Consider the following 60,948-nt stretch of genomic DNA (forward strand, 5'->3'; position numbering starts at 1 on the left):
CTTGGTAAAGTGGTGATTGTCAGACACTGCATATGTCCGCCATACGAAGCTGAAGGTTGACAGCTGAACCTCTATAGTCACAACAGTTAAAATGATATATCCAGGGGTTTCCCCAGGCTTCATCCTTGCCGCCCAGATCCTCTTACTATTAATAAATCCCATGTGATGCTATCACCAGAATTCTCCCTTTTTTAACTCCTTACTTGTTGTCCTTTCCTGCTTAAGACCCTCCTCATCTGTGGGGCACCAGTGCTCCCGCTGCCACACGACCCAGTTTCCTCTAGAGGAATTCCCTCCCTCTTCCTGCGAAACGCCCCTCCTCACAAGACTCTGAGGGAAGGCCAGAGCTAGAGAGGTATCTGAGAGTGAAACTTTGTGAACGCTGTGCGGTTAGGTTGCAAGGCAACGTTTTAACCCATGGATGGAATAACAGGGAGCAGGGTGGTAATGGGTCCAGTGTAGGTGCTCAAGAGGGCAACATGTGGTGTTTGCAGTGTGCTTCTGACAGGACTCAGTCCTTACTGGAGCTGGAAACAGACAGCTGGTAAGCCCAATTTTCAGTATATATGCTGGTGCTTGTGTGTACAACTTGACACTTTTAATAGTTGCTTGACATGTAGTTAGTATCTGATTTAGTTCTGAATTTGTCTCGTGTTGCAGTTTGTACAGTACATTTCACTAATGGTCTGTCCTGTATTCAGGGACTGCTGCCAGACTCAATTGAGAAAGCATTTATTAATGTCCAACAAAACTGCTGTTAGTGCTTATTGGATGAATTGCCTTTAATGCAGCAGGTTTTTTTGTGCTACAGTAGATCTGCTGCTGGAATTCACAAGGATAACACTTTGTGTGAATAGTGTTGCTTTATTTGTGATGCAATAAAGGCTTCTCCTTTACTGATGGGCCAGTAGCTGATTTTCCTGTCGCGTGCCAAGCAAGTGAATGCAGCTGAGTCATATTTTACAGATCTTCATTCAATGCCCTCTAACTCCTTTTTAATGAACATAATCTGATCCAAAGAGTTACTCATTCGTGAAAAACACACAAGACAGTCATTGCAAACACATTACAAAACAAAGAAAACCAAAAGAGGCAGGTTGTGTGTGTGTGTGTGTGTGTGTGTGTGTGTGTGTGTGTGTGTGTGTGTGTGTGTGTGTGTGTGTGTGTGTGTGTGTGTGTGTGTGTGTGTGTGTGTGTGTGTGTGTGTGTGTGTGTGTGTGTGAAGGGTGGCAGGTCGGAGTAATTAATTCATCACTTGTGACACAGTGAGAAGAGGCTCCACTTGAAGAAGCCACTTGGTAACAGGGGGAGGGCATCTCCAGGGGATGTGATGACACCAGAGCTGTCCTCTCATCCCCTGCCCCAGACCCCCCACCCCCAACACTACCCGCTGCCTCCGCTGGATCCAACCAGCCACCTTCCACCACAAGCACATCATTAAAATTCTATGAGCCACCAATATATGCACTGTCATGGTTTGCTGAGGTACCTTGTGGGTTTTTGAGTCGAATGCTGTAACGTAACATAAGAGGAGAAGGTGAGGTGCCTTTTTATACAGGAGTAATCTTTATTAAAATGTGCTGACACAAGGGTTGAAATTTTAAAACCACATCTGACGCTGACAGGAAGAGGTGACGTGTATGAAATGAAAAGGGGCATTCCACCAATTTTACACGTCAAAGTTAATTTAGCAGCCACAAGGTAAAAAAAAAAAACATCACTTGGCTTGGAGACTACAACCAGCAACAGGAAGCCTATGTTTATACTTTATTGTGCATTATGGGAAGTGTAGGTGTAAGGTTTTGGCGGTTTGACCCACTACTATAAGAGTACCTACTTCCCTTGTGATTGATAACCTTATGAGCCTCTGGTTTGGAGACTAAACAGCTAATCAGACATTTCCTGTTTGTGGCACACCGCATGTAGGAAAACTTGAAAGCATACAGAGCGAAAGTTCAAGAGCACACAGTGGGGAATTAGTGAGGTTAAATTTTTCTTTAAGAAGAAAATTAAATATCCTATGTGCCATGGCCAGATCAACCATACGGGTAGATCTGGCCATGGAAAGGATTTTTTTTTTTTAAATGTGCACATGGCCACAGAAATATAACACAAGGCTTGAACCATTCTTTTGATGTTGATAGTTATTGATGCTGTTAGAAACCTAGTATGTCCAAAACCAAATATAGAGCGTCAAGGTTTCCACCTGACAATGGCATTATCTAATCGGAATAAAGTAAAAGTTGTTTCCAGGAAAATAGGTCTCATGATTGATTATTTGGGTAAGTGATGACTGGTTAGTAGGCAACAATTCACTGTGGTTAGTTTTTATTAACAAGTATGTGGGGGAAATTATTTCCAACTGGTAGAATGAGCATGGGCTTCAGTGCCCAGGGGCCCCTGAGGGTACTAATCCAGACTTGCTATGTGCTTGCAAACATTTTTTTTTTTTAGCTGAAAATATGCAACCTGCTCAGAATTGAGACACAATATAATTCCTTGTGAAAGTCCACTAAAATGTATAGAGTTTAAATATTTAAATAGATAGATTGCTCCTTTAAGCAAAGCCAAAGAGCCTGTCAGATGATGAGTACAACATCCTATTCTGGCTTATAGTAGCACACGTTTACATTGGTTTGAATTGTGTACAGTCTGAATTGTCCTTTAAAAGTATGTAAAAGTATCTATGCAGGATTTTCCTAAAAAAGAAAACCATACATAGACTCATACAAAAATGATCCCTCTCATTCATCATTTATGACCCACTAGAAGTGTGTGGTGGTTTATGTATCTACTAAGACTCTGCCCTCTGCCTGTATGTTCTTATTTTCTTATTATTTTGGGACTCTTCTGGGTGTCAGCCTTTGGGTAGTGGGTGTGTAGCCCCCCAGCCAATAACAGTGGGCAGGGTGTGATCTCCATTACATCACTGTGATTTTATTTGATTCAGTGCTTCTCCGTCTCCCTCCTCTGTTGTGTGCTGAACACTGCTGTGTGCTGCGTGTGTGTCTGTTTGACTGAGACACACACACACACACACACACACGTAGAACAGAGAGTGAGTGTGTTTATTTGTGCTTTAGAACATAACCACTGTTAAACAATTAGAACATTTTATTACTCTGATTCACAGCTTTGTTCTCGTCAGTGCCACTCGCTCTCTTCATTCACTCTCTAACTCGTTCGACCACCTCTCACTCTCTTTCTCTCTTTCTCTTTAATACTACATTTTTTTTCAGGGAGAAGGACATTAGAAAGTTATTGCCATTTTATTTCTTAAATAAAAAATATTGACATTGTTTCTGTTGTGGAAGACTGATCTTTAAAAAGAGTTCCTGAGAAGCAGTTCGAGGTAAAGTCTGTCTTCACATAGAAACCTTCAGTAGAAACCTTTGTGGTGTTCTCTTTCTGACTGTGTCAAGAGGAGATACAACCTTTTTCTTTTGCTTCCTGATATTATGCTGACATTTCATTCCATCTATCCATCTGAGGATGACTCCTTGTTGGTTCAGAATGAGGTTCCCGCTGTCTTGACATATTCGAAGAGCTACCGTCTCTCATTCCTCCTCCTTTGCCCTTTTTATCCATTTTGCCTCTGCTTTAATATAGGATTTTGGGGGGGAAGGATATTAATTTTAATGAGGCTGGATGAATGCTTGGCACAGACTGTAGAAGTCTCTCAGTAGGTTGACAGGTCCGACCAAAATCATCTCCCTCTCTCTCTCTCTCTCTCTCTCTCTCTCTCTCTCTCTCTCTCTCTCTCTCTCTCTCTTCCTCTATGCAGTCTAAGGGAATTGGATCAGTAACGCTTTGACTGCTGGGATGACTCATCCTCCATGTCAGGGGAAGAAGAGTGGGTTCACATATATTGAAATTAAAAGCATCTTTTATGTATTTCCACTGAAAAGTTGTCTTCAACCACCCTTTTTAGTATTTTAGTGAAGCTTGTTTGTCTGTTGTCTAACTGTGGTTCCTTATTGTTTAACTAGTAAGAGAATGTCTTGTTCAGAAACGCAACATAACCAACTAACTGAAGACATAAACACTCCTGGAGCGCTATCATGCTTTCACTTTGAATTCCTAAAGGTGTCTGCCTGCTCTCGCTTTCGAGCTGAGTGCCACATTTCAAGCATGCTAAGCTTCGCTCCATCCAAACAAATGGACATTTCCAATTAAACATCCTCCGCAGGAGCACACATATCTCAACCAACGCTTCAGTCTAATTAAAGGACCCTCTCTTTTTCTGATTAGATGTGTTCCTTTTTAGAATGAGATGCACGGACAGGAGAGTGAAAATGAAGAGAGCGTAATTAGGACTGAGTGTCCTGCTGAGAGAGAGAGAGGACATTTTCTCTAATGAGAGATGTTATCCCATAACTGAGGACCCACAACCTACCTCACTTTATGTGACTTGGCTGAAAGGCATCACAGCATCCACAATAAAAGGAAAAAAACATGTTGTTTGTCTTAGGCTTGCAAAATAACCCATGAATCTACCAGCAGGACAACATTGTTTGTCATTGCCTTTTAAATCCTGTACAATGATTCATTTGACCATTTTTTGCAAGAAAAGTACATAAAATCTCTTGTTTAAGGTCAGGGGTGAGTGTTAGAGGTTTCATTTTAGTTATGTAACCTTTACACATTCTCCCACAGAGGTTAGGTTATTAGAAGGTTACACAATGATAGATGTCTCTTGATGGATGTCCTTGTTTTGAGCCTTTCCACTTCATCCATCAATTGATGACAAACTAAATTCAACAAGATTGATTGAATTTTGTTTAAAAAGTTCCTTTAAGGCAGAAAAGCTCACTCTCCAGACATGGAGTGTTACTGGCAAGGTGAAGTTAAGGAAAACATCTGTCGTGTTTTTAAAGGCTTGGTTCATAACTACCTCACTCCTTTCTTTGTTTGATGGATTGAAAACATTTTTTTGGGTTGTTTGTACAAGGTCAGAACACAGGCAACAACAGGCCGGCACACCTTAACATGGATTTTCTGCTGTTTTCTGATCTCTGATGGTAGTATTGTAAACTACTGCTGTGTGCAGATGATTGATGGCTGTACAGTATGTTTGACTCTCATACCAGACAGTATTTAGTGCCTTACTCTGGAGTTAGATGTTGATTTTGGGTGGTGTCACGGTGGTTTTGCAGCTCTTTTTATTGCAAGACTAAGTCGCTCAATTGATTAGTTGATCATTTGGAACGAAACCGACAACAATTATTGTAATTAATGAACTGATTAATTTACAATTAATTGTGTAAATGTACCCTGTCGATTTTTTGTTGTTGTTTTTGTTAACAAAGGTATTTTTACATTAATTTTCTTCTCCCAAAACTCATGTGCATCCTTTAAGACCTACATTTAATATTTTCAATGCATTTCTTACCTCAAACGAGCTTTGAAGAGCCAATTGTTTTACACATTTTTTTACGATTTTTTTTTTTTTTTTTACAAGCTTGCGACCAGTCTTCTTTTTATCCTTTTTGTAACAAATTCCTTCATTTCTTGGCACATTAACGCCACCAGTTGTTGATCAGGTGAATTGTGGAAAACCATCAGCAGACTAATGCAGACTGTGCATTTCATTATCCGGACATTCTAACAACAAGGATCCAGTATTTTAAAAAAACATTGCTCTATAGCCCTACTAGTGGTCACAAGCTCCCCAAAGTACCTTTAAATATTTTAAAAAGGATAAATGTCGAACAGATGGTTCCCAGCTCCCCAAATTTGAGTATTTTCCTGTTCAGTCAGTTCATTAAATTACAATCTCTATATTTAATATGCATTATAATCTGCTTATATTGGCATCCAGTTGTACCTCAGCACTAAGAAATAGGCTTACATACATTCTACAAAATCAAGGCATCTGTCGCTGAAGGACAGCTTGCTATTTCACAGATTCAAAAAGCAGTAAGATCGGGTTGCTGTCTTGTCTTACCGTTAAAAAAAAAACAGCTTTGTAGCGGTTATTGAGCTGTCTCCCACGTACCAAAGCACAGTGCACTTTAAACCGCTCAGCTAATCACAACAGTCTGAGAGGTGTGGAGCAAGTAAACAGATCTGTGGCTGACATTTAGCTGCTGCAATCGGCTGTGGTTCAGCCGGTCATTGCTCAACACTGCCGGGGTTTATCCAATAAGCTTTTCCAGGTTGGTGCTTGTGCTGGTGTGACTACACAAAGATCCTTATTGATCTTTATATTCAAGGCGCTGCCTCACATGCCGTACTCACTATTGACATTGTGTGGCTTTGTTTTTGTGGAGAAGTTGATCTCAGAGCTTTGTGTTTTTTGATATTTAGGATTTATTCTTTAACATTACATTTTTCATAATCAACAGTAGTTGGTACAGTTTTATAGGATGTATTGAGGTATTTTGTGCTTTGTGAAGACAATGTGTAAAGGCGACAGGCAGCACTCAGACTGCTGCTATAAATTCTCTCACTTGTATTTATACTCAGCCTGCAGTATCAAAGTTCACTCTGTCCCTCTGTCACGTGCTTCTTGCTGAAACACAAAGCAGTGTATACCCCGCAGGAATATGACTCAGCAGACTAACCTGGTGTGCTGTGTGTGTGTTTGTGTTGCAGTGTGGAAGGTGATGCTCCAGGCAGTGAGGTGGGCGCCTCTGTGGACCCCAGCGGCGGCTACAGTTGCGTCCCAGTGACCCACAGTGGCGGGCTCGGCCCCGGCCACTTGGACAACCAGTTCTACGGTCACATCTTGCTGCCCGGCCACCCACGGCCACGCCGACCAAAGCTCCAGCACTCCCAGTCCATCCTCCGCAAGCAGGCAGAGGAGGAGGCCATCAAGCGCTCCCGTTCACTGTCAGAGAGCTATGAACTCTCATCAGACCTACAGGACAAGCAGGTGAGTGGGGAAGGACACACAAAGACAGGGACATTTGTATGCCTAGTATAGGACTGGATAACATGGTTGACACAATAGGATATCACAATATTAATAAGAAAAAATGGAATAAAATCGTTAAAGCTGCACTAATCAGTATTTGTATTTGAACAAATAACCATATGCAATATAAAAAGTGACACTTGTAGTGATGAACCCACAGAGAATTATCATCCAACTGTGTTTTTTCTATCCCTCAGCTCTACAGTGTCAGGAGCATTTGTGTCTTTAAGCTATTTTGGTTTTATGAAACCACAGTTTCACAGTTTATTCAGTTTCAACACTCATCAACCTTGTTCCCAGCAGCAGCAGGCAGCTGTTTACAGCATAAAAACTTTAATAAACCCTCTGTACACTATTTTTCCATCACCCAAACAGCTGAGAGACAAAGTTAGCAACTAGCTGGTGAACATAATGAGCCTTTAGCAACTCAGAAGTTGGTCAAAGCCTAAACAGAGCTAAAAGGAGAGTCAGACCACCAGATACATGGCAACAAATGAATGTTAATGTTGCTCTGTGTCTGCCTGATGTGTAAATACACAACTTTGTGCAAATACATTAGCTATGTCAACTTTGTAACACGTCAATGCCGTGTTTACAGCTTGTTCCTAATAAATCAATTAATGCAGCTTTAATTTTGACAACAGAATCGGGAAAAACATGGTGTGATCACCACTGAAAGTCCATTAAGGTCAATATTGAATTATCAGCCTGTTCTGACCACATCAAGGAACTGAGTGTCTCAACAGAATTCAGTACACAGGGTTTTATTGCTCTCCGGATCACTTTTCTGCTGATCATTTTAGTTTTTTGTACTGGAATGTTTATCGTATGCTAACTGCTATCTATGTAGTAACAAGGAGTCATGGCCTGCATGGACAAACACAAAATCTGGTGATAACTAAATTCTAGAGAAGCTGCCTAAACCAGGATATCACAAGACAAATAGACAGTGTTTGTTCTGATCAGCAGTGGTATGTACTGAGGTGAAATGGTGCAAAAGATTTTCAAACTGCTCCATTGACCAATGCAACCCTTGTATTAGGTCATTACAACAAGGAAAAGAAGAAGACCACTTTTGTGAGCCATGTAATGTCATAGCAGTAGGAATGTTCCGGACAAATACATATAATAGCAAACAAACAATTATTCGATCAAGTGCTAATACTCCACCGTTGGACAGAGATATGTGTCAAAAGCATCAAAGAAAACATCAGTAAGACTGCAGGTGAGGATCCTGAGGCGATAAGACAGGTGAAAACACCAAGCACGTTTGGTTTGGTCAGTCTGCTTTCAAATTTTAGTGAGTCCATGTGTGCTTAAAATATTCATGGTGTTTCCTATTCCCTTAGAAGTAAAGTCCTTTTAGATTTTTTATGGCTTGGTCTGAGGAGGTTTTTCTCTTTTCTTGGCTGCAAATCCCTCTTGAACTGATTCGACAAATTTCCAATAAAATCACTTGCTTTGCTAAATTTTTCTGCTTGGTAAGCCTATGAATACAATTTTTGTGAGATGAACTGAACTTAAATAAATTAGACTTCGATTTCAGTTATATTTATGTTATGGGATTGACCTACAGCTAGACCAGATCAATATTTGATTCAGGTGTCTCACTTTTTCTATGCCAGTTATATCTTTATTTTCTACAGGAGGTACTCAAAATTCTAGACCTGAGTGGAAACAGACCCAAAGCCATTCAGATCATGCAGATAATAAGGCAGATCTCCCCAATATGGACAACTTCAACAGATCCAAATAGAAAAGAAAAAGTAGCACTGGCAAAAGCATAATGCTCCACCATGTAATCAAAAGGCAGTCTAACAGCTAAAACTCCCCATTTGCCTCAAAAAACATAATTTCTCCTGTCTTGATTATGTTGCACCTCATGATCAGTGCCGATAGAGTCCTTTCTAATCTATTGGGAAAGTATTTAGGACCACCAGCAATATATGACAATATATGAAGTACATGACAAGTTTAGAGTGAATATAATTGGTCAACATGTAACAAAATGCCTTTATGAATTATCTGTTAGCAATAAACAACATGTAACATTCCATGTAATAAATTCGCAGTCCGTGGTTATTATATCAGCTGTTACTGTAAGCTGCTGTCTGGCAGTCAAATACAAATCATAAAGTACAGTCTGGTTAGGCCTTGTGGTTGTGTCAGCTGCGTTTGTGGTTAAAGAACACAGGCCCTCTTGTTATGCAGTGACAGTTGTAGCCTGTTGGACTGAGACTCACTGTCATGGTCCATGTTACTCGTGGCGAGCCACATTGTCCAACACATACAGTGAAGAAACATGATTAGTGTCATTATACATCACGACTCCATAGGTGGAGAACTAGGCCAATGTGTAAAAGGCACAGGGCTGAGAGACAGAGCTAATGTAATACAGCACTGGCTACCATCTCAATTAGAGGCACATCACTTTAGTGTAATGATCTCAGTCATTTCAGTGTAGCGTACACAATGTAATATACACCTGACTGATTCCTGTCAAACACGTTCATTTTATCTTTATCTTAATTAGGGATATTAAAATACAGCAGCACCCACAATTAATTAGTTTATATTTCATTACACATGCTCTTTACTACATCTCAATTTGTGGTCTCTTCTTAGTCATTTTTATGTCCATTCACACCGCAGTCCTCAACCATAATCATATTTTCCCTCAAAATCTTGTTTTTGGTCGTTTTTTGCAAGCGCAGTTCTTTATCATTATTCGGGCCATTACCAGTTTATCTGTCAGTCTGGATTCCTGTAACAATCCAACTTTATCCATCTTCCCTTGGGGTCAATTTGAGTTTAATAAACTCTACATTCAGGAAATTTTTTCATATGCCATCATCACTCCTCTTCTTTTTAAGCCATGACAAAGGCAGATAAAGCAGCAGCACTTCATTCTTCATTCTATCTAATCCATGTTTCCAAGGTACAGTAATGGCTTTACTTTTCTAGCCTGATGAAAACTGGTTATGTTTCAGAGATAAAGAGAGGGTTTTTTTAAGTGATTCTCCAAACAAAATGTATCTTTTGCACATTTATAGTCTTGAAAAATGTCTTTATTAAGATTTATACGATTTTAGTTGGCTACTTTCCAGAGGATTGGCTGTGGTTAGCTCGGATGTCTGACAGTGGTTGCCCTTCAAAGCTCCAAGGTAGCATATTTAGTCATATAATACACTGCAGGAGTGATGACATTTGTATGGATGTCTTCTGCCATTAAAAACAACTCAGGAATCCATGAAACTGATCACAGCTGCTTTTGGGGTAAACTACAAACCTGTTCACTGCTAGCTTGTCAAGATATTATTAAGTCAAGATTCATAAACTAGCTTGGTGCTTTTAACTACATCTCATGGTCTTCATTAGCTAATGGAGTTTGTCAGGTTTTATGGGGATTATAACTCAATTGTCATCATATGTCCAAAGCATGAGTTCCATACCAAGGTCAAAAGATGATAAGTGAGCCATTGCCATGACAACCCCATGCGCTGATGAAGACTGTCAATGTAGTTGAAAGTTGTAGAGAAATCTAGTAAGTGAACCTAAGGTCAGAAATGAACTTTCCCATTACATTTTTCAGCAACCTTTGAAGTGTACAGAGAGTGAGCACTTACTGTAATGCACCTGAGATGATACTGGTGATTCACTATCACTTTCATCACATTCATCACTGGTGATTCATTATCACCAGTTGTCCCGTTACAGAGAACATTTTCAAGGTTCAAGGGCAGTCATGGGACTATTTAGACAAAGTTTTCAGAGTTGTGTCTCAGAAGTATTTATGGCACTAACTTTCCCTGTCTCCCTCCAGGTGGAGATGCTAGAGCGGAAATATGGTGGCCGTTTTATAACCCGACATGCAGCTCGCACCATTCAGACAGCCTTCCGCCAGTACCAGATGAACAAGAACTTTGAACGTCTTAGAAGTTCTATGTCTGAGAACCGTATGTCCAGACGGATAGTCCTATCCAATATGAGAATGCAGTTTTCCTTCGAAGGACCTGAAAAAGTCCACAGCTCCTACTTCGAGGGAAAGCAAGTCTCACTAACAGATGATGGCACCAAAATTGGCACACTGATGCAGTCAGAGCATGGTGAGGAGATGGGGGTACAGGCTAAGACCCCCACAACACAGAGTGACTTCACAGATGCTATCACAGAACTAGAAGATGCCTTCTCCAGGCAGGTCAAATCTCTAGCTGAGTCCATAGATGACGCTCTAAACTGTCGCAGCCTTCACGGTGACGATAGCCAGTCAGAGCCAGTTAGAGGGCACCAGGATTTAGATAGGCAGGTCAGCTGCCCAGTTAAACCCTCTCACAGCGCAGAACACCGAAAACTGGACGAAATGACGGCGTCTTACAGTGATGTCACCCTTTACATCGATGAAGAGGAGCTGTCACCACCCCTGCCTCTGTCTCAGTCTGTAGACCGACCCTCCAGCACAGAATCAGACTTGCGTCAGCGTTCCCTCAACTCCTCCCAGGACTACTGGTCTCTGGCCCATAAGGATGAGAAAGGGGACACGGACACCAGCTGCCGCAGCACACCATCCCTGGAGTGCCAAGAGCAGCGTCTGCGGGTAGACCACCTACCCTTACTGACCATTGAGCCCCCCAGCGACAGCTCTGTAGAGCTGAGTGATCGTTCTGACCGCAGCTCTTTGAAGAGACAAAACGCCTACGACCGGACCCTCACCAACCAGCAGAGCAGCCCCAAACACATCAGCCATGGCCTGCCACCCCGAGGGCCTTCCAGAGAAGATGACGGCACCCGCCATCGGCCACGACAACTGGAGGCCCATCTGGCCATCAATGGCACTGCAAACCGCCAGAGCAAATCGGAGTCCGATTTCTCTGATGGTGACAACGACAGCATCAACAGTACATCGAACTCCAACGACACCATCAACTGCAGCTCCGAGTCCTCATCCAGAGACAGCCTGAGGGAGCATACGCTCAGCAAGCAAACGTACCACAAAGAGACTCGCAACAGCTGGGACTCGCCTGCATTCAGCAATGATATCATCCGTAAAAGGCACTACCGCATTGGACTAAACCTCTTCAACAAGTATGTACACTGCATTATGTCTATTAACACACTTTCCACACAGTGCCAGACATATTCTGATACAATGCTTGAACCTTTTAACCTTCAAATTATACAATCACACATTACATACCCAATAAGGGATAGAAGAGGCTATGTAAATTTGATCCAGCCCATTACTTATGGTTTAGAGAATGTTTTATGTTGACAAACCCAACATGAAGCTCTTACATACCATAAATATGCAGTGATATTGATTGAACTGCGCCTTTCTGCCTGTTCTACTTAAGGTGCAAACAAGCCCATGATTCATTCTGCTCCACTTCATGCAGAGTGGTTCATCTGAGCCTGTGTGATTCCATTTAATCATAGATGATTGTGGATTTAGTTTCTTTCATAGCTGGCCATTAAGTTCCTTTTAATCATTTGTGATCAACACCGCCGAGGAAAGTAGCTTCCCTCCTCCCTACTCTCAGCCCTCATCTCTTTCCACCACCACCACCTCCCTCCCTCCTTCTCGCCTAATCCTGTCTCTCATCTGACACACATTTGGCCAGGGGCAGAAGTGTAGTGGGATACTCACAGATTTGGATTGTGTCCTAACTCCTTCCCTTTTTGTCTCTCCTGTGTCTCCAGGAAACCAGAAAAAGGCATCCAGTATCTGATTGAGCGAAACTTTGTTCCAGACACTCCGGTGGGTGTGGCCCACTTCCTGCTCCAGAGGAAGGGCTTGAGTAGACAGATGATTGGAGAGTTCCTGGGTAACAGACAGAAACAGTTCAACCGAGATGTCCTTGAGTGAGTCTAAAGCTATTCATGTCTATGTACTCTTTGACGTGTTTGTTTATGCAGATGGATAATTTTGTCTCGACCCTGAAAACCTCAAGATTCTCAAAACAGGCTTTTGATTTAACTTGTAACCTATGCCTTTGCACAGATTTTTTATTTAATCGGCCTCTTAGGAACATAAACATAAATTATCATTAACTTGCAAATAGGGTTGCCAGTTTGCAATCGACACTCATTCAAACAGTCTTTGGAGTTTCTGAGTATCACATAATGACCCAAGTTACATCCAGGAAATAAACCGAAATAGAATCCACTCAGGAAATTATGATTCCCAGATAAACATAAGGACTCCATTTATATTCTTCAGTCCTTTATTAGAAGTGGGGAAATCATAAAGATCTCGTATTTTCCAGTCATTATTTTTGTGGCATCATTTAAATAGAGCCTCTACTTTATGCTTTAGACCAGACAGACTTAGAGATACCAAATCTAAGCTTACACTTGAAGCGCACCAGCTCTATCAGAGCTCATTGAGATGCAGCTGAGGATTACGCCAGGTCTGTCACTGTCAGTTTGAAAGGCATATCTAAAGGGCTTCTGGAGAAAATGTCTATAAATCCTGGCATGCAAGGTATCACGGTATTGAGGCTCCGGAGAGCTGAGTCACAATCCTTACTTCAGCTGAGAAAGAAGTGTTTAGGACCTTTATTTAAGTGGAAGGAGTGTGAAAAAAACTAAATTGTAAGTTTAGGTTCTGCTTTAAAACTGCACTTATCTATAGTGGGCTATTTTGAATGTAAAAGGGGTTGTTTGTAATGACACATCTAGAAAGAACTATTACCAAGTTTGCAGTTTGCACTTTGCAGTTCCCCTTAGCTTTACTAAACATTGTAGCATTTTCTAGGTAGTTTCTTTTTCTCTTTTTTCTACAGCCTGTAACTTACTGTTGTTATTTTGTTCAGTCTCACTACTCTCACCAGTGACACTGAACATAAGTCGGTTAGTTTTAGCTTAAAAGCTCTGATAACTGTGATACACTACCTGCTCTGCACCAAACTATAGACAGACAATGTTAGCAACTACCCTGTGAACATAGTGAAACATTTAGCATCTAAAGAGACAGTTTTCTCTGGAGTTGGTGGAGACCAAAACAGATCCAAAAGAGATAGAATATTGGGTTTTTCTTCCACCATGTCAACAAAAAATTGATTAGTGCCGCTTCAAGTAATTGTATTGGAAGCACAACTAATCAAGTAACAAAAGTTAAAATAGGCTATTGACAGAGTTTAAAAACCTTCCACTTCTAGGACTTTTATTTAAAGAATGAAAGAACAAAAAAAAGAAAAAAGAAGTCTTAGGGTTGAGAAAATTTACTAAAACTCTTTTGGTAACATCTAAAAGGTATTGTGTCATCAAGCTGAAATAAGGCTGTACAGATTTTTGTCATTTGTAGCTGACAGCAGTCATATCATCTTATGTTGAACAAAAATCATAGGGGAACTTTACCTGTTAAATGAATGTAGTTTACACATGAACAAATCATAAAACAATCATGTCATTCCCATTTGAAAGGATCATGTCTATTTTCCAATCCAAACTGATCTTCCCACTGCTAACTTTATTTTTCTTACCAGCTGTGTGGTGGATGAAATGGACTTCTCAAGTATGGAACTGGATGAGGCACTCAGGAAATTCCAGGCCCACATCAGAGTCCAAGGAGAGGCACAGAAAGTTGAGCGGCTGATAGAGGCCTACAGGTGAGAAATTCCTCTGAAAGCTGGGGACAAAGTATGTGACAGTACCGCCAGCCCCATCTCCCAAACCAACTTAGACTTAATCATGGCCAGACCATAGAAATGATCACCCCAAGTCATGTAAATCGTCCCCAGACCGAAAGAATTAACTGATATTTTTGCAATTAGGGTCTTCCATCAATTGAAACCAACTGAGGATTACCTGACATTATGGTCATTACCGAGTTCATTACCATGTTTAGTATTTACCACCAACACAGCGTGTATGATTAATAGGTGGCACGAACCAGCTTTGCACCATTTCAAAAACACCATTACCCTCTAAAACAGAGGTGACACCAGTGTCTTCCTTTTACACTCTCAGACAGAAGTACAGCAATGCAATTTCAAATCCAGACTTTGTTCTGTCACATCAATGCAGAATATAATTTCGAGAAAATTAGTTCAAAAAGTTGAGAAAAGCTCCCTTAGGGCTGCTAACGGATGTTGTTTGTCCCTCATTTATTTTCTGCCAACGTCTGGTAGGAAGGTGCTCTAATGCCCATAGAGAATTTGCTTCGATCAGCACAGAGCAAGGACATTTCGGCCTCAGTAAACACTGAAGTCACTGTTACACCGGGGAGATAATGATAACTGATCATCTGGCGCTCGCCTGCAGTCTACTCCAGATATGATCATGAAGTTGCTTATTGTGACACAGAAAGATGTTAAATGGCTTTATTTGATGGCTGCAGGCATTATTGATGGTCTTCAATCAAACTGGCTGATTTATTTTTGACTTGAGGCTATGGAGCATTATTTAACTGTTTATGACTACAGCACAGTGTGCAATTTCAATATCAGTGTCAATATCAATATCAATATAGATAGCCTTAGCCATAAGTGGAACTAATCACAAACAGTGAGACTTACTGATTTATTTTGCCTTGAAGGGAAGTCTTTATATTTATGTGGTGAAATCTAATGTTAGTAACATGCTCCAGCAACTTTTAACTCCTCAGTTAGGTGTGTGTGTGTGTGTGTGTGGCGTGGGGTGGGGGGTGGGGGGGCATTGAGCCTCTGGGCAATATTCAACAAGACCGTCGTGCAGTTTGAATTCCATGGAAGCTAATTAGCCCAGCTTGGTAACATTTACATTGACTCCCGCTGGGTTTTACTTGCTGTTCACATACCTGCTGAATCATTCATTGCTCCAGCTTATTTAGCACTGTGTTCATCCCACATTATGGAAAGGATAACGTTAGCCATCTTTTTTAATGCTCAGGATAGTTTGTTGGCAAATGTTCAACTGTTGAATCCCACAGCATCTGGTAGTCCTATAATCTCAGCTCTCTCTATGGTACTCTGAGATTTAAAGCATGATTATGTATCACGTACAGATTCCAGGAGTAATATACCAAATAAGTAAATGTGCGAGTCAAAATGAACACCAAGGAGATATGTACTGTGTTGATTTCATATTGAATTTTAATGTCACTTTCACTTAAAATTGTCTTTGTTCAACATCCTCTTCACAGCCAACGCTACTGCATCTGCAACCCTGGTGTGGTACGCCAGTTCAGGAACCCGGACACCATCTTCATTCTGGCCTTCGCCATCATCCTTCTCAACACTGACATGTACAGCCCCAACGTCAAGCCTGAAAGGAAGATGAAGCTGGAGGACTTTGTTAAGAACCTTCGAGGTACTTTGTTCTTCTTTCCTGCATCACATCCAGCTTACTGTCCCTGAGCCTTTACTGTGCAGCTCCAAGGATAAATATTCACCTCAAATTGAGTTTTGTCCATGCATATTGCTTTGATTAATAGACGTGTCAATACGGTTTTTTTGTAGGTCATGGCCAAGAAAGCCTTACTGGTGAGGCAAAGCACTTTTATGTTGCCCTCAACAGATTTTGAGGGTATTAGAAATGGCTTTGTGGCATGGCTAATTCATTTCTCTGCCTATTGGAGTGCCAATAATTAAAGTACAGTATTGAGTGGAGGAGAAAGGCACATCCTCAGAGAGAGCTCTGAAGGACATTCCTGTGTGTATTGTGAGATGTATGTGCAGCGCCGCAGTATGTAAGTAAATTTTAGGGTTCATCAACTCTCATAAATCCGTGAATTAATCATTAATCCTTCTCTTTTCTCTTTCTCTCTCTCTCTCTCTCTTTTCTCTCTCATCCTCTGACAGGAGTGGATGATGGGGAGGATATCCCCCGAGAGATGCTGGTAGGGATATATGAACGGATTCGAAAGCGGGAGCTCAAGACTAATGAAGACCATGTGTCCCAGGTTCAGAAAGTGGAGAAACTTATTGTTGGTAAAAAGCCGGTGAGTTTGAATTCACCCATGGGTTTCTTGGAGTATGGCCATTTCTTATATCTTCCCTTACATTCACACGCTGAATCTAGCAGGAGTGTGCACAAACAAATTACCCCCTCTGAGCTGTCACAGACAGCACTAGCTTATTCATGGCATACATTTTCTAAAAGCGAAAAAGAAATGAAAGAGCATTCTTTACTAGAACATACTTTCTTCACTGTTACACATCAATCCAGGACCAGAGACCTCCATGCTGAATGACTGTAATATGTCTCTTGCACTAAGTGCTGGCTGAGAAAAGTACCATCTGACACACTCTGTTATAATAACTAAGACAAACAGCCTCGCACCCAATGATCCTGAAGGTGTTTACTTGAAATCCCACCTTTCCTTTCAGGGGCATGATTCTCATCCATCATGAACAGAAAGGCTGACACAAACTAGAAACAAAATGTAGTAAAAAGAAAAGGGTATTTAATCCTGAGGGACACATACATGTTTTGTCTGTGACCCAGAAAAGTAGCACTCCTGAATTAAAATTGGGCCCATATTTCTTGTTGAACATTACATAGAATGTCTGTTCTTTGATGATGACTGATCTGGTCACTGATCTCCACAGATTGGCTCTTTACACCATGGTCTGGGCTGCGTAAGTAATACTCTTTCTGTCATCAAGCAATCATCATCTGTTCTCAAATGTCTATATATTGAAAGCTGTCTGTGAGACAAAAAGAGAATGACTCCGAAATCTGTGTGCAGGTACTATCTCTTCCCCATCGGAGGCTGGTCTGTTACTGCAGGCTTTTTGAAGTGCCTGACCCCAACAAACCACAAAAGTTGGGTCTGCACCAAAGGGAAATCTTCCTCTTTAATGACCTACTAGTGGTACGGCAGTCTTTATTCTTCCAGCACATCGGAAGCCCACCTGAGAATGTCACCCGAAGAATCTAAAATGCTGTATACTCTCTACGTTTTCATAGGTTACCAAAATTTTCCAGAAGAAAAAGAACTCTGTGACGTACAGCTTTCGGCAGTCCTTCTCACTTTATGGCATGCAAGTGCTGCTCTTTGAGAATCAGTGTAAGTTCCATTGAGACATTTATGCAGACCGTATGTCCATTATAGAAAAAAACTAATTTCTATCGACTCTGCTTGTGATAGGCTATTATGTGTGGACACAGATTAAAGTGTTGATATCATCACTCCTTAGTTTATCCCAATGGAGTTCGACTGACCTCGGCCATTCCTGGAGCTGACATCAAAGTCCTCATCAACTTCAATGCTCCCAACCCTCAGGACCGCAAAAAGTTTACTGACGATTTGCGTGAATCTATCGCTGAAGTCCAAGAGATGGAGAAGTACCGAATAGAATGTGAGCAAAAATTGATATGTTTTTCTCTAGATATCTATTCTCAACAAGTATCACCAAGCTGTAGTATTGCATCAGTTGAAACAGAGGTCTGTATCAGTGTCAATTTTGCATATGTGTTCCTCTTACAGCTGAGCTAGAAAAACAGAAAGGGGTGGTGAGGCCCAGCATGTCCCAGAGTTCGGGGTTAAAGAAGGAAACGGGCAACGGCAACCTGACCCGAGCGAGCCTCGACGACAGCTATGCCATCGGTGAAGGTTTAAAGAGGAGCGCCCTCAGCAGCTCCCTGCGTGACCTCTCAGACGCAGGTAAAACTAAGGATTGCCTTAGTAACCTACCCTCTCTTGTCTCATCCCTTTGCTAGACAAAGTAGAGCGTGTACCTGAGTTGGATGCTGGCATGATACTATTCACTCTTGGATGCTAATGGATTCGTAAACTTGGAAAAAGCTGAGTTCCTGTACAGTCTTGATTTGGGTGTTAGCCACTACAACTGACTTGCCAGTGCAGTCTCTTAGAGAAAACATTCCCTTGAGCCATGAAACCAGTGAAGCAAAGAGATAAAGATGGGTGTGTTTGCTAATGGGCCCAGGTGTAATTTACTGGAGGCCATCAACTAATAATCCTGCATCACCGACAGGGAAGGAGGCAGCGTTATGTAGGTCACTGCGATCAATTTGAGCGTCTTAGTGGTAAGAGGAATTAATGTTGTGTGGTTGATTCAGACAGAGCTTCGACAGTCCATACTACAGAGCTGCTCAAACCAAACTCAGTGACCTCAACACCAGGTTCAGACTAGTGAAGAAGCATCAGAGAACAGAGCTTTTAGTACTTGCTTTGATCAGTGCTTTTGAAGATTTTTTAGACACAGCACAGTTTAATAGCAGTCTTTACACAGCCCAAGAGATTGGACATTTTTGAGACATATATTTCCCTCAGCAGATGTTTGAGCATCATTCTGTGTCACTGAAATTTTAAAAATTACAGTATCTGAAGTTGATTTTGGTTTGTAAAAAGTTGACACGAATTAGCCTCAAAAGGGAACTCTAGTGATTTTACACACAAGTTTACACAAGGTCAATTTACCAGGCATGGGGAGTGCTACTCAGCCTGTGAACAGTAGTATTATGTCTTCTGTGACTCCAAAAATAAGCCTGACGATGTCATCAGGGTAATTTCCTCTTGGTTTGAGAGAAAATACATTTCTAACAGAAAGCCTGGGTTGCAAATGAGAGGCTTGGAGTTTGAAAGATGTTGGCATTGACAAGGCAGGCAAAGATGCTATATATTGAATTATGGGAAATTTAGGATCCACTGTTTTGGAGCTTTACCTATTCTAAGTTCTTAAAATCTGGATATTGGGGCTCTGTTGCTTCAATTCTGACCATACTTCTTTTAATCTGTGTCTTATAACTTCCCCAACATCATGGAAGTTCAATACTAAATTACTGGAGTCCCCTTTAATACAGCCAGATTGCTGTATTAAGTATTTTACTTATGGAAAGGTCTCCTGCCAGCTGTACCTTAAGTTGCTGTAGACACCTGATGAAATCTCCTTGTAGCTGACTGTGTTGTGGATTTCTAACAGCAGCTTCCCTTTACAGTAGTCCCCATTCGACCCCCTCTGCTTTATTGACAGTCTGCCACTAGCTAAACCTGTGCCATCTTTGTCACCTTAGGGTGTTAGCTCCCTCGATGTAGACAGAAGGCATATGCAACTCCACGTCTTAACCAGGCGTGTCTAATCTGTCATGTTACATGTTCTGGGCAGGCAAGCGTGGGAGACGCAGCAGTGCAGGATCACTAGACAGCAATATGGAAGTAAGTAGGATGCAACTGATGCCGAGCTGTCCTCTGACTTTATGTTGTTCACTCTGAACACACAAGTTTTCATGTTTCTTTGTAGTTTGACAAGCTTTTTTTTGTTTTTTGGTGGTGTTATTTTGTTGTGAGCACCTTGTTCGCCGTGCATGCATGGGGCTGAACAGGAATGACCCGCTGTGGCTGACACATGTTAACCCTTCATGTATAGAGCATGACTAATAATACTCCTGACTCACATTCGGTCTGCTCTTTGTTAAACATCCCTTTGAGTTCTACTCTTATGTTTAGTTGGTTAGTTTTAGCCACTTCCTGAATTTTGTACTTTGTTTACTCGAAGTGGACCTGGCCGACCTCTGTCAGTTGCTACTGCATGTTCTCACAGTTTGAAGTGATCGAGTCTAAAAACTACTTCCTGTCACTGACCCCTGGCCTTGACATTAAGTGTTCCCCCTTCTATTCTTGTCTTTGTACTTAGCCAGCAATGTATTGCAGCAAAAGGTTTCATACCATGAAGGAACAGATCTTAAAAGCCAGATAACTCTGTGACCAGAGACCTGTTAACCAAGTTTTCAGTTGACGTTTATCTGGAGCCAGAAGGTTGGAATTTAATATCCATAAGTATGTTTTAATTAGTGTTTAATCACCTGAAACTAAGAATCATTGTGTTAAGCCCTTTATATCTACATAGGAAGTGGGGCCTTTTCCATGACTCCCGCCATATCGTACTGCCATGTTTCTATAGTAGCCCAGAATGGACAAACCAAACACCGGCTCTAGAAAGGACCTTTCACATTCTTTGCTAGTTTTGCTCAGTCATCTCCCGAACATATATTCCCTTCTAGGTTATGGAGAAATCATCAAGATTTGTGTAATCATCTCAACATAATTAAGCTATCTGTTAGATGGCTTGTATCACGCTAGCCATAGATTTGTTTAGCGACGTAAGAAGAACAAGGCTCTGGTCCCAGTATCATCCAGCTTTTGAGACCAGGTCAGGTGATTTATCAGTATTCAATATGTGCTTAGTATTGATTTTGGTCACAAAACTTACCAAGGGTTTTTCTCATTTCAGTTTTTAGCAATTAAAAACTGAAATGAGGAAAAACCAGAACACAGGAAAATGTGTTCTGGCTGCAGGACGCTAACATTATATAGAATGTTCATTCTATGAAAAGTTACATAATTATCAATCTTTAACTTGTGTATTGATAAATTCTAATCTTTTTGGTCATTGTGGTCCCTTAAAAAAACAATGCTTTCATAGAAATAACCCAAATACAATGCACAGCAGAATGCATTGCACAAGTCAGACTGCTTTATCAATTATGCAAATACATTGATGTAAGATTTATAAAAACAGATAGTCTCTGAATCTTTTAGACTTATTAAGTCATTGGTGAATAATTTAGTTTGCATGTCATGCATGGCTTTGAAAGATCTGCTTTATTTCTTTAACGTAAACATTTGTTTTGATGTTATTCTGTGTTATTGTGTTTTGAGTCTTTATAAAAAAAATGCTATGAAGGTTTTGATTGTCTGGCTGAGTGGAAATTTAGAATTATCAAAACATCAGTTAGGTCAGAAGTGCACTCACAATGAACCTGAACTTGGCAGTAGAAAAAGGTTAGTCCATACAAATGTGTGTACTGTACACAGGCTGTGACCTCCAAATTGGGAGGAAACAGAAATGAAAAAGTACACTGTAACCTTGGGAACCAGATATAATAGTGGCAGAAAAGTCAACAGTATCTGCATTCAGAGAGGGGATCTGAAGACTTAGAAGCTGTTTGTGTGCTCATGACAGTGCAGATGCTGCAAGCACTGACAAGCTCAGCAAGCTGAGCCTCCAAACCATTTAGAGTGAGTCGACCGTGACATGTTAGCATGGATAGACAAACATAGGCAGTGACGCTTTTTCCACAAAGCAACAAAAGCCAATCATGTGAGATTTTAGATCAGCTATAGCCACTCATGCAGTTGGTGAATTCAACAAACCAGTACACACTGTACAAACCAAAACCACTGAATCCACATCCACTCTGTTCTGTTCTGAAATGACAACATTTGAATCCATAGCAAGTATACTTTCACTTTATCTGCTGCACCCCACCGGACATCATCAGTATCATATCAGCAGTCTGAAGCACACTGTGTCCACTGTTTATCTGTCGTGATCTGACTGTCTTCTCTCCTGCAGGGGTCCATCATTAGCAGTCCTCACATGCGGCGGAGAACTCCCTCAAGCCGAGACTGCCCATCCCGCCACAGCGGCCAGTCTCTGCCCAACTCCTCCTCACTGCTGGGGACTCTTTTTGGCACCAGGCGGGTGAAGTCTCCCAGCCCTACCCCTCAGACCCCACACCCTACCCTCATCTCCCACACCCCGCACCCTTCCAACCTGCACCACACGGCCCGGGTGGAGACGGACACACCCGTCGGCATGCACCACGCCCAGTTCTGCCACGTGACCCAGAACCCCCCGCCTTACCACCACCACCACCACTACCACCCGCCGGCCCACTTGCAGCACCCGCCGCACCAGTACCACCCGCCCCCCTCTCACGGGCAGCAGCCACCCTTCCCACCTCACTCTCACACGCAGCACGGCCACGGGAGCCACCCAACCCACTCGGCGCACTCCTCCCACTCGACGCACTCCTCCCACCACCACGGCCCGCCATCGGCGCCCTCCCAGGCCCCCAGCAGCACCAAGCCCAAGCACAGCGGCATCAGTACAGTGGTGTGAGGCGCATGGGAGCCTCTCTGGGCTCTCTTGACTGAACTTTGATTTTACTCCGACACTCTCGACTGACGAGACGGTCGCACTGTGCATCACCGGTCTGCTTCTCCAAGAAAATGTGAAGGCAGACGAGATCCTGTGCCTCCTTCACAGCATTTTCTCTTAGAGGGCAGTTTATTCAACACAGTTCTTTTCCTGGTTGCTCATTTCAGATTATAATCCACGCCTCAGGAGCAACAGACAACAACGCAAGAGCATGCACAAAGACCACACCTACTGTTTCTCCTCAGTCAATTAAAGGAACATGATCAAATATCTCGCTTACTAGTACTTTACAGAATAAGTAAAATAGTAATCTTGATTTTAGTGTCTACAAAGTGATTTAAACTAGTGTGAGGATGGTTTGGCTGAACAGACAGACAGATGAGACGAGACGGTCAGCCTCAGCAGTAGCCGTACGAATATTTAATGTAGCGGTAGCTCACAGCTGCACTGTGATATCTCTGTTAGCAGTGATAAATGTGCCAATTATCGAAGCATTTACTAATTTAGTCACAGAAATTGCTTTATGTATATTGTGCATATAGTATTTTGTAAAATAATATCAACTGTTATAATTATAATTATTATTACAGGACAAAATGGCATCAGTTACAAATCTCAGTATTATACTCGTACATAGGTGGCGTAGTTTCACTGTTAAGAGACCAATCAAAGCTTTTCATTAGGCAATGTAGTACGCTGGAATACTAACGTATATGGTTGCCTTTGAGTTAGAACTCTGTTAAGATTGCTGACGGCCCGCGTACACGTTCATCCACCGCACTTGTCAGTTTTGCAGTTTGTTGTGTCTCCACAGCGACTTGCCGAGCAAACATCTGAATGTCCGCCCTTTCAGTACTAGCTGCTCGTCCGCCGTCATTTTATTTTTTTTAACTATTTTTTCAGAGTCCAAGAAACATTATCAAATGCTTTGTATGTTGTGCTGCGACCTGGTAGGATTCTACGGGCCCGACCCATAGGAGGAGGACGTTTTTGATGATGTTTGCGGAAGTGGAAGGAATCGGTGCGAACTGTGCAGAAGGGAAAACGGCAACCATGACTGTTCAAGTGTCTCTCCTGACGTGGAAGCTCTCAGCTGGCTGAGTGTGCCCCCTGTCCCTCTTTTTGGTTTTTGCGTCTCTTGAGCGTCGAGTGCTGTTTACTCTCTCTCTCTCCGTCTGACTTTTTTTCTCCCTCAGAGCGACGCGGACGCCACAGTCTAAAAAAAAATTTAAAAAATCAATAATTATCATCCTGCGACGGTGATGACACTCATGCTTCACTCACCACAAATGACTGTTTTATATCAATCATCATTCTAGACATATTATGGGATGGCGGCTGGTTATACCTCCCGGCTATCCTGTGCACAGTATCTGTGGTGTGTGTGTGTGTGTGTGTGTGTGTGTGTGTGTGTGTGTGTGTGTGTGTGTGTGTGTGTGTGTGTAGAGTGGAGGCAATGGGCTGGTGTGCTGGAGCATATTCTGCTGCGGGGGTGCAGCGATAGACACAGCACTTGTTCTACATAGCTGATATCAGTGGCAGAAATTAGTCTGTATCTGCTTAAAGACTATGAGATGGATTTTTTTTTTTTTTTACTTGTATGTGCAATATGTATTTACTTTTTTGTCCAACAGCATTTGCAATCTGGTGTTTATTCTGTTTTGTTTAGGTCTGTTAGGTTTGTCTTTTTTTTCTCCCCCTTCAACATCCTCTGTCATTTCTTCCTCAATATTTCAGTGAAGTGCAAGTATCCACATGGATTTGGAGCGATTGGACCTTTCACACTGATAAAGAATGTCAAAGAATAATAATTGCATGTAACAACGTATTTTAAGGCTATTTTCTAACTATCCTTGTATTCCCAAACTATTACCAGTGTTACAGTTGACAGTTGTTGAAAATGAATGGTAGAATAGCTTTGACTTCTTCAATTACAGCTAACTGAAGTCACCCATGTATTTGTGTCACTCCAAAAGGATGAATCTGTATCTTTCCTGATCCACATACATATTAGTTTATCGGATCTTACGTGAAGCTGGATGTTGAGAGGAAAGGTCTCGGCCAATAAAAAAATGGTGTGATAATGAATAGACAGCAATGAGAATAACGAATGGAACTCTATCTCCATATTTATCATGTATCTGTCAATGGCTCACACATTACTGTTGTCAAGTTCAGTAGATCAGTATTCTTAAATACATCTTTCCCAAGGTTCCAGTTTTCAAGGTACCACTTTTTAATAAAACACCTTTTATAAAGAGTTTATCAATTATAACTAATAGCTTAAGTAAGGGTCACTAAATAGTTTGCTAATGCTTGATGTAAAAAGCCACCAATATGAACATTGGAGTTGCCAAGTTCTGAAAATCTCCAAGGCAACAAATGTTAGTTGATTGGTTCTAAATGGTATGTAGTCATTAAAGTGTATTTCCAATAATCCATCAAGTCTGCAGTTGTAAAGCTGGTGGCGATAACGCTCAAAGAAGCATATCAATGTGCTTGTAAAGGCAGTAAAGAAGAAGAGTGCAATACCGGTCAATACTCGCTTGCTTTGGAAATGTTCTAAGAGAAAATGCCTTCAGTGTATTTGACATTTTGGTGAGAAACACAAGAAGTAAACATGACTTTTGTTTGTTTCCAAGAGAAAACTACACAGGGTAACTTTAATTGAAATTGAAACACTTCTATGGAATAAAAATGTACCCTCTGGGAAAAGCAGCATAGCATAGGTACGGTTTCACACAGCAAATGCCATGTGTTTACTGAGTGTGGCTGTTTAGGTTGTCCTCTAAAAATACATTGTATACCAAGAACAGATGTGTCAGGATCTTTGTGGCTTTCCACCTCTACTAAACAGTCTACTGTGGGAAACCATGCTAGGAGAGGAACACCATCTAAATGGAATGTTCACAACCTTGCAACCCAATTGTTCTAATCAAGGATTTATAAGTGAGCCATAAAGTATTACTTAAGTATTTAGTAACCATTAATGAAGCCATTAGTTACCACCTGTGAATCATTTATAAAGAATGCCTTATTAGAAAGTGGTACCAACATGGGTCTCATGATCCAGGCTCTATGTACAGTAGGGTACTCTAAAATCTAATATTTGGCTCTGGTATGTTAAAATATGCAGCACCTACAGCATTTAATCCAGCATAGTTTATGTTTTGCGGAGTCAGGAAAGTGCCAAAATTACATGGTCATAGCATTTCAAATCAGTTTTATACCAAGTAGATTGGGGACCAGATTGAATTGACCCACCATTACCCCGCATTTGACCAATCACAACCTCTCTCTTCAGACCAAAGTCTGATCATCACTATCTAATTGTTTTGGAATAATGTGAAAGAAAGCAGCCAAGAAGTCAGCTAGCTTTATTGAATATTGATGGTTCTTCATATTATGTCTAATAAAGTGTTTTCAAGTCACCACTCTCCAGTTCCTTCAGAAGACTGATCTATTATATAAAACCTGTCCAGATTCTGTGTGAGGTGCTTTGTTGCATGCCATTGATGCCTACCGTTTCTTTTTTTTTCTTTTTTTTTTCTAAGTGTTATTTTTTCGAGCGGCAGGCTTGAATAGACCCTAAAAAGTTCAGTGTAGCTTTGATTTCTCTGATTGATGCTTGTTTACATTTACATGATTTCTGGCCTGCTAGTGAGTCTCTTCATTATAAAGCTGTGTCATTCTTCTCCAGCATGCATTTCACCTCTATTTCTGTTGTACAGTATAACGACATAGCAGTTTACTGCTGAGTGTAAATAGCAAATCCATCTGGGGAAATCTAATGTAAGTTCATGAAGTAAAAAGGGTCTGAAAGGGAGGAAACATTTCAAGCGTTGGTGGGTAGTAAACAGAGAGAAACATATGTAAATAGTCTGTAAATTATTATTATTAATTATTATTATTAATATTACTACTACTACTACTACTCAATGTCTGCAGTTACATTGAAGGTGCATTCCTGCTCCCCTCTAATCTTTACATAATCATCAAACTGCTTCTCTCTGCCTCGGACAGGACTGAATTATCATAGGATGTAGAGATGAACAGCCAACTGTTACACAGTTAACATGCTTCTGACTTATTTCCTGAGATGCTCCTGTTCTCTCACACTCACAGCCCACTTTTGAAGTCAAAGGGAAGGCAGGAGTGCTCTTATTTTATTATGCATTCTGTTTCTAAGTAGACAAAACCCTATTGATGTAAAACTTAGTACTGTGACGATGTTGAGAACGCATAATAAAACGATATACTGTAAAACCTGAGCTGCGTCTGAGTGTCCCTGCTTTGTAGGAGGATGGGTTTGTTTTTGCTCTCCATTGAATGACTGAGTAAGTCTAGAACTAAAAGTCTTTGGCTATTGTAGGTGCTCCTATTGTTCTACAGCAACACTTACATGGGCTTTACTGAAAAAGGTTAGTGGTTCTGGGGTCTTAGAACCACACTTAGACTGGCTTTAGTTCCTAAAAGAGATAAGTGGTCCATGTCCAAGAACCACACTTACATTGCCTTTAATACCTAATAAAGACAAGTGGTCCTGAAGACTTAGAAACACACTTATATCATCTTTAATACCTAAAAAAGATAAGTGGTACTAGAGTCCAAGAACAACACTGATATTGGCTTTTATTCCTTAAAAAAGCTAAGTGGTCCTAGTCCTAGAACCACACTTATTTTTGGCTTTAAAACCCAAAAAATATAAGTGGTCATAGTCCTAGAACCACAATTATATTGGCTTTAAAACCCCAAAAAGATAAGTTGTCCTAGAGTCCTAGAACCACACTTACATTGGCTTTAATACCTTAAAAAGGAGAGTAGTCCTAGAGTCCCAGAACCACACTTATAAACCACACTTATATTGGCTTTAATGCCTATAAAAAGGTAAGTTGTCCCTGTCCTAGAACCACACTTCCATTGACTTTAATACCTAAAAAAAATAAGTGGTCCTGGAGTCCTAGAACCTCACTGAGATTGGCTTTAATACCTAAAAAAGGTAAGCAGTCTTAGTCCTACAACCACATTTAAATTGGCTTTGATACCGTAAAAGATAAGCGGTCCTTAAGTCCTAGATTCACACTGATATCACTTTTTCTACATCTAAAGTTTAAGTGGTCCTGGAGTGATTGGACTGCACTATATAGTGCTTTACTTCCTAAGCAAGACAAAATGCTTCACAGTGCCCTGCTTGGCTGTCACATGCAATTTGGGCTTCAGTGTTGCTCAAGTACAGGATGAGCTAAGGATCAAACCACCGACCCTGTAATTACTGGACCACATGAGCCAGGATAGAACTAGACTAGGACTATAGCTTTAGGTCTGAACTGTATCACATTATGTAACCAGTTTCAGACTTAAGCAGTTGTAACAACGACAGGACAACATTAGTGAGTTGTTGTAATGTAAATGGATGTAGTGTCCCTAAAAGCATGGCTGCAGACTGAATTTTAGAAATCCCCAGGTCTTTAAACTAAGGTCCCCCAAAGCAATCCCATCCCTCAAACAAAAGTTTAAGAGCCATCAAGGCAAAGGAAGGCAAGGAAAATGTATTTGAAATGTACAACAACAAGGCAATATAAATACTATATAAACATAAAATGCATGAAGACAGGATATAAAATGGCAAAATAAAAAAAGGCATTTAAATCCAACTAACAGTGTTAAACCCATCAAAGCAAACCTCAAATTTATCTCCCAGTAGGGGCATAGTATTATTAGTATTATTATAAACAACATTAATAATAGGACCAGAACCAGAAAATCTGTTTAGTTTATATTTTACTCAGTTGTTAGTCAGTTAATGTGTTTTTGGCTTAAAACCGTCAGTGTAAAAGATTTAGAGCACACAAAAAAAGAAACGTCAAAACCTTTAATGGAAACTCACACCCTCAAACTCAATACTTCTACTTTACTTGTAGTCTCCAAGCCCAGCCTGGAACACCCCTACAGACATCACCATGACATCATCAGGGATCATTCCTCAGGCTTGACCAAGCTCCACCAGAGCCACGGGAGACGTTATACAACAGCTTTCACAGGCTGAGCACTGCTAACCATGACTAGACAATTTATGAGCAAACTTGTTGTAATTCCCCTTTACAACCTCCACATTCTCAGAGACACTTCTGAGGACGTGACCTCTGTGTCCTCAGTGGTAGCTAATAGCTCTGTCCAACAGTAATACCAACATGTATTTAACTCCTCTCTCAGCTATTCAACAACACAGAGGCCTTCTGCAGGGACACTAAGACAATTGTATGAACTTGAAAAAATGCTCTGGGAGTTTTAACTGCTGATGAAGGTCATAACAGCAGCACACCAATTATTTTCTCTGTCTTGCACAACAAACATGCCTGGCTGCCTGCCTGACTATGGCAGGTGGTCTGAGTGACAGTTTGCCCTGTTTGTCTGTCCGGCCCTTGAGGTTGGGGAGCTAAAAATAGATCCCAGCATTGAGGGCCACATCCTCAGTGGCAACATGACGACGTCATCATGCGGCTGAAAAGGACCGAGAACAGGCCTTCATTTCCTTTTCTAGGAAAGGATGCTTCGTTTTATAGAATTACACATTCAGTGATATTTATGCAAAGCAGCTGTTTTTTGTTATTTCTGTTTGTAGACAGCCTGGTGTTTTTATTTGTATTTACAGCGTTTTATTGTTTTTATTGGTGGTTGAAATTAGTGTACACATTTTATACAAAATAAACTTCTACCTCATCTTGATACAATTTTCATTTAGTTTACCGTCAATGATTAGTAATTTCTTTGTCCATTGCGCCCCCAAGTGGTATAATCGCGGTATTACTATGCTATGTTCAAGTGCTGTTGAAAATATCGTAACAGCAAACTCAGATTAAACAACATAAATGACCTGTTGGGGTTATCTGTGACCCCTAACGATTAGACAGGGTTATAATTGGTATCATGTCCCCTGGCTTTATATTTTCTCATAATAATACACGAGAAATACTATAGCATTTTCAGATAAGACTATAAATCTAGCTACATGCTATTTTGAGCTTTTGCTACAAAATAAAACTTACAGACATTATCAACATCTTTTTATGGTATGGAAACATGGTCAGGGACCTGAATTTAAAAGATGAAAGATAAAAAGATATATGAATTAAAATATAGTTTATACTAGGAGGTAAAAGTGAATTATTTAGCATATAAACTGTATTGTTTAACATGATATTGTTACAAATATCACTCTCTTTCAAAAAACCAAGCTAACAAACAAACAAACAAACAAACTCATATTTGTATTCTGTCACATTTTCTGGGGAGCCTTTAAAAGCATATGAGGGACTATGAAATGATTATTCAATTTAAGTCTATTTGTTAATGTGGATCTTTAAAGGTCATCCAGAATCATGTCTGTTTATTGTTAGTTTAGCTTAGTCTTTATTTGTTCAAGAGGGACAGTGTACATTAACGTACATTTATATAATACATGTAAATTCACCCAATTGTAGCCAAAAGGCTAGTTTCAATTGGCAGTACCCCTGCCAGAAGACACAAAAACACAAGCAGGTAGGGCCTAAAGTACAATATCCAGATAACCACATAAATTCCTCCTAATTATCACATAATCAAATGTATCATCATCCTATAAATCACATAAAATAATTCATCATCAATACAATATACAATGTCCTGATAATCACATAAAATATTAATATCAAGCTACATATGTTATATATACCCACCCCACCCTCCAACTTTGTTTGTTTAAGTAAACTTACATAAACTATATTTGCAAACTATTTGAGTTGTAAATGTGAAAGCCAGTCTGTTCGCACTGTTGATGTGGAGTTTCCTATTTACGACGGTCTTTGAATGTGTTATCTAACATCCACAACGTCATCATTGAGGGACATATAGGGGTGAAAGGTAGCCCAGTTGTGTTTGCCAGACAAAAACTAACACCGGCAGAATGATGAACGTCAACAGATTTGTCTCCTTGTCCAAGTCTCTTCAGGTGGGGAAGAGGATAATGGTGTGTAACACGACACACACTGTGAGAGAAGAACTCAGTCTGCAGCAGCGGAGGTGTTTTAAAACTCAGACCAGACAGCTCGCTTATGCCAAGGATCTGTTCCTGGGTCAGGTGAACAAGGTAACGTTTCTGTTCATGTAACTAACACAGAGCACAGCTGCTTCTGGAAGAGACACTACTGTTGACACTAGAGTACTTTATGGTAGTATCGTCGAATTTTATTACATAGATTAGTTTAAAATGAAACTACATCACTCAACTCATGTTCTATGTCACAAGATATATACTCACCTGTCACTGTAATGTATTTTTTCTTACGTGAATCTTATTCAGTAAGTTATGTGATATGAAACTTGGTTATTAAAGGACAGGTTCACCGTTTTTAAAGGACAAGTTCACAGTTTTTAACGTGTGTCTGAAAACAACATACACTGACTGGCTGGTTTATTATGTACACCTGTCCAATCTAATTCAATTCAATACAACAGTCTACATTTATGAAGTTTATACATTTTCAGTTTCTGTTGACATTGTGTTTATTATTGAGGTCATAGTGGTGTATTAGGGTGCATTATATTGAATGGTGTTCCTAATATTTTGTCAACTTAACATACACGAGAGGGGCAAAATATTAGGAACACAATTGAATATAATTCCCTCCAGTACATCACCACTACTAAGTGGGACCTCAGTAATAAATACAATTTCATAAATGTGGACTTTATAGCAGAACTGTTGTATTGGATTGAATTAGATTGGAAAGGTGTACCTAATGAAGAGGCCACTGACTGTAGATGCTCAAAATGAACATTTAAACATGTTTGCTTGCCATTGTTACATTGTGTTTGGTGATTCATCAGATTCTGTGACCTGCAGTGTTGGTATATAAGAATATCAGAATCTGATTGATTTGAGTCACCAAATACAGTGTAACACCGCAAGCATTCCTCCTGTTCATACTGACCATTAGAAGATCCCTTCATAATGCACTTACTGTGTAACATCCACAGTTCTGCTTCTGTTCAAAAACATATTTAAAGGTTTAATTTGAAGCTAGTATGAAGCTTTACACCCGTAGATTTCAACTTTCAACGTCTTTTTAGTGCCAAAGTTCCTCTTTTTGTTACTAAGGGAAACACAATGAGGGAATTTGATGCTAAAAAGACAGTAAATGTGTCAGATATCACTTGATATGACTAACTCAGACTGCTGAAGATTCATATAAGCTTCACATCTACTTTTAAATGACATGTGTGGACACACTGTGGATTTTGCCCCTCCATCACTTCCACTGAAAGCACATTTGAAGGAGATCTTTTAAAAGTCAGTATGAACAGGAGCAACAAAATGGACACCTGTCTGTTGCTTTAAGACAGACTTGAAAAACTGTGAACCTACCCTTTTAATATATTCCTGTATTATTTTCATATTATGCTAGTGATTGGATCATCTGTATAGGACCATCTTTGATGTCTCTGCATCTTAGATCATATCTGTACTCAAGTGCTGATCAGTATGAGACTTTCACCTTTCACACAGTTGTCTTCTTGATTATATTTACTTCAGTTCTATTTATAAAACTGACATTATGTCAGACCTGGATTAGAATTAGTGATGCTGTTTAGCCCTGCATTTAAAAAAATATTGTTTTCCGTAACAATTTATGGTGTCCTATAGTATTGTTTATAGTATCAAACAGAGAGATGAATGTGGATATATTGCAGCAGGGTCTGTACAGGGTTAGACAGACACTCTACAATTTATACATGAACAAAATACTGAAGTGATTCACCACACTCTAAATGAATGATTACTGTCATTTAATTACCTCAGATTACTCCCAGCTGTTTAATGTATTATGTGTCTCAGCCAGTCAGAAGATGGAACAACCGCTCACTGCACACATTGTAAGTGCATTATGAAGAGTCAGCATGAACAGGAGGATTGATTAGGGCAAGAAACACCCTGTGTGAATGTTGATCTGGGCACCTGACTGTTGTTTTAAGACAGACTTTTAAAAAATTGTGAAGTTGTCCTTAAAGGCTGGAATGATTTTTCAGTGATTATGTAATGTGTTGACACCTGGGTAAACCTCCACTATCAATCTGATCTCATTGACTATGTATACATGCACATAATATTCAGTTTTTGCCCTTATTCTGAAAAAAGACAATATTCCTACTACACCGCGTAAATAACTAATGAAAAGAAATATTCCTGTTTACAAGCAGCCTTGCATAATCTGATTACTGTGATGTAAAACCACTGTCATGGTGGTTTTACATCACAGCAGGATAGCCGTAGGATATAAATGATGTCATGTATTTGATATCCTAAAGCTATGTCCTAAACATAAGTAAACAGCTTCTGTAAACATGATTAACAGCTGTTAAGCCAGTTGTAAACATCCTCAACACTCAACACACAATACAGCCATGTTGAAAATGCACAGAGTAACACTAAACTTACAGTTAGGCTGTAGGCCTCTGTAAACAAATGTAGACCGCTAGATTATGGAATGCTCTAAAGGCTTAACTGCATATATAAGTAAGAACTGCGCACTACAGGTCAGTGTATTTCCTTTCGTCCCGAGGCAATGGATCGTCAGTTTGACTGTGTTTTACTACAGGAGTGTGCATGTGGTGGTTTGTATTCTTATGTAGGGACAAACATGGGTGGTAGCAGAGGCCAAGGACTGGTACCATGCAGTCATTGGAACAGCTCGTTGCCAATACTGATGTTAGGGAGCAAAATAATATCCAATATCGATATTGGCTGAATGTTGTATGTACAGAATATTTTATAGATTTTTTTACAATGGTCAATCAAATTTGGTTATCAAACACTTGTGAGATATGTAATGGAGGCCATGTTTTTTTTAACAGTTTAATTGTATAAAATGACATCGGTACTGAAACAGTAAACTTCACTGGGAATTTAATCATTATAATTAGCAGAACAAAAAGGGGAAAAAAAACATTCATATATGAAAAGTTAAGTTAAATGATCAAATATACATAAAATACTGCCTATATAACTTTAAAAAGTATATGTCTGCACACATTTGCACATACCGATATAGCTGTGATAGGTCAATATCAGCCGATGATATCATCTGAGCGATATATCGGCTGGGCTTTACTTCTCCTTCTTCTGGATGGATCTATACATTAAAACAAATGTAGTGATTTTAAGTTCCCAGATTTAACACAGTGAATATGAGTTAGTCATGATGTCAGCTATCCATTTACCTATCAGTAGTCCTCCTCACTCATGCTGACCTAGAGTCCTGGATGAAGGGTTGGCCTCATGTTGACTCACTGTGGTAGAATCTGTCTCCTCAGATCACATCTCATCATCCTGCGCGTTCACCACGATGTTCTCAGTAACCAACAGAGTAGCTAAGTCTGATGTAGGTCTGCTCCCATCAGTTAGAAATGTAAACACATGCTACGTCAAATCAAAGTAACACGGCATGTAACCTACAGCAAGTGCAAGCCAAATGTTTTTTACATAAAACATAAAAATGCATCAACACTGGATGTACGTAACAAAATAAAATACATTTAAATATGATTAAAAGTGTTCAATTGGAAATAAAATTATGTTAAAATAGAACAAGACAATAGATACATATTAACCCTAAAATTTAGATTTAATAGCAGTCGCAAACAGCTGTTAAGTGCACAGTGTAGAGGCTGGAGGCATGAAGCATCTTAACTCATTTATTTTCTAAACACTTTGTTAACTTAATGCACTTATTTTGTATATGTGTTCTGCATGCACATCTTATACACACACAACTGTATCAACATGTTGGAAACCAAAACGTTTCTTATTTCTATAACAGTTTTTGTGTGTGTGTGTGTGTCTGTGTCTGTGAGGTACAGTAATGTTTATACAGTATATCCCACTCCTTCCACTGTAGATTTAGTGGTTATAGAGCAATTCTTATGCTGACCCAGAGGAGCTGTTAAAAAAGAAATGCAAAAGAGAACAGAGCTGAGTCTCTGCTGTATAGATGTTCAGAGTTTGGGGAGGCTGCAATCTTGTCAGTACCTGATAAAGCAGCAAAACTCCATTTGTCTCATAGGACAAGAGATCTCACGACTCAGGTGACAGGGAGATGAAATTTCATGTGCATAGTACTACATGGACCCAGACAGTAAAGTGACTCATTAACGTTTACACATTCATCTGTTTACTCACTCACTGATACTTCTGTTCATCTGTCCCCTGATGGCTGTTACAGTCTATGAACATATCCACACACCATTTAAAAAAAACCCATTTAGCTAAACGAGCCAGCTGGATACCTAGTTGTCTTTTTTCCTCTTTGCTAACCTTTATCATCATCTGGTCCATTTGGGGAGCTCACCGCATCCTCGTCACCAGGGCCGGTGAATCCCATGTTGACGCTGTTCTACGGTATGTTTTACAGAGGTTAATGCCCTAATGTGTCGTTCATCTCATTAAAATATAGAAAAGTGGAACAGCTGGAGCCGGTTTGTGCTTTTATTTGCGTCACGTTTTCAAGTTGTTCAACAGTGCCAACAAAGCATCCTTCCTTCATGCGTTCAGCATGAAAGAAGGACCTTCTTGAAAAGGTTGGCATTATGATATATTTGCGTATATCCAAAAACCTGATGATATCCAAGTCTTTCATAATGGTTAAAGTAGGTTTGATTCTCCTTTTTGGGCTTCTCTTCTTGGAATGTATCTTCTATCCTATCCTTGCAGACTGTTGGCTCACTGGTTTGTTGACAGCACACAGAGCTGACCTTAAACAGGCAAGAGGCCATGTCTAGCAAACTGCAGTAAAAACCCCAACTGAATGCACTTCCCAATGCACTGTATAAATGTCCAAAGAATATTCCTAAAACCAGAATAAAGTCGGCATATCGCACATGTCTTAATCAGAAATGCTACATTCTGATTAAGGCCTAATTCGGAATATCCAATGCAGCTAACATGCCCCGTATCAAATTCAGACTATCGTCATGCTGTGAACAGTATCAGAATATTAGCGTGCATGTCTTGAACCCCATGTTTTGGGTTTCGTTTTGACATGCAGTTACTCTCCACACTTCAGCCAGTTTGTGACAGCGTCTTAAGTAGACTTTCCACAATCTCAGGAGGAGAGGGTGTAGAGGAGGACATTTTAGCATCTCTTTTTTCCATGTTGTCCTCACAGTTTGAGTGATGTCAACAGTAAGTCGGCTTAAATTGGATGAAGAACATTTCCTTTTCAAACATGGGAACTCTTTTACTAAGAGTTTGAATTTCTACTCTTGAGTTTTGAGATTAACCAGTTTGTGTGAACACTCCCGGCTACATGTCGCATTCCTAAGTATGACTGTGATTCAGACCACTGGGAACCATTCATTTAGCTTTTACAACCATTCCACATTAAAACACCACCATGTTTATAGTTTTTGTTAAGATATAATCAGTTCAGGTTCAATGGATGCCTCAAAAAAGGCCAATTGAGGGGTACAGTAATGGCTTTAGGGATGTCCCGATCCAGCTTTTTGCACTTCTGATCCGATACCGATATTGTAGCTTTTAGCATCGGCCGATACCGATACCGGCCGATCCAAGCATGTATTAAAGATATTTACTTATTTTGTTGTTATACTCATGTTGAAGAAGGGTTTTGCTCTTAAGAACAACTAACCAACCTAATTAGGTTAGTTTGAATAATCCACAATGGTTGGTAATGAGAAGCTGACCTGTTTATTCTTAACAGGGTTAAATAAACACAAAATAATAAATAGTCAATTAACCACACTAACTGAATTAGCATCAGTGCTCTGCTCTTGAACAACAAGAGTGTAAACCAAGGCTTAAAAAGCCATCAGTGCAAACAATATTGTAAACTGTATAAAAAAAAGCAAAACACACAAAAAAGCTGAGTAGAAAATAAATAGTCAATTAACCACACAAACTGAATTGGCATCAGTGCTCTGCTCAAGAGTGTAAACCAAGGCTTAAAAAAGCCATCAGTGACTTTACTCACGAGAGATAGTGGCTCGTCATCCAGTAACTTGGGTAAAGTTAGAAAGAGATTGGCAGATTCGAACTTCAGCGATCAATAGCTCACAAACAAAACATTGTTAAAACATAAAAAAATGTCTCTTTCCTATCGTAGTAAGGTAGACTGACTACAAACTCATTTTCGCCAAAACGAGTCGTCATCCAGGCTGTCTCACCAAATTCACTCCACACACCAACGGTCACCTGATAATCACACTACAACAGTTATTTCATAAAAAATCTTTTTGCATATTTTTGGGGAATTTTATTGTGAAAAATCGTCAATAGCGTTAATATTATACAGTGTAGGATGACCAAAATCATGCTATACAACAAGGGTCACCTGATAATCATACTACAACAGTTATTTCAGAAAAACGTGTTTTTGTTTATTTTTGGAGAATTTATTGTGAAAAATCGTCAATAGCATTAATATTATACACCGTATACTCACCAAAATCATGCTACACAACAAGGGTCACCTGATAATCATACTACAACAGTTATTTCAGAAAATTTTGTTTTTGTTTATTTTTGGTGAATTTTATTGTGAAAAATCGTCAATAGCATTAATATTATACACTGTATACTCACCAAAATCATGCTACACAACAAGGGTCACCTGATAATCATACTACAACAGTTATTTCAGAAAATGTTGTTTTTGTTTATTTTTGGGTAGTTTTATTGTGAAAAATCGTCAATAGCGTTAATATTATACACTGTATACCCCATCCTGAGGAGGGCGGAAAGGGCGCAGCTCAAGAGATTGGTTGGCGTGGGACTCAGACCAGACCTGCACGGAAAGGGCATGTAGCTCACCCACCCTTTTTGTCGACACAATAGCCAACAAGAATGTAGTCTTGAGCGAAAGGCATTTCAGCTTAACCGTTTCCAGAGGCGCGAACAGCCCATGCCGCAAGGCTGACAAAATGTTGAATGTTGAATGTTGAAAAATCGTTAATAGCGTTAATATTATACAGTGTAGGATGACCAAAATCATGCTACACAACAATGGTCACCTGATAATCATACTACAACAGTTATTTCAGGAAAAAAAAAAGTTTGCATATTTTTGGGGAATTTTATTGTGAAATATCGTCAATAGTGTTAATATTATACAGTGTAGGATGACCAAAATCATGCTACACAACAAGGGTCACCTGATAATCATACTACAACAGTTATTTCAGAAAAACGTGTTTTTGTTTATTTTTGGAGAATTTTATGTTGAAAAATCGTTAATAGCGTTAATATTATACAGTGTAGGATGACCAAAATCATGCTACACAACAATGGTCACCTGATAATCATACTACAACAGTTATTTCAGGAAAAAAAAAAGTTTGCATATTTTTGGGGAATTTTATTGTGAAATATCGTCAATAGTGTTAATATTATACAGTGTAGGATGACCAAAATCATGCTACACAACAAGGGTCACCTGATAATCATACTACAACAGTCATTTCAGGAAAAACATTTTTTGCATATTTTTGGGGAATTTTATTGTGAAAAATCTTCAATAGCGTCAATATTATACACTGTATACTCACCAAAATCATGCTATACAACAAGGGTCACCTGATAATCATACTACAACAGTGATTTCAGGAAAAAAATGTTTTGCATATTTTTGGGGAATTTTATTGTGAAAAATCGTCAATAGCGTTAATATTATACACTGTTTACTCACCAAAATCATGCTACACAACAAGGGTCACCTGATAATCATACTACAACAGTTATTTCAGGAAAAAAAAAAGTTTGCATATTTTTGGGGAATTTTATTTTGAAATATCGTCAATAGTGTTAATATTATACAGTGTAGGATGACCAAAATCATGCTACACAACAAGGGTCACCTGATAATCATACTACAACATTTATTTTGGGGAAATTAGTTTTGATATAATTTAGGAGATTTCATATATTCAAAAATCTTCAATATCGTCAATATTATACACTGTATACTGTGTATAACAAGGGTCACCTGATAATTGTACTACAACAGTTATTTCAGAAAAAATGTGTTTTTGTTTATTTTTGGGGAATTTTATTGTGAAAAATCGTCAATAGCGTTAATATTATACACTGTATACTCACCAAAATCATGCTACATTTGCACAACTGAAACATCTGTACATAGTTTTTCGTTATTTGATAGGTGATGGCAATCTAACCATTTATTAAGCTTTTCAAAGGACTCTGACTCAGGTGTGAGCTCATTTTACAGTATTGACAGTATTGTCTCAAACAATAAACTCTTTTTTTCAGAACTGGTTATATATTTGAGCGATTTAAATATTTGCAACATGGGCATTGGTGTTCTCCTTAGGTCTACTACATTTTCTTATTGGTGGATAACATTTGACTTTGAATATAAAAAAATAGCTTGAGGAAAAATTATTAATATATATTCTAACATATGTTCTATATCGTGTCAAGACTATCTCTCCATTCTACATATTCTATATGTAGGGGGGGGGGAGGTGTTTAGACGGCTTGTGTGCACAATATCCACTTACTTTGAGTTTGGGAGCGCTGGTCTACGGGCCCCTCTCTGGATTGCTGCAACTGTTTTTGCTACCCGGGCTGGTGAAAGCGTGGCGGCTCGTGACACCGGTTTGCCGGTCACACAAGAGATGTCTGGTATGCTCCGGCGGGGGACCAGCCCCACAGCCAAGACCACCTCAATTAGGTTCTGCTGCTTCCAGTGATCTACGGGTCCTTTTGGAGGCCAGCCAACATGTGTGCTCGCTCGGAGGGGCAGTGCCGCAGAGATGTGGCTCCTCTGCAGCAACACTTAGAGTACCTAGGCCTGCACCTCAACAGGAAGAAGAGCAGGCTCCAGCCCTCACAGTCCACGGAGTTCCTAGGCATGTGTTTGGATGCCAGGCCAGGGACTCTTTACTTGACTCCTGTGAGACAGGCTGCCCTCAGGGCTTGCTTGTCCCAGTTCCGGCTTGGGGCCAGGGTGACCTGGAGGCTATGTCTCCGCCTCTTGGGGTTAATGGCAGCCACAGTGCATGTCATACCCCTGGCTCTTCTGAACATGCGCCCAGTGCAGCGCTGCCTCCTGGGCCTTGAATTTTGCCCACAGAGGAATCTGCAGGCCAGCGTATTGGTGATGCGCAGACTGTGTGTGGCTCTCCGTTGGTGGCGGCGGCCGACCTACTTGGCACGTGGGACGGTACTGGGGCTTGTGTTGCGTCGCCAGGTGGTGTCATCAGATGCATCCCTGGTAGGCTGGGGGGCTGTCCACGAAGGCAAGGGCATCAGCGACCTTTGGCACGGACCCTGGTTAGCGCAGCACATAAATGTTTTGGAGCTGCAGGCTATCCATCTGGCTCTTCTGCACTTCCTGCCAGAGCTACAGGACCGCCATGTGCTGGTGAGAACAGACAGTACAGTAGCGTCGGCATATATCAACAGGCAAGGAGGCCTAGGTTCCCCTCGCCTGTGCAGATTGGCTCGGGCAATATGGGAGTGGGCTCATCCCCAGTTCAAGTCCCTGAGGGCCACTTACGTGCCGGGTCGGGAAACCTTGCTGTAGATCGGCTCTCCAGGGGGGGACCCCTCCCCGGAGAGTGGCAGCTGCATCCAGAGGTTGTGAGCGGAATATGGGATCGCACAGCCGTGGCAGATCTTTTTGCATCCAGGGAGAACACTCATTGTCCCCTCTTTTTCTCCATGGGGAGGGACAATCCTCCCTTAGGGACGGATGCGATGGCACATCAGTGGCCACTGGCCCTCCTGTATGCCTTCCCTCCCTTCCTCCTCCTGCACCAACTCCTACAGAGAGTCCAGCCTCATCCTGGTGGCCCCCAATTGGCCCCAGATGATTTGGTTTGCAGAGATTCCGCCCCTTCTTCAGGGACAACTGTGGGAGCTACCCATTCGCCGGGACCTCCTGTCCCAGGCCGAGGGAACTCTTTTTCATCCTTTTCCCCAGGGCCTCAGGCTTTGGGCCTGGCCCCTGAGAGGGCCGAATTTCTAGCCTTGGGATTCCCCCAGTCTGTAGTGGGTACTTTGCAGGGGGCCCGGGTTCCCTCGACTAGGGTTACTTATTCCTATCGTTGGAGGGTGTTTCAATCATGGTGTGCCTCACGACACGTGGATCCCCTCTCCTGTATGGCCCCTGTTATCCTTCAGTTCCTTCAGGAGCTGTTAGAGGCAGGCAAGTCTCCCTCGACGTTGAGGGGGACGGTGGCAGCCATAAAGGTGGCCCATGTTGGGCCTTGTAAACTGGCACAGGGTTGTTGTGACCTTATTGCTCAGTTCTTTAGGGGGGCTTGTAGGGTTGCTCCCTCTCCCAGGAGGCCGGGTGTCCCCCCATGGGATTTGGAGATGGTTTTGTCAGCCTTGCGGCATGGGCTGTTCGCGCCTCTGGAAACGGTTAAGCTGAAATGCCTTTCGCTCAAGACTACATTCTTGTTGGCTATTGTGTCGAACAAAAGGGGGGGTGAGCTACATGCCCTTTCCGTGCAGGTCTGGTCTGAGTCCCACGCCAACCAATCTCTTGAGCTGCGCCCTTTCCGCCCTCCTCAGGATGGGGTATACAGTGTATAATATTAACGCTATTGACGATTTTTCACAATAAAACTACCCAAAAATAAACAAAAACAACATTTTCTGAAATAACTGTTGTAGTATGATTATCAGGTGACCCTTGTTGTGTAGCATGATTTTGGTGAGTATACAGTGTATAATATTAATGCTATTGACGATTTTTCACAATAAAATTCACCAAAAATAAACAAAAACAAAATTTTCTGAAATAACTGTTGTAGTATGATTATCAGGTGACCCTTGTTGTGTAGCATGATTTTGGTGAGTATACGGTGTATAATATTAATGCTATTGACGATTTTTCACAATAAAATTCTCCAAAAATAAACAAAAACACATTTTTCTGAAATAACTGTTGTAGTATGATTATCAGGTGACCCCTTGCTGTGTAGCATGATTTGGGTGAGTATACAGTGTATAATATTAACGCTATTGACGATTTTTCACAATAAAATTCCCCAAAAATATGCAAAAAAAATGTCTCCTTAAATAACTGTTGTAGTATGATTATCAGGTGACCCTTGTTGTATAGCATGATTTTGGTGAGTATACAGTGTATAATATTAACGTTATTGACGATTTTTCACAATAAAATTCTCCAAAAATAAACAAAAACACGTTTTTCTGAAATAACTGTTGTAGTATGATTATCAGGTGACCCTTGTTATATAGCATGATTTTGGTCATCCTACAATGTATAATATTAACGCTATTGAAAATATTTCAATATAAAATTTCCCAAAAATATGCAAACTTTTTTTTTCCTGAAATGACTGTTGTAGTATGATTATCAGGTGACCCTTGTTGTGTAGCATGATTTTGGTGAGTATACAGTGTATAATATTAACGCTATTAACGATTTTTCACAATACAATTCCCCAAAAATAAACAAAAACACGTTTTTCTGAAATCACTGTTGTAGTATGATTATCAGGTGACCCTTGTTGTGTAGCATGATTTTGGTGAATATACAGTGTATAATATTGACGATTTTTGAATATAAAAAATCCCCAAAATTATATCAAAACTAATTTTCCCAAAATAAATGTTGTATTATGATTATTAGGTGATCCTTGTTGCGTAGCATGATTTTGGTCATCTTACACTGTATAATATTAACGCTATTGACAATTTTTCACAATAAAATTCCCCAAAAATATGCAAAAAGATTTTTTTTCTGAAATAACTGTTGTAGTATGATTATCAGGTGACCCTTGTTGTGTGAAGTGAATATAGTGAAGACTACTGTGTATAATATTGATGCTATTGAAGGGAAATCAATGGAACGACAGCACATGACAGTGATGATATTGAAGTATTATAAACAAGCACATTTTGTAACAATAACTGTTTTAGTGTGATTATCAGGTGACCGTTGGTGTGTGGAGTGAATTTGGTGAGACTACAGGAGATATTGAATATTTTTCGTTTTGGTACTGCACTTTGTAGACCAGTGGTCTCCAACCCTGCTCCTGGAGAGCTACTGCCCTGCATGTTTTAGGTAGCTCCTCACTCTAACACACCTGATTCTAATAATCAACTCGTTATCAAGCCCTTTGACGAGCCTCAGCTGCTTGATAACGAGTTAGAGTGAGGAGATACCTAAAACATGCAGGCCAGTAGCTCTCCAGGAGCAGGGTTGGAGACCACTGTTGTAGACGGTCTCTAAGCGCTCGCCTCTCCGCCCGCAGCGCATAGAGAGCAATATATTTCCTGCAGCCTGGAGGACGACTCGTTTTGGCGAAAATGAGTTTGTAGTCAATAGTCTACCTTACCACGATAAGAAAGAGGCATTTTTTTATGTTTTAACAATGTTTCGTTTGTGAGCTATTGATCGCTGAAGTTCGAATCTGCCAATCTCTTTCTAACTTTACCCAAGTCATCCAGTATTATTTCCCTGGCAATAACTCTTGTTATTCCCTGGGCTTTGGCACTGTTTTGTGGCAGTTTGTCACGCTTTGCCAGTGTTGGTTGTGTAGGACCTTTCTTTTTCTTGTCTTCGGTTTTCTTTAGAAACGCTTCATGTTGTTTTTGGTGGTATTTCGCTAAATGCTTGATCAGGTTTGTCGTATTAAAATATCTTACCGCTTTACCACCACGCTTGACTTTATTGTGGCAAGTATTGCACTCCGCCTCTTCGTCTTTTTCGTCTTTTAGGGTAAAATAATCCCACACAGCTGACATTTTTATCGATAACTTTAAATTCTTAGTGGGACATGCACAGACAAGTGGGATGCTGGACAGGTCGCTAGGTGTGCGCTAGGTGTGCTGAAAAACGCGGACCGGATTTGGGGGGAAAAGCTGAAAAAAACTGGAATAGATTACCTACATCGGTGCGGAAAACACGGACCGGATCGGGAGTCCGGATCGGGATTTTCCCGTGCAGGCCGATCCCATATTGAAATGCATTTTTTTGCTAATATCGGCGGCCGATCCGATCCAAATATCGGATGGGGACATCCCTAAATGGCTTAACAACTCTCTACTTCTCTGTAGCAATGGAAGTAAATTGAGCCTTGAAGGATGTTGCAAACAATTTTTCTACAGCTGTCCCAACTTAATTTGATTTCTTCCAAATCATCTACTATTTCTTCCACCATGACTCGTAAAGGCATGGTGGAGGAAGTGTGATGGTCTGGGGCTCTTAAGCTGAATCCAGAGTTGGTGACTTGCAAACTGTGACTGACTACCACAGCACCCTGCAGAGCAATGTAGTCTCCGCTTGTCTACATTTAGCTGATCAGAGGTGTAACCGCCCAGCAAGATATTGACCTAAAACATACATCCAGACTGTCTAAAGAAGAAGACGATGGGCTTGTTTGGGGTGTACTTGACAGACTGGTGACAGTGTTGGGAAGAACTTTCTGAACAATATTTGATTTTCCATTGAAAGAATACAGCGGGTGTGTTCGGCTGTCTGCAAACAGTTACTACTTTGACAAGTAAAACTAATTATTTATTCGTCGTACATTGAGACATTAAACTATGTAAATTTCCTTAGAACTGTTAAATAGAAATGTTCTAAAACATCTGACCAGTGTATTTGTACCTTACGTGACCTTTCCGTTCATTACCACAGAGTACATATTGCAGACAAATATGTGTCTCTGTTGATGGTTCATCTGCTTTTCCTACAGTCATATTGTACAGGCTGTGACATGAGGGAGGTGGACAGCAGGATGACCCAATTATAAAAGCTGTAATTCTGTCATGAGCTGCTTTAAAGATCACAGAAATTGAAAAATAACCACCATATTTTAAGAATCGAAATTGAGATTGTGTCAGTTATGGAAGGTGACATTAATGTAACTGATTCCTGAATGGAATTTGTCTTGAAATGTTCTATATTTGAAATGGAATCAAGTGTAGAGACTGTTTTTAGGGATTGCATTGATTGATTGAATTAGCAGTTGATGAATATATACGTCAAATCAGGCATTTGAGGCCCATTGTCTAAGATATATGGGTGATGCATTGGCAAGCGTTAAACTGCCAGTAAATCTGTTAAACTAAGTGAAAAATCAAGACAGTTATTCAGTTGGATGCTTCAGTAATGAGAGGCTTCAGACTGGTTGGTTACATTAACAAAACATCAGCTTCTGAAAACCCCTGTCCTCTTGTTACAGTGTCATGTGTACTTTGGTATTCCTTATGACTGATTACACTGGATTATTGCATCTGTACACAGATGTAGAGAGCCTTTATTGGCTGTAAAAAGCTGCTGATTGATGGGTGTTTTTCAGTAGTTTGCTTTTTTCCCCTTCCAGGCTGAGGTCTTCCCTTATCCAGAAATTGGAAATGAAGAAGTGGACGAGATCAACCAGCTTGTTGCACCAGTGGAAAAATTCTTCAGTGAAGAAGGTGAGAGAGATCTGATGAATTCAAGGCATAAAGAGAACAGCACTTGTCTGGTTTCATATACTGGTTTTAAAAGTCAGAAGAAAAGAAAATACATTTATACACACGCATACATAGGGCAGTAAAGCCAAACTCAACAAAACACAAGGGTTAATTCGGATGTATTAAAGTCTTGTAGTCTGTTGCCACTGTGTGTCTGGATGAACTGATGAGGACAGACTGGTATTGGTGATTTCAGTTGACTCATCGAGGATTGACCGGGAAGCCAAAATCCCTCCAGAGACTTTGAATGGGTTGAAAGAGCTTGGGCTGTTTGGAGTCCAGATTCCTGAAGAGTATGGTAAGATGCTTGTGACCTCAACTTTTCAAATATCCAACAAACACAATTTAGTTTTCATTAAATGTACTCGATGACAATAGTTGTCAAAAACACTTTGCATGTTATCTGTAGGTTGTAGATGTTAGCTCCATGGTTACCACTTTAAAACTGAAACAGAGATGTAAGCAAAAAATTGCAAGCAACTGTAATAAGGAATTGTAACAATGCTGTTTTATGTTTAACACATTTATTATAAATTCTATCTTCATACCATTACCACTGACAAGTGTGTGTGTGTGTATATATATATATATATATATATACACTACCGTTCAAAAGTTTGGGGTCACCCAAACAATTTAGTGTTTTCCATGAAAAGTCACACTTATTCACCACCATACGTTGTGAAATGAATAGAAAATAGAGTCAAGACATTGACAAGGTTAGAAATAATGATTTGTATTTGAAATAAGATTTTTTTTTACATCAAACTTTGCTTTCGTCAAAGAATCCTCCATTTGCATTACAGCATTGCAGACCTTTGGCATTCTAGCTGTTAATTTGTTGAGGTAATCTGGAGAAATTGCACCCCACGCTTCCAGAAGCAGCTCCCACAAGTTGGATTGGTTGGATGGGCACTTCTTGCGTACCATACGGTCAAGCTGCTCCCACAACAGCTCAATGGGGTTCAGATCTGCTGACTGCGCTGGCCACTCCATTACCGATAGAATACCAGCTGCCTGCTTCTGCTCTAAATAGTCATTGCACAATTTGGAGGTGTGTTTAGGGTCATTGTCCTGTTGTAGGATGAAATTGGCTCCAATCAAGCGCTGTCCACTGGATATGGCATGGCGTTGCAAAATGGAGTGATAGCCTTCCTTATTCAGAATCCATTTTACCCTGTACAAATCTCCCACCTTACCAGCACCAAAGCATCCCCAGACCATCACATTACCTCCACCATGCTTAACAGATGGCGTCAGGCATTCTTCCAGCATCTTTTCATTTGTTCTACGTCTCACAAACGTTCTTCTTTGTGATCCAAACACCTCAAACTTGGATTTATCCGTCCACAACACTTTTTTCCAGTCTTCCTCTGTCCAATGTCTGTGTTCTTTTGCCCATCTTAATCTTTTTCTTTTATTGGCCAGTCTCAAATATGGCTTTTTCTTTGCCACTCTGCCCTGAAGCCCAGAATCCTGCAGCCGCCTCTTCACTGTAGATGTTGACACTGGTGTTTTGCCGGTACTATTTAATGAAGATGCCAGTTGGGGACCTGTGAGGCGTCTGTTTCTCAAACTAGAGACTCTATTGTACTTATCTTCTTGCTCAGTTGTGCAACGCGGCCTCCCACTTCTTTTTCTACTCTGGTTAGAGCCTGTTTGTGCTGTCCTCTGAAGGGAGTAGTACACACCGTTGTAGGAAATCTTCAATTTCTTAGCAATTTCTCGCATGGAATAGCCTTCATTTCCAAGAACAAGAATAGACTGTTGAGTTTCCGATGAAAGTTCTCTTTTTCTGGCCATTTTGAGCGTTTAATTGACCCCACAAATGTGATGCTCCAGAAACTCAATCTGCTCAAAGGAAGGTCAGTTTTGTAGCTTCTGTAACGAGCTAAACTGTTTTCAGATGTGTGAACATGATTGCACAAGGGTTTTCTAATCATCAATTAGCCTTCTGAGCCAATGAGCAAACACATTGTACCATTAGAACACTGGAGTGATAGTTGCTGGAAATGGGCCTCTATACACCTATGTAGATATTGCACCAAAAACCAGACATTTGCAGCTAGAATAGTCATTTACCACATTAGCAATGTATAGAGTGTATTTCTTTAAAGTTAAGACTAGTTTAAAGTTATCTTCATTGAAAAATACAGTGCTTTTCCTTCAAAAATAAGGACATTTCAATGTGACCCCAAACTTTTGAACGGTAGTGTATATATAAAATCAATAATTACTATTTTAGTACAACTGAACGCTGAACAAGATTTTCTAAGGTTACTGAAATCTTACAATTAACTTTCAGGATCTGAAAATAAACTGTGAAATAATGGCATCCACACCTATACTCTATGAATCTGGGGTTATGTCATGGTTATGTTACATAATCAATGTTGTCACAGTAGTAGCAACTTTTCAGTCCCAAAGTATTCACACCCTAAAGCAGACCCTGCTTTATTGACTATTTCACTTTAAGAGGGACCATAACTTACAAAATGAACATCATGTTGTATTCAAGAAGATTTAAAGTTAGTGATTGAGACTATAAACTCATTTAGAAAGTGTTTACTGAGGTAATAAATCAAGTGAGAAGTTGGGTTATTTTCTCGTCGACTTCAATACAATCAGGTTTCATTGTGTAACCAATAGAGTCGCCCCCTGCTGGTCATTTGAAATAATGCAGATTTTAAGGCACTTCAGCAATGGCTTCACTTTTCAGACCAGGACCTTTGATGACATGGTGACTGCAGTTTATGTGACGGAGACAGTCTGACTCAAATAAGAGGATATTTTTCAGGATAATAAACATCCATGCCACCATAACTGTTTACTGTGTGACTTAGTTTAAAGACAGTCAGCGAGAAAATGTTTCTTTTTTCATCACAGGGGGTCTCGGATTGTCCAACACCATGTATGCACGACTGGCAGAGATCACCTCATTAGATGGCTCTATTGCTGTAACACTGGCTGCCCATCAGGCCATTGGACTAAAGGTAAAGATAAAATGATGTAACAGAGTTGCACATGGTTGATCATCTTGGGAGTATGATAACATGTGGGGACGTTTCCTATGATTCGCTAACAGCTGTTTGGTGTTTCAGGGGATTCTGATTGCAGGGAGTGAAGCACAGAAGCAGAAGTATTTGCCCAAATTGGCCTCAGGAGAACACATAGCAGCTTTCTGTCTGACAGAGCCTGGAAGGTAAAGGCATTCAAAGCTCATTTACATGTTGACAGTTTGCCCCTGAAGCCAGAGACGTGTGGACATCCGTGCATGCTTCTTCATACAAGACAAGGTGTTTTGTGTAGATCAGTTTACCTATGGCTCTGCTAGAACAGAGTTTGTTTACGAGTTTGTCAACAACAAACAAAGTGAATAAACGTTTGCATGTAGGATTTCTCACAAACACATTATGCATCACCACGAGGCCTTTAAACATGTTTGAATGAATTTTCTTTACTTATAAAACAGAGTTTATTATTTGAGAGTGTCTACATCTGTGCTGGATTTAATTAATTACAAATCTAGAAGTCCTGGAGGGAAACCAGATACAGGATTTGTAGCTCAGGATTTGTTATCCATAGTCCAGATTTCAATCTAATCCAGTTAATTATTAATCCATTTAACTCAACATTAGGATATGCTTTGGGACCTAGACTATGTTTGAGTGGTCCAGTTATAATATCTTAAGGGGACACCTGCCAGCCAGTCAGAAATGAGCACTTTCCATTGCCAGGGTGAAATTGTGACAGAATCTATACTTTGTGTCCCAGTATATGGTTGGATTAGCTTCACTTATACTCAGTTGGTTCATTTCAGTGGAAGCGATGCAGCCTCTATTCAGACCCGAGCAACGCTGTCAGAAGACGGAAAACATTACCTGATCAACGGATCGAAGGTGAGATGAATCAAGTCCACAAATGTTTGATCTGGGCTTCAAATGTACATCGTAAAATCCTCTCACATTATTCAATTTGCCTTGAACTCTAAACATCCCCTGTCTTTCAATGTGTTTCATCAGATTTGGATTTCAAACGGAGGGATGGCTGATATTATGACGGTGTTTGCGAGGTCAGAGGTGGTTGTAGATGGCGTGAAGAAAGATAAGATCTCTGCCTTTATCGTGGAGAGGGCTTTCGGGGGAATCACTAGTGGCAAGCCTGAGGACAAACTTGGCATCCGGGGCTCCAACAGTAAGCCTGTCATGATTTTGGACAACAAGATAAACACTCAGAATGGTCTTGGTAGAGTTTGTGTCCTTCCCTTCCAGTTTGTAATGTAACTTTTTGTCTTTTTTCAGCTTGTGAAGTATCCTATGAGAACGTCCCAGTGCCACTGGAGAATGTAATTGGAGAAATAGGTGGTGGATTCAAGGTAAGTTGTATACTGTCCTAAACACAAACTATTGTACATGGCCATTATCTGTAAGGTTGTGTTGGTTTTAACACCAAAGTTTTTCTTTGTATTGGACAGATTGCCATGAACATCCTCAACTCAGGGAGATTCAGTATGGGTAGTTCTTCTGCTGGAATGATAAAAAAGCTGATAGGTAAAAACCCCTACAGAGCAAGTGAGATAACTGATTAAGAATTTAAGGTTGAGTTTTGTGGCATTCTTTCTGTTTGACATTATCTCTCTCTGGCTTGTTGTAGAGTTGACCGCTGAGTATGCTGCAACCAGGAAGCAGTTTAACAAAAGCCTGAGTGAATTTGGTATGATTCAGGTACGTTCCACTTCTCCCTCATTAGAGTCTAGTGAATAATCACCACAATTCAGTCTGCACAGAAGTGACTAAGGTGTGTGATTGCCTCTGTACTGTAGGAGAAGTTTGCATTGATGACCATTAATGCATTTGTGATGGAGAGCATGGCATACCTGACAGCAGGAATGATGGACAAACCAGGACTTCCAGACTGTTCCGTAGAGGCCGCCATGGTCAAGGTTAGACACGTTTGTCATCAAACCTTGTTCATGTTAAACCAGTATAAAACCAAAAAATTCTCATGATGTGTATTCTCTATCATCTGTGCAGGTGTTCAGCTCAGAGGGAGGTTGGATTTGTGTGAGTGAAGCTCTTCAGGTCCTCGGAGGTCTGGGTTATACAAAGAACTACCCCTTCGAGCGCTACGTCAGGGACTGTCGCATCCTGCCTATCTTTGAGGTACTGAGAATTTTTAGACATGAATAGTTTACATTCTTTAATTAGGTTCAAATTATCCATGTTGGGTTTTTTCATGACTGACTAAGTTTTAATAGAGCTTAAAATCAAGCAAATATTAAGAAGTTATATTAAAAGGGGTTCAGACAGGGCTGTGCCTGTAACTGGCCACCAGGGGGCACATCTAACTTTGGAAATCAAGGTCTTTACATGGATTTACTTGGTGAGGGTTATGGTTTCTGGCTGTTTAGAGTTAGAGAAATGAGCAGACCTGCAGTTTATCAGCCAATCATGATGTGTCTATCAATCATAATCAATGTAAATCACTTTTTTACCAAGAAAATGTACATTTTCTCTTTCCCTGTTGCTTTTATTGATTGGGAAATTATGAACTCTTGTAAATTTCTAACTCCAGATGTGGTTTGGTACTTCATAGGCTCCATTGCCACATGTGGAATAATAAACATGAAATCATAAACATGCTATTTATAGATTCTCTTGTCTGTTTTCAGGGGACCAATGAAATTTTGAGGATGTACATCGCTCTCACTGGAATGCAATATGCTGGAAAAGTCCTCACAGGGAAAATAAAGTAAGAATAAGATTTCCCTTTGTGAATAATATACGTTTGTTTGTTTGTTTTTGTTCTCTTCCCTAAATTACATAACAGTACTATTCCTTAAAGGCTCACTTGGGGCCACAGTACAAGAAGAGTAGGAAACCAGAAGTGTTCTCGTATTGATTGACAGTTTGTGTGTTCCCACCCCTGATTTTGGCTTTCTCTGATTGGTTACAAAGGTGAGGCTTGCTTAAAAACCTGAGAAGGGAAACATAGATTCTGCTTTAATGTTGTTTTTAATATTTTTTTTAAAGGTGGGTACTGGATACTTTGGGCTACTTGAACTCTACAACAAGCTGAAGAAAATACCTATTACTGTAAACTGTAGAGCTACGGCATACTTCAGACTTGATAATCTGATAACCTTTCACATCACACAAAATTAGTTTCATTGTTAATACAAACATACTGATAGGTGCAGCTTTAAATGTAAATGTTGGGTTTCTGTAGTCTTAAAGGCTGCATCATAGGTAAAAAATGGAATGAATATGTTTGTCTATTTCCCTGAAAGCCATCACAAGCTTATGTAATTCATTGAAAACTTCCAGGATGTGCTTTAGTCTCTCAGACTTGTCTCTGCTCTGCCTCCAGGGAGATGAAGAAGGGAAATATTGGTCTGGCTATGGGCATGTTAAGCAAGAAATTGAAGAGCTCATTGGGAGGTTCAGTGGACTATGGCTTGACAGGAAAAGATGGAGTGGTTCATCCCAGCCTGGCGGTAAAAATTTCCTTTTAACTCTTATGAGATAGATTTTGTGCACATAGATACAACATATTAGCTTTTTTCTAAAGCCTCAGCTGTTTTCTGTTTACAGGAGAGTGCAAAGAAATTTGAACAGAACGCGAACTCCTTTGGATCGACTGTGGAGAGCCTGCTGTACAGATATGGAAAGGTAACATTTGATTGATTTTACATTCTGGGGGAAAAAACAGCTGCTCAACTGTTTCTCATTCTTCTCAACAAAATTCCCATTTGTCACAAATGTCTGAATGTCTGGTAGCAAGAGATGTGTTCTTCTCTTCTAATCACTGTTTCTGAAGTGGTGTTCATGTGTTAGACAGCTGCTCCAAAGTGTTCTTCTCTATTCCCATCATTCTATGTGACTGTGCTTTTGTAATCACAGCTTTTTCAAAGAAGCTATAAAAATCTTGGAAACAGGCAGTTTTCCTAATCCCCACTTCATGTATCAGTTGACTCCCTTTTGATCCAGTACATGAGAAGTGACCTCAGAGGGCTTTAATCACACTGCAGTGTTCATCCAGAGAGCAATACCTTTATCAGATCACTTAAAACTGCTCAAACACAAAGGAATAAGAAATATAATAATAATAATAAGATAAACGGCATTAGAATAAGCATTAACAAGTCAGGCTTGGACTATACAACCTTTTTTAGGAAATTGGGACCCAATTGTGAGATAAGATTGCTGCTTGCCTTAATATTCAAATAGATCTACATCTAGTTTCACATAATACCAAGTTCTAACAATGCTGCCACATTTCTCAGCAAAGGTTCCTGACTTGACAGGAACCTTTGCTTTATGTAATTCCCCATCTCTCATTTCCTGTCATCTCCTTACTTTCAACTCTCTAATAAAGGCAAATATGCCAAAAATGTACTGGGCCAATTACATTAAGCAGGAATTCTGCACTTATGTTTGCTCTTGAATGTCACTGTAACAATCTGTGTATTGCAAGGGTGTAAGGAAACCATTATGTAGGGCGTCTTGGTGGCTGCAGCGCCCCCAGGTTAATAGTAATAGCAATTTTATTTATATAGCATTTTTTAAAACAACGTTACCAAGTGGTTTCCATATAAAATAAAACATGGAAAGAGCTAAATGTATAGTTCTAACATGGAAAACAGGCAGCGATCAAGATTATGAAATAAGATCATAAAGCAATAAAACCTGGAAATAGTGATAAAATATAGGATAAAAAGTGATGAGGAATGCAGTCAGTAAAAACTATAACAAGGCCTTTGCATAAAAGTGAGTCTTAAGAAGATGAAACTGATTCTGCTTGCCTGAGATACTCAGGCCGAGAGTTCCACAATTGAGGGGCCCGGACTGAAAAGGCCCTGGTCCTCCTTGGTAAGAATGACTCTTGTCTGAGGATCTTAAGCAGCGTGAAAATAATCTTGAAAAATATCATCTGTTTATAGGTATAGGTCATTGATAAATCATCCCAGCCTAAAACAATAGTTCTGGTTTATTACAGCATTAATTGTATTTTCATAGATTTGGCCATAGTTTGACTCAGTTACTAGACTGGACACCTGCTAAATTCCACACACTGAGAGCTCAGTTTTGAATTTAGAAGAGAGTCATGAAGATTTAAACCTGCCAGAGAAGAGCATCCATCGCCCACTAACTTCAACACTAAATGTTTATGGCCCAGATGAAGTTGTGGTGTTGTTGTGGTCACTGTCAGGACATCTCCGAACACAAGAATCCATTTACCACAACTTAAAAGTGAAATCCAAACTGTCTTCTAAGCCGCAGTGAGAAGGTAATCAAAATCAGAGTTTAGTCTTTTGAACAGAAACCACCAACACTGGAAGATCAGCCAGGAGCAGATTCACTTATTTGCTGATGACGTCAGTGTTTACAGGAAAAAGGATTTGATAAATCACAAAATGATTCGCAGTGATGTTTTTTTTAATTTTTTCAGCAGTAAAGATAGCACCAGACATTCCTGAGGTTGGAAATAAAAAGCTGATGATTTGAAGTGTCCTGATTTGTGTCCATTAACGTTGTCAGACGATAGTGGATGAACAGCTCGTCCTGAAGAGAGTAGCAGATGTGCTGATCAACCTCTACGCAATGACAGCCGTCCTGTCCAGAGCCAGCCGCTCCATCAGCATTGGCCTCAGGAATCACGACCACGAGGTGTGTGTATACATCCTTTCTGTCTCACACACACACACACACACACACACACACACACACACACACACACACACACACACACACACACACACACACACCCACACCAAAGCTTTGATTGAGACCTGAAAATTGGGCCAAGAGGAATCAAGAAGAAATACATCTGATTGTAATCTTTTCTTAACCATTATCAGCTTTTTTTATTGAGTCACATATAAAGTGAAAATTATTCCAAAGCAGTTCCGAAGAGCAAGAGAAGAGGAAGTGTGTTTAAAGGCAATAAGCCTCAATACACCTAGGATTAACTTGCATATTGAATATAGGTCTCTGTTTTTGGTAATTAAATCACTTTGCTATTTATCTGATGGGATCGTTACACACATCATTCCCTCCTGAGAGAGCTGCAGCATGAGCACAGAGCCCAAGACAAGTTTCCTAATATGTGGGACAATAAAGTTTATCTTGAATCATGATCTTATATGAAATACAGCAGGATCGGCATTTAGGTGCAGCTGAAGCATCATTTATTGGTGCTCCGATGTGTTAATTATGAAGAGAGGTAAAGACTTTGTCATTACAATATTTTAAGTTCACTTAGAAATGAAAAGCTAGGTTTATAGAAACATTAATGTGGTTAATGTTGAACTGTATATGTAGTAGCCCAGCTGGCACCCATAGCCCTTGTATCACAGTGGCCAAACCACCAAGTGTGCAGATGTGAGGAAGGGTGTGGTTCTATTTACATTAAATGAGAAAGATTGTCGTGTTGTTTTTTGCTTTAAGGTTAGAACAGATAGGTTTGATTGATTGGTTGATTGAGTGAGATTTTCATTATAGTATCATGCATATGAATATGCCCAGCCCACATGGGCTTACAAAACACCACAAATTCATACATACCGGGGTTAAAGACAAGTTTACGCCTTTTCAAATAACAACGACCAAGACCAACAAGATTTAGGAAAATAAATAAGGTAATGGAAGCTTCCTTCATAATCAGATCAACATTATCCAGCATAAATGATCAATAGAGATACGAAAAGCGGAACAATAAAATAACATTTAAAAAATAATCAAAGTATTAATTGAACAGTCCATCTTGCTGCCTTTTCCAGGCTTTTGACACAAAACTTGCAAGCTTAAATGCATCAAAATTAAATATACATTCAATTTTTTGCTCATCACAACGCCAAAATATTTCAGGATTCAGTCGAGCCATTTGTTGGAACATTAACTCTCTTAAATCATCATAAAGTAGACAGTACAAATGATAGTGGGTCTCACTTTCCACTTCACCAAGATCACATAGTTCACACAATCTGTTTTACTCTTGGATGTTTTTGAATCGACCAACTTCAAGTGCAAGCGGAAGAATACCAGCTCTCAACTGGGCAACTAAAGATCTTTGGGTAGATAACTGAGTGGTAGCATATGGAGAGGAATGATGATCCATTAATTAGGTCTTGGCATTAAACAGTCATTGGTAGGCCTGTCACAAAATTACGTTATCGACTTATCGTACATTATCATTCCTCACTGTGTACGTCCTGAGTGGAGACTGCAGAAGTGTAGCCCCCACTCTCCAATCCCCCCGCCCCCCTCTTTCATTACTATACTGTTATATTATCATTATAGCAGTGGTATAAAATGATCTTCAAATTACAATAATATTGTTTATCGCGATTATTTCTGAGACAATATATCGTCCAACAAAAGCAGCAAGTCATTGGTTCTCCACTGGGGAGGTATAGATTAATAGATGCCAAATACATGTTATCACTACAATTCAAAAGAGCTTTATATTTATATCTTCAAAAGAAACTTGACTTACTTACTTTAGAAAACTTAATTAAAATGTTTTAATGAAGCCCTATCAGGGTCAAGATCCACATTTTATTGGTGGGCCAAATTGAGCCCATTTGCCACTACTTACCTAACCCCCACTACAGATGAATACACTGCCTGTCCATATCATAATCTAAAGCTCCTCCCACCTGCTTCATGTTTAATGTGTTCTGTGGTTGGATTTATAAATGTATTACATTAACATGCTACTGTATAAGTGTTTAGGAGCTGTATTGTATATGGGTGTTAATAATATAGCCATAGACAGCAGTTAAGTTGCTGCTTTGAATTCCAATGTAATTATCCAGAAGGGAGGTCACATCTCCATTTAAGTGCATTTATCAGACTTAATAAAACACACATTGCTATCTAATTAGATTTGGCTGTTTTTCTCTCAGTGCAGGAAGTCTCCTGCAAGTAATTAAGGCGGCAGCGTGTCACAACATGTTGTCACCTCTAATTATATTTGCTTTTTTGTGGGGGGGTTTTGTGGCAGCCATGTTTTTAAAAAGATTTGTTGTCAACATCATCAGTAGCTGCCTAAATTATCTAATATTTTCCAGGTATTGCATTCCATTTTTTTCAGTCACTGCAGTATTTTAGCAGATGTGTCCTCTGTATTTATTCCTCCAAACAGTTTTAAAAAAAAAATCAGAGCATATTTGGGTGGAAGAGGATGCAGGATGGAGCGTAAACACTAACTGTCAGATGATTCTGTGTATAATCAGAAACAGTGATGAAGAGCCAAACAAATACTCCACACAGAGTCATAAACAAGGCAGGGGAGGCTTTGAATGATCCTATTTAGCAACATTTTACTGTGTTTCAGATGGGAAGTCTAGTTCTCCCCCTGGTTCTCTCCACTGTGGGTTAATAATAATTAATTATTTGTATAGCACTTTTCATACAAGAAATGCAGCTCAAAGTGCAGAAGAAATGACATACAACGAGGGACATAAAAGGGACGTAAAGGGAGCATAGAGCAATGTTAAACGTAAGAACGTAAATGAAAGGGGAAAGAAATAAACATTTAATGTGATATAAGATGGAAAATAAAACATAGCAATCATTTTAAAATGGTAAAAATAGTAAATAGTAAAAGTAGCCAACTAATTAAACTGTGACTGAGTTCTAAGTATTTTAGAGCAAATGTGTCCAGTTTAGTTCCACTGTGAACTTTTCAACAAGTTTCTTCATGTTTGTTTGAATACAGTCTGAATTGTGTCCATGATGAGAGAAAGTGCTAATCTGACATATTTTTGTAAATCAATCAATCAATCCAACTTTATTTATACAGCAGCTTTCATACAGGTTAATGTAGTTCAAAGTGCTTCACAGTTGATTGACAGGCTGATAATAAGACAGAAAAAGTGACAATATAAAGAAAAGGAATAAAAATGATGAGAGAAAAACAAAGGACAAATTATAAATTGAGACCAATGCACGCAAGAGAAAATAAATGATAAAAATGTTGAAATAAAGTAAAAAAATAAATAAAAGAAACTAATTATTTTTTAAAAGAAGAAAATATGAGAAAGTTTATTAAAAGTTAGAGTAAAAACAAACTAGGTTAAAATGTATCAAAAAGACAAAACAAATTAAAAAGAAATAAAAGAGACTATAACAAATAATAAAAACTGGACTAAAACTAGGTTAAAAAAAGAGATTAAAAGACAAAAGAGACTTTATAGAACGATAATAAAATAAAGTAGAGCAAAATGTTAAAACATCAAAACAAATAGAATAAAAAAAGACTATAAACAATTCTTAATGAAGAATTGATTAAAACAGTACACAGGGGTGAGTTATAACACTGATGTTTCAAGTTGTGTTTGCAGATGAAAGCAGAGCCAACAAAATGTGATTACATCGTGATGTTTGGTGCTCTCAGCTGCTCGCCTGCATCATATTTAGTCTTCATTCCTCTTTTTTACTGTTATATACTGCTGTCAGAAAGGGTTTTGATGGATGTCGCTGGTTTTTCTAGGTGCTGCTGGCAAACACCTTCTGCAGCGACGTTCACTTCAAGAACAATTACTTGATGACTCAGTTGCAAAAACGTAAGTACAACACACACGAAAAAACCCACACAAAAAAACGTAATTGAGAACAGCCTCGTGTCTTTTTCTTTTCTTTTTTTTTTTTAACTGCATCTCAGTACAAAAGACTTGCATGTGTTGCGGAATTTCCCTGCTGAACCTCACATACCAACACTCAAGACCCCCCCTCCTCCTCCTCCTCCTACCCACTGCTTTTGATTTTCACACTGTGCGCATTTTTTAAATTACCTACATGTAATCCAGCATTAACCCCCGTGACATGATCCAGACAGATGAGAATGTTGCTTTTTAAATGAATGAAAGCGGCTCCTTTTTTTTCTTTTTCTTTTTCAAATTCAAATTTCAATCCGTTCCAGACTCTCCTGAGAACAACGATGCCAGCATCAAGAAGATCGCCAAGGAGGTCTTGGACAACAGAGCTTACATCTGCTCTCACCCTCTAGAAAGAACATACTGAGCTTGCTCCACATCTGAATATAATACAGTGACTCCTCTATTCTGATTGGACGGTACAGGCAGGTCCAATCCACAGTGATTTGTATCAGCACTAACTTTGAAAGCAGTCCATTTTTAACATTATTTGTACAGTTGATCAATAAATTAAAGGATTAGTCCTTGTATTATATCAGACATGGCTTCAAAGATAGAAATGATTGGATAATGAGATTTAATATGAAGTTTTATCCAAAGTGCTCCTTATCTTCAGAACTGTAATGAAATATTGCACAACCACATCATGTGATACTGATGCTAGTTTTATTGCTTGTGAGGCTATTTGGTATACAAAGGACAGTCTTTGTGGATTTTGGCTTCTACAATGTTCCTGAAGGGCTGGACGGTTGACGAGCGTGTCTTCATATCGGGGGCACGCTCCCGAAAAGTGAAGATGCTCTTTTCCTCATCCGTCAGAGGTGATGCCGTCCGCTTGTAAAGGAATGAGTGCTGCTTGCAGAATGCCCTGTAAGAAGCAGTGGAACACATCAGGTCAAAGCAAAAATAATGCAGCTTTACTTTTCTTTCTCTAATTTCTTTTAAATAAAGGTTTAACTTGATACCGACATGTAGTGGTGCTTGTTGTACAGAGACGTGTGTCTGAGGATGGAGTTGTCTTTGCTGCTGAGGCTGCAGGCTGTACAAGGGCCCGGAGCCAGAGCCACGCTCTCCTTTTCCTCTGCTTTGTCTTTACCCAGGTTCATCACAGACAGCTGAGGGAAAGGCTGCAACATAAAACACAGCAGTTGTCTCACAGTCTGCAGTCAAATGTTACCAAAAGCATGACAAACAAAACAAAAAAAGCACAGTAAAAAAGGTAGACTTTTTATTTATTTTGTTATTTTATTTATTTATTTTTGCTATTTTGTGACAAACTGAACACAGTGTTATTTAAAGTTGGTAGTGTAAACATGTTCGCAAACTATTTACACATCTGGCAACATCCTGTTTCTATTCATCTGTAGCCTTAATATTCACTCTCCTTTTAGCTCTATTTTGGTCTCCACAAAACTCCTGAGAAAAATGTTTCACTACGTTCACCACAGAGTCATCTTTGTCAGCCAGTCCACTGTTTTAATGCTGTTTAATTCTGAGCAGGTAATGCACAGGCAGTTTATTAGAGCTTTTTCACTGAGAAGCGGTGCCTGTTATGGCTGGAAATTAGGTGAATGTGAACTTAAAACAGTTAAGTTGCAGGCTGTTAAACCAAAAGTTTTAACACACTACAAAGGCTCCATAGAGCTGTGTGACCCCTTTTACATTACATGTAGTCAATTGATCTATTCTGTTTGTATTTATCAGTGAAGCTTTGAGATCTTTCACACATTATTGTAAATAAACCACAGTGATGGTTGTGATGATTTTTTGCATTGTTGTTTTCACTTATGTGAAATAGGTGGGGCTCATTTGAAATAAGCTTTTGTAACTTTGCTTGTAGCTCAAGTTTTAAAGGCATGTTTTTTAGAGGCTTAAATGTAGTAATATGCACCATGTAGTACCTCCTGAAGTAATAAATGTCTCCAAACTTAATTTGGACACACACCTTCTTCAAGATAGAGCCTCAAGATTAGATAATATAGCAAGAACCACTTTAAAGCTTTCATATCAGTTTATATTGTTATTTAGAGCAGTGGTTCTCATATTTTTTCACCTCTAGGATCCCTAAACTGACACAAATTAGACCATAGGCCCCCATTAGGATTAGCATTAAGATTTTGTCTCAGGATCCCTAATAGGATAAGATTTTTGCCTTTAGATAGTTTATTACAGGAAGCGTATGAAACCCATGATAGTCATAAATTCTGTCATCGTGTTGATGGATGGAATTTTAGTGAGGAAAAAAAATATTTCCTTTTTTGCTTGGGACCTCCTAAAGGACTGCTTGGGGAGTCCCAGGACCCCACTTTGAGAACCACTACTTAAGCGCATCCTACCAAATTCATTTTCAATCAAAGTACCACAAACCAACTGTCATTATGAGCCTGAAGCTGCTGGAGTTGAGGAGTTGGTAATCCAGCCAATATTATTTGATCTGAACTATTAATATTAAACAATGACAGTATAATGATAGTAATAAGATTCATCTGTGGATTTCTCAGTCATTCAACATTAAGACAAAAACTTCATCAGATCATGTTCCACTGTCACAAATGTGTGTGTCTCCATTATATCTTCTCTACTGAACATACCTTCAGCCTCATGCCTGGTTTCCTCAGTGAATACTTCTGGGGCTCATCTTTCAGTATATTATGAATCTTTCCTGAGTTTCCTCCCATGTGACACTTGAACTCGGGGACTGTGTTGTTGCCTTGTGGGTTGATGTTGCCGCCACCAGGAAGCATCCTCCTCAGCCAGCGACTGTACTGAACTCTGGCAGCATCCATCTGCTCCTGCTGGAGAGGCTCTCCTGGGGATCCAGATCACACCCACCGTTCATACAAATTCATCGGGGAGAGAGACAGTTATTCTTCACAGGAGGGTTGGATGTTTACAAGACATTTTTTTGTTCGATGCTGATACCATTGAGGCTCTTCCTACACCAAATTTATTCTCCAGTGTGGTGTGG

The 60,948-nt window shown here is 39.8% G+C and overlaps 2 protein-coding genes across 3 annotated transcripts; both read left to right on the plus strand.

The window, feature by feature from the left end:
* The first annotated feature begins 6,567 nt into the window (after positions 1-6,567).
* Positions 6,568-27,077, plus strand: iqsec1b (IQ motif and Sec7 domain ArfGEF 1b). Of its 2 annotated transcripts, XM_062416491.1 has the most exons (13): positions 6,568-6,877; positions 10,743-12,001; positions 12,617-12,778; positions 14,404-14,526; positions 16,041-16,207; positions 16,699-16,838; positions 17,449-17,478; positions 17,589-17,714; positions 17,810-17,909; positions 18,040-18,201; positions 18,330-18,506; positions 19,969-20,018; positions 22,219-27,077. In XM_062416491.1, exons 2-13 carry the CDS (start codon positions 10,749-10,751, stop codon positions 22,765-22,767), a joined length of 3,039 nt encoding a protein of 1,012 aa, XP_062272475.1. In that variant the 5' UTR covers positions 6,568-6,877; positions 10,743-10,748; the 3' UTR covers positions 22,768-27,077. The 2 variants fall into 2 exon arrangements, with proteins under 2 accessions (XP_062272475.1, XP_062272476.1); XM_062416492.1 differs by lacking the exon at positions 19,969-20,018 and having other exon boundaries at positions 6,747-6,877; positions 22,219-22,367.
* Positions 27,078-30,700: 3,623 nt separating this feature from the next.
* Positions 30,701-58,942, plus strand: acad9 (acyl-CoA dehydrogenase family, member 9). Its single transcript, XM_062415428.1, has 18 exons — positions 30,701-30,931; positions 45,187-45,280; positions 45,516-45,617; positions 48,206-48,312; positions 48,421-48,521; positions 49,140-49,218; positions 49,342-49,513; positions 49,621-49,694; positions 49,794-49,869; positions 49,973-50,043; positions 50,142-50,261; positions 50,353-50,481; positions 50,991-51,070; positions 51,689-51,815; positions 51,913-51,990; positions 53,860-53,988; positions 57,818-57,890; positions 58,247-58,942. Exons 1-18 carry the CDS (start codon positions 30,749-30,751, stop codon positions 58,345-58,347), a joined length of 1,896 nt encoding a protein of 631 aa, XP_062271412.1. The 5' UTR covers positions 30,701-30,748; the 3' UTR covers positions 58,348-58,942.
* The last annotated feature ends 2,006 nt before the right edge of the window (positions 58,943-60,948 follow it).

Source organism: Scomber scombrus, chromosome 3 (assembly GCF_963691925.1).
Source record: "Scomber scombrus chromosome 3, fScoSco1.1, whole genome shotgun sequence".
Lineage (NCBI taxonomy): Eukaryota > Metazoa > Chordata > Actinopteri > Scombriformes > Scombridae > Scomber > Scomber scombrus.

Coding starts and splice junctions, on each gene's coding strand:
- iqsec1b (XM_062416491.1), top strand. CDS start 10,749: ATGCTAGAGCGGAAATATGGTGGCCGTTTTATAACCCGACATGCAGCT. Junction 17,910..18,039: donor GCTGCTCTTTGAGAATCAGT/GTAAGTTCCATT, acceptor ATCACTCCTTAG/TTTATCCCAATGGAGTTCGA. Junction 20,019..22,218: donor CACTAGACAGCAATATGGAA/GTAAGTAGGATG, acceptor TCTCTCCTGCAG/GGGTCCATCATTAGCAGTCC.
- acad9 (XM_062415428.1), top strand. CDS start 30,749: ATGATGAACGTCAACAGATTTGTCTCCTTGTCCAAGTCTCTTCAGGTG. Junction 49,219..49,341: donor ACCTGATCAACGGATCGAAG/GTGAGATGAATC, acceptor GTGTTTCATCAG/ATTTGGATTTCAAACGGAGG. Junction 50,044..50,141: donor GTGAATTTGGTATGATTCAG/GTACGTTCCACT, acceptor TCTGTACTGTAG/GAGAAGTTTGCATTGATGAC.